This window comes from Lagopus leucura, unplaced genomic scaffold (assembly GCF_019238085.1).
Source record: "Lagopus leucura isolate 7727_CA_CO unplaced genomic scaffold, USGS_WTPT01 Super-Scaffold_100004, whole genome shotgun sequence".
Classification (NCBI taxonomy): domain Eukaryota; kingdom Metazoa; phylum Chordata; class Aves; order Galliformes; family Phasianidae; genus Lagopus; species Lagopus leucura.
The window spans coordinates 48,400,234-48,461,181 of record NW_024962264.1 but is presented as its reverse complement, the minus strand read 5'-3'; the positions used below and the strand labels follow the sequence as shown (position 1 = coordinate 48,461,181).

The following is a 60,948-nucleotide window of genomic DNA, read 5'->3' as shown; positions in this document are numbered from 1 at the left end:
TTCTGCGAGCTGCCTTTACTTGTCTTCATCCCTAGTGATAATTAACTGAATTCGTTTCTTTACACGGGGAAAAGCAACAAACTGATTCCCCAGCCTAACTGTGCAGTACTGCTCTGCAAGCCTTGTATCAGCACTTCTACAGTGTTTCTACATAGGTAATGTTAGTTTAGCAGCTATTTATATTTTTGGCACTGTATGGGAACTGCTGAATCACGGCCTGAACCTCTGATTGATCACCTGAGGTGAGCAATGAGTCAGCCCTGGAAGCACAGGTGAAGGCAATTCACCTGTGCTGCCGGAAGGGTGGAGCCTGGCTGCACCTCTCCTAGAGCCATTTAAGAGCTGACTGCCAGTGGGAAAGGATCTCTTCTGGAGACCTCTCTGGAGTTTTGCAGTGAGCCCAGGATGCAGGTAACCTTTTATCTGTTCTCCTTTTTTGTTATTATAGTCTGCTTTGCCAAACTCTCTTGTTTATTTCATAATTATAGCATCTTTATGTTCACTGATTATACAGGCACAAGCTGTGTTTCATCTGTGCGTAAATGATTTTTTTTTTTCCTTTCTGCTTTATCTCATAGTTTTTTTCCAAGTTTTTATTACTTTTTTAATCATTCTTGGAAGCAGTATAACTTTATGTGGGAATGCGTTATACGAGGATAAAGCTGTTGTGGAGAAATCTGCTGACTCTCTTTATCAGAGCATTCCCATCCTGTAGTGAACATAAAATGCGTGGCTTTAGTCCTGGATCTGGCACTTATTCCTGCAATGTGGCAAGACATGGTCAGGAGTGACTGTTCCTAAAATGGGCCAAGAATATTTTCTGGGATGGTCTCAGGTTCTGTCTCAGAGTCTGGTCTTAAGGTTGCCAGGTGATCTGCTGCTGTGTGTGGCTGAGGAGCAGCTGATCTCCACTCTGGGCAGGGTTAGGGCTCCTCACATTTGGCTCAGGGGCATCCATGTAGTGTCCTGTGCCACCTCTTGCTCGCTGTAGCCAGATGCTGTGTCTGTGGGAAAGACAGCAAGGACAGGGGGATCATTGCACACACGGGTTGAGGCAGGAAAGAGTATGTAGGGAACTTGGGAGTGGGAAATGCTCATGGCTTCTGCACTATGGACTGTGGGCCAGGCACTGGAAATCCTGAAACTCTCCTTGGAGTGCTGTGGCAGGAATGCTAGATGCCATGAGAGCCTGGCCTGCTTGAGCTGCTGCCTGTGCTGGGCAGGTTTCTCGGTGCCTGCAATCCCTCGCTGCTGCTGGTCAGTGCACTTGTTCTGATGTACGATATGGGGCAATCCTCACTGAATTCAGGCAAAGCTCTGAAAGTGCCTGCCCTCAGCTTGCAGAGGGTCAGCTAGATGAACACTGCTTGCTAGGCTGTACTGTGCCTCACCTCGAGCAGCCCTGGGAGCAGCAGCCTGCAAAGAGCAAGTGTGCTGCAGGCCACAGCTGTGCTGCCCCAACCCCCAGCAGCGGGATGCTCACACATCAGCCCGCAACCAAACCCACACAGGCACCGAGGAGCTCACCAGGAAGCTGACGTACCCTCACCCCTGCGCTGCTCCTCGTCACAGCACATCTTGGACCGCTCTCTGCTGGCCCAGCCCTGGCTAATGTGGCCTGTATGTGCAGCGGTCCCTGCTTACCGCTTGCTTTTTTCCCCCTTCTATCTTTGTAATATAGTTTTTTTGAACCTGCTAAGAAAAGAAGTCCATCTGAAAACCGAAGAGCACAGCTCTCCGCTCTTCATTTTCTCTCTGCCCTTGCTCCCAGTAGCTGACTTCCGTAACGTCTATTTTAACAGCCGCACTCTGCTTCCTGCCTCTGGTAAGTTCTTTCTCTTTCTTCTGAATGTCATAACTAGAATTTGGATTCTGGATCAAATTCAATATCTTTGAATGTACTTTATTAATAAACTTGTGATATGGATATATGTGATTGGTTCTACTTTATACCATCTGTTTTGTCTCCAGCACCGTGATACTCTGTTAAGTGCCGGTCTCATCCCACCCCATCTATCATTGGGATTTCTGTTTGTTGCTGAGTTTGTTCCTATTTCAGCACAAAAAGACCCTGTATAAATGAGGAAAACTGGCATGATGGGCCATGCCATACCACTGTTTGAAGTGCTAACTAATGTATGGAAAAACAGAAAATGTGAATTATTTTGGAAATAGTAGGTCTGATCCAGACACCACTGCTGCTGTAAGGAGCATGAAGCCAGGAGCAATGGGCATCTTTATCTCCAGATATGTCTCTCTTCCTTAGTTGTGGAGTATGCTGTGGTGATGAGGAAAACATTCTGCCTTGTCTTAAAAGTTTCAGAGCAAATTTAGATGAAAGTATCATCAGTGAGAACCTGAGAAAGGTGAAATCTAGATTCTTAGGACTGAAGTGAGATTGGAAGTAGATTTAATTTGCTGAGATCTTCATCACTGGCTCTGGCTCCCCAGCAGCTGGCCCACTGGGTGCAGAAATTGAAGAAGGGCTGTGCTGCTGCCTGCATGGCTGCAGGCATAGCTGCCTGTGTTCATCTCCCCCCACAGCTGTTTTTTGGCTGCCTCTGAGCTGGCTGTGCCCTGTGGGATTACTTTTGACAGCAGTGTGTACTTGTGTGCAATCTGTGCACACATTTCTATGTCCTGCTCACAGGTGAATGAAGAGGGACCATACAGAGCCAGCATCAACCCTCTGGCACAGGTCCCTATGTGGATTCTGAACCTGGCCTCAGACTTGGCTGCTTCTTTCAGCTGAGCTTCCACCTGTGAATGGGACAGGAGCTGTGGCATCTGCAGAAGGACGGCTTGAACACAGGATTTACCTTGAAGAAAACAGTTGTGGGGGAAGGTAGGATAAGTGAGTTTAGCTGGTTGTTATCACATCTACCAGCGTTTGTTTGGTGTCAGTGCTTGCCTTTCTGTTCTGCTGTCAGAACATGGTGGGATTTTGCATTGCACCATGCATCTTCTAAAATATGCCATTTTGATCAATGGGTGCATCCAAATATTTGAATAGAGAAAATATGAATATATTCGCTTGACTTTAGATATAAATATCAGTTTTCAAATGCAGGTCTGAAGAGGTATCACACAGGTAAAGGTGGGCACAGACCTGATGAGGATACCATGTCTGGGCCTTTGTCAGCTTCTGCTGGGCAAAAAAACCTCTGCATTTGCTTGCTTGCTGTTGCACTGAGGGACTGGGCCTTGGTGGGGTGTGATGCCCAGGTATATAAGCACTAGATTAGATGTCAGAAACCAAGAAAAGCTGTAGCTTTGTATTTACAGAAAATGTGTTTTTATAATTAAGCTCTGCTTGCTGTCTAAGGTTTGGAGTGAAGAATTAAAACAGAAAAAATGGGCTTGACTCTGAGATACAACAAGACCTAAATTTGTAGTCCATTGACCCTTAATCCCATGTTAAGGAAACATTGCTGTTCCAAAGCAGTGTAAGATGGGCCTGTAGAAAAGGATTGGTCCCCCCACAGCCAGCTGTGTCAGAGAACGGTCCCTATATCGTGCAGCACAATAAAACCATGAATATGGTTTTATACTGGGGCCTCACTTATAGAAAGTTACTGAAGATACTTTTCCCACCTGGTAACCTGCTTTCACAAGCAAACGATTGCATGCAGAGATTTAACAGATTGTGCCTCAGTTTGAGGATGAAACAGAAGCCATTTGCCTGCTGCATGGACCCAATGGCAGCGGTTGGCACTAAAGCTGCATCACCCGAACACAGCTGCCGGTGGTATCAGGAGGCAATCTCTTGCACAGCTAGGAGCAAACCATACAGATCCTCAGCAGTGTAAGTGGGCACTTTGCAGTGTACTCAGAGCTCGCAGGAAATGAGCAGAGTTTGTGGTGACAGACTTGTAGGCTGAGCCACTGGCCCATCCTGTACAGCATCAGCGGAAGTACTTGTGGCCTCTCCTCCATGTTATTTCTCATAACCCATTAGGAGGACATTGAGGCAGAGGGATGAGTGTCTGCTGTTCCTGTTCTTGTTATTTCTGTGCCATTCTGATGCATAGCAGCAGCTGGGTTAAGAGCTGTAAATAAAAAGGATTTTCACTGAAGAACATCCCCCTAAATTGAATGCTTCCATTTTCTTTGTAAAATGTTGGCCCTGTGAGTCTACAGTTTTAATTAAGGAACGGGCAGGTATTATTGACTGCGTTGTTCAAATGATTAATTCAATTTGGCAGTGCTTATACACTGAAAAAAATCACAGTATTTTTTTATAATTCTTTTGAGCTTTGTTTGGGAAGAAATGAAATGAATAACCATGAGACTTGTCTGTTTCACAGTCTTGAGTTTCAGGCATCACTCTGCACAGTGTGGCATCACTTCCAAATTAGGTTCTCACCCTGGCCAGTGGTGTGTGATTTTTAGTAATACAGCTGTTTTTGACTGTTTCCATGACACAAAGTGCTAACAGCTGCACAGTCTTGGGATAACCCGAGTGGTGGTAGTCTAGAATGGAAGTTGGCTGCTGCTGTCTCAAGCCCACTATTAAAGCAATACACAAATCCTGCGCAGGATAACACAAATATAAGAAATACTGCAAAGCAATGTAACAACATAATCTGTGGTCTTCTCTGCAACACTTCTCCACAAAATTAAACATGGTTTCATAATCTGTTTAGCAGAATTATATTGTGCTTCATTTCTGATCTCAGTAGAGAAATGAGGAAAACATTCCTCACCTTCCCAAAGCTTCAAAGCTTCCAAACCTTCCCAAAGGAGAAGCATGGGGAGGCAGAACAACCTCTGCAACGCAGCAGTGGGCATGAGAAGTGGAATTCACTAGTAGGCAGCCTTGATGTATTGGATGTAAGATGAACGGGTGCTAGAAGAGTGTGGAGTAATGGTTGCTGCAGCTCTGGAGGTGGTGCTGGAGGCTGGCTGAAGGACAGCTGGGAGCGTAGCTGTGTGCTGATATTTCTCCCATTGCAGGAAGAACCAACATTTGCGCAAGGAATTGTATTTGGTCCTTTCTCTCGGATGCTACAAAGTGCAAATTTCTTACCGGTGAGTGTGGGGTTGACCGGGCATGCTGGCATCTATTGGATGAAATTATCAGCTCTAGGAATTTGCTGTAAACCACAGGTTCATCTGCTATGGCTCGGGGGTTTCCCCAAAGGGCTGCAGTGACATATCACGTAGGAAAGACCCAACGTGTGCCGGAAAGGGTACGAACACCTTGCCCAGCAGAAGTCAGCATGAAGGGCTGTGGTTGAGCACTGCGTACTGTGCCATTTGTTGCACATGAGCATGGAATAGCAGTCTCAAGAACTGATACAGTCAGCCTGATTGGGGGTGTTTGACCAGCTGGTGATACCTCTTCTCCTCATGAGTACCGAGCACTTGCTTTTGAAGGTTATCCTAGTTTAAGTCAAACTACAGATAATGCTGTTTCTCCTGTGTGAGAACAAGACCGCTGTGTGGTTTAGCTGGTTTGATTCTGTTGTGCAAGCTGTCATTGAAATACAAAATCTTTCCATCCAGCTCTCCTTATTTGCTGAAAGATGTGCCAGGAGAGCCAGGGGACGTACAGTTTATTTGTAACATGCTTTCTTAAACTGAGTAACTGTGCTTAAAAACTGGCGAATTCTCTAGAATTCATTTACTGAATTAGCGATACGCTTGATCATCCATTAGGCTCCTTGGTGTGCTTACATATTTTTGTGAGAAAATTATTATAAAACATATGTCTTAAAAATCCCTTATGTAATTTCTTTCATCCTCATTAGTCGAAGTGCTAGTTTTAAATTTCATGTCTATTTCAAGTAGAATTTTAATTCTGGAGGAATTGATGTGTAAAATGTCTGAGTTTAAATCAAGTCTCCCACGATTCAAAAATAAAGCACAGAAAATGTTTGCATAACGTTCAAATGTAGCTCTCCTAAAATCTCTCTTTTTTTGTGTGATCATTCTTACGCAAAGTATGCAAAAATCAAGGAAAAATGTAGCGTGTCATTTTCTATGCTTCCCACTGAAAAAGAGAAACTCTTCAGTAAGGTTTACCATAGCATGGGGATTTGCATGATCTTTAAACCAAACAAATGTCAGCTTTCACTATCTGAAGCGGCTTCTCAACGTACTGAACTGAAGAATAAGCAAGAAGGATTTAAATATTATTTCTGGTGGTAGAGCAGAGCCTTTTCTCCTCTTAACCTATTCCATGTGACTCGCTGCTGTCTGCAATGTTACATTTTATTATCTTATATAAAAGTGACATGAGATTTAAGTATTGGATTTGTGGAAAAGTGAAGGGAGCTTACTCATTTATTGAGTTTAATTCAGTTACTGCAATTAAGGAATTTTGGGGAGGCTATGTAGCAAAACAAAACCCCACTAAAACAACAATTTCTACCTGTAACATATAATCTGATTTTACTATTGTGCATGGTGCAGGGCAGGAATACTGAGCTGTGGGCTAGACTATGGATGCCAAGGCCTTTTTTTAATTATAAAACAAGATCTTAAATCAACAGAAGTGGAAAAGGTTGTGATAACTGTATGTTTTGTACTGCACTTTCTACTTGCACAGTGACTGACATTGCTTCTGAGTCAGCCCTTTTTACATCTGTGCATACATTTTAATCGGCGTACACATCATTTCAAAATGAATTTTGATGTTTGGCTGATTCCCTCTGGGTGAAATCTAGGTAAAGACTTTAAATAGTTGAATAAATGCCGAGGCAAGAAAATCCTTATTCCTTACTGGCCATTCTAAGGAGAAAACCTAAAATTGTCAGCCAGTTTCTCAGTGTTATAAAATTAATAACCAATCAAATTGTTGTTGCTTACTTACTCTGGCTTTGCTCTGGCTTTTACTCATGGTTTACATTCATCAGACAGAGTAGACAGAGTAAACAGAGCAAACAGAACCGTGAGATGCAGTGAGTGATCTGGGACATTCTTCCTGAAGCAAAAAATAAAGCCAACCGCTACGCATCTTAGCAAGAAGTCATTATTCTGCATTGTTACATCAAATGACAAGTTATAATTTGCTGCTCAAAACTTGTATAGATTCAACATCTTTTTTATTCTTATCACAAAATATGCAAAAATAATCTTCTGTCAAATGTGATAATCCTGTTCTAATGTTTTTCTTCTTCACCTTTAACTCTCACTGAAATCAAACTTTGGTAAATGCTTAATTTAATGAACATGGAGAACCACCCAGGTTTAGAGGAGAAGATGCAGGATGAGAGCCTGTTTATTGTGATAGAGATTTCATAAACACAGAGCAAAGTTACACCCATATAGACATCTAACAGTAACCTTGGTGATCTTATGAGGGATCCATGGAGGTTAGAAGCAGTAGAATGAGTATTTCTCAATTTTTTTCAATGCTGAGAAGGGCATTACGTCAGCTGTATTGTTCTGTATTAGCTGCTAGCTATGTTGTTAATGTTGATCACTTGGTAGTGTTTTTAAGGGATGTGGTCAAGAAGGTTGGGTGCTGTGCAAGCACAGGGCAGGAGTGTGATGCTGCCCAGGTCAGAGCCAAACCACACTGCAGGCAGCCCTCTGCAGCTGTGGGCTTGGCACAGGCCCGAGAGAGAGCCCTCTTCTCTGGGAACACAGGTGTGTTTGTGGGGTGCATGGTCATTAGTTCTAGCATTTCGCCATGCTGCACATCTGGGGGATTTAATGTAAATTCACGTATCTGCTTAATAACAACTTACTGTCATGTGTTATAACGATGTAACTAAAACTGCAATGGCTGTGTGTATGGTAGAGAAGTAATTGTTTAACATGTGTGAATGTGTGTTTATTTCCTTATATAATCAATCATATGCCTATGCTATTGCAATTGCAGATCTAGCTGAGTGCTCATTGCTGCTTGTGTGTATACAAACACATGTGCACACCTATACATAGAAATAATGTAAATACCGTGACCATTCCATTTAAATAAAAAAAAGTCATTTCAGTAACGTATCCATTGTTTGATGCAAAAGCTGCATGTAGATTTTAAAATGAGGATGAAATATCTTAATATGTTTCATAAAGCAGTCAATAGCAATCATCTGCAAATGAATGAGTTTCAGTGAATGTCTACATACATATCTATATATACATATATTTGTGGATGTCAAATTTTTGTATGTATATGCATAGATTAATTACTGCAGTATTTATGCTTTTCAAAATATACTGACTTATTTTGATTTATTTTCCATATATGTGCACATATATTCCATGCATTCGGGTAGCAGATAGTGCTTTATTCTACAAGAAATTACTCTTATATGAAAAGTAAAGGATATTAATTGTGTATGAGTGAGAGAAAAATGGATTCTTTAACCATTCTAACGATGGTGAACGTTATGCATGTGCCTACAGGGGGTCAAATGATGCAGGCAGAAACAGGGAGAGGGGTAGGCTTGCTGGAAAGAGAGCACGTCTTTGTTGGAGATTGGCAATAAAAGAGTGTTTCTCATTTAAACTAAAAAAAAAAATCTTTTTTTAATTTAAGAATTAAACCTGTAAAAATGTCTACAAAAATATGTTGTGAGCATTCTTTTGATTTGCCTCAAACTTCAAGAGAGGTGAACTGTGTTAAAAAGAGGATGTGACATGAAAAATTTGAAGTGGTTTGGGGCCCAAAGCTGCAAACCTTTCCACCTGTGAATAACTCTCCACACGGAGTATTCTCATTGAAGTCAAATATCAAATACTGCACCACCTGTAGCGCCAGACCTTTGGTTTGGCTGCGATGCAGCTAGTTAGGGCTGTGTGGAGCTTTGCCTTAAGGCTGGAGCCATTCAGATATTGGGCCATTTGGGATGTCTGGTAATGCAGTAGTCAGTGCATAGCGCTTCGTCCGTGCTCATCTGCAAGCGTGTCTGTATCCCCATCTGGACACAAAAGTAGTTCTGCGGTGTAGTCAGTGGTGAAGGTACATACAGCTATATGTGTGTATGTGTACAGAGGCAGAGCCTGTGAGGGGATGTAGGCAGGCAGATGGTTGGAGCATGTCAGTGCTTGAGCATGTACGTGTGTGACATTTGCACAGTAGTGTGATTTAGTTCTATTTAAGGCTGTGTTTATGCTGACACTCAAGGTTTTCTTCAGTGTTTAAGAGCGGGAAAGAAATGTTGTTGCAGAGAAGAGTGGAGAAAAGAAAGTGACATACCCTGTATCTTGAAATGGGAAATGCTTGGTAAGTACAGGGGCACATGCAATACTTTGGGCACAATGTGCTCCTGGCTTTGGAGGCTGTTAGACCAGGCTGAGAGCAGAAAATGGGCCAGTCCTTTGTGAAGGGCCTTACCCCCTGCATCAGGCTTACCCGTGTTGTATTTGGAGAGGATGCAAAATTTATCCTGAAAATGTGTCCATTTTTAAAATGTCCTCCAGGGATTCGAATACCGTAAGTCTGTAGTTTACTCTGCCATAAACATGGACAAAGAATGGCTTTAGACTCATGGCTTGAATTTTGAAGCAGGTACTTACTGCTGCAGAATTGACTTCTATTGAATTTAAGTTCTCGAATCAATACACAAATCTTTTTGCTAATTTTTAGAGTGGTTCTAATTATTTGTGTTCATGCTTAATTTATAAGTAGCAGAATCAAAGTGTGATTAATTGCATATGAAGTGTTCTTGAAGATAAATATTTCTGTTATTTAATTGGTTAACTAAAAGAATTTCTTAGTGTCTATAAAAAATTGAATAGATCTTCAGGTTTGTCATTATCCAGTACTTAGATATGTAAATAATGGTACTATCAGACACCTGTGTAAGCATGTGTGTAAACATATATGAGGGCTGCTCTGAAGGCAGTGCCTCCTATTTTATTATTTTGGCCCACGATGACAGAGGTGGATGTTGGTGGTACGGCAGTAGAGGTTGGATCTTCCCACCAATGTTCTGCTACAGATGGCAGCAGAGGGGCACTCTGACAAAATGGTGTCCGACGTGGAATTGCATATGAAGCAAAGGTGTGTCACTGAATTCCCTTCGTGCGGAAAAAATGGTACCCACTGACATTCACTGATGCATGCTGAACACTTGTGGGGACCAAACAGTGGACGTGACACAGTGCGGCAGTGGCTGGTGTGTTTCAGCATTAGCAGCAGTAGGTCACCTACGCTGTTACCAATTTTTATAGCATGGAATATCGGTTCCTGTTCATCACTGGTGAAAATGCATGACTAATGGTGGTGACTGTGTTAAGAAATAGTGTCTTGTAGCCGAGAATTTGCTCAGTCTAATAGTATTATTGTACTCTTTGTATCTGTTGCATTTTCCATGGTTCCATGGAAAGAAGAAGGAGGCAATGATTTCAGAGTGAGTGACCTATGTACATTCTCTTATGAGGAAAGCTTTCATCCCTTTATTGGGACTCTTGTCTCATTCCAAATAACACTGAACTGTATTTGTAACTGTTTTATAGCAAGACTTCCCAGTCTCAAAATGAGGAGGTTTTTATTTTAAATCTGACTACTTGTGCTCACTTACTAATAATAAAGTTAGCAAGATGACTGAATATCTGATCATAAATTATTTCCTTCAATTGTTAAAACTGCCGAATAAAGCAACTGAGGTTTAAATTTTCAGGCATTGTATTCATCCAACAGTAATTTTCTTAAAAGTTCCTAGAGAAGACTCCATCAGTTTTCTACAAATTTAATAAACTGCTGGTTTTTTTTTTTTTAATTTCAGTTTTGCATTTTTTTTCAAAATGAAGTGCTCAAATTGTAAAACAGGAACAGATTTTCAGTTTTGTGAATAAGGTAACGATTGAAAAATTTCTAAGTTGTTATGACTGCAATTTTATTTAATGCTGGAAATTTTTTTTTTTTTTGAGAATGCAAGACATCTTGACTTTAAAAATGTGGGTTTATTGGTGTTGCTTGCACTTCCAACTTTAGGAAGCCATTGCAGGTATCATTGTATTTAGGGCTAAAATATCTATATAAAAGCTCTCCTCCAGGCATCCTCACAATTCTTTAAAGTAGCAAAAGACATTGAGAGATTGTCATAAATGCACCAGAGGGCTGAAGCACCAGCTGGCCAGTAATCTGCCATCTTGCTCTTGGGCTGGGAAATAACGATGGAGCGTGTGATAGCTTGCTGGAAAGTGAATTCAGATTTTTTTTGGTGGAGTATTTTGGGGAAAAGATGCAGCACCTTGCAAAGGTGTAGCCTGTTTGCCCATTCCCATTAGTGGCAGCAGTACCACCACCGAATAGCAGGACGGTCTGCAATGGTGACACTGTCTGAAAAGAAAGGGAGGCAGTTTCCTAGACCAGCAAGACCAGGGCTACTTGGTGTGATAGATCAAAATAATCTTAAAATAGGATTAAAAAGCAGGAGGCAGCTAATGCAAATGTTAGAGCAGCAGGTTAAGGATTATGAGATAGAAGACTTGGCGGCAAGGGGCCATTTGCTTGCAGACCAGAGGCAATCTCCAGATAGACTGCAGTCAATGCACAGGTTTTCAGGAGCCCCATGCTGTGGCAGCAGTGTTTGAACAGAGCAGGTATGATTTGCTCATGGAGCTGGAAACAGGGTGGCATGACATTGGTGACCTGGTGATCTAGTGGGTCATGCAGACTGGATCCACAGTGTCAGGGAGGCATCAATCTTCCTGCTGCACCTTCTGGGCGTTGCCCCTAACCAGGCAGTAGCTTCTCTACCCTGTCTTGATTTTCTGCCAGTCCTCCTCCTTCACTTTCTTCTTCCTCCTCTTTCTCCTTCTGCTCACAGGAGGTGCTCTTAGACCCCAGTCAGTGTACTTATAGAGGTGGAGGCACAAAGCTCTGTGCTGTCTGGTCAGTGACAGTAGTCTCCGCATCTCCTTTCTGTCCTTGAGGTTCTCTAAATAAGAGACATGATGACAGTTTTTATGCATCTGCAGCACAGCTGGAATGAGCTGTGATTATAACCAACTGGTGGAGATATGCTGTAGACACTGCTTTGCAGACCTCATCTCTGCTGGAGGTGAGACTTAAGGAGAAATGCATGCAGGCAAAGACAATGTGCAACCAAGCATTGCATAGAAACTGGAAGTCTCTCCAGGGGTTTTCAACTTTTTTTTTTTTATTAGTACAAATATTTTTGCTTCCTCTCAGCATCACTTCTCTTCAGGAGCTACTGTACACACTGCTCAAGCTGAAAAATTAGCCTGCTCTTATCCTGATATCAACAGGAACTGCAGTAAGGTATAATTGTGGTAGGAACCGGATAAGGACAATAATAGCATGTTAATTGCCTTAGATCTCTGAAGCATTTTGTGACTGCCAGATCAGGGTAATGTCTAAAAAGCCTGTTGTCTTGCCTACATGGTTTTGTTTACATATGAACTAATCTCTTCTGAATCCATATCTACGTGAAGCTGCACAATCAATATACAAAGTAGGGTTTAAAATCAGGACTTCCCAACCCTTTCCTCCCATCACAAGATACTGTCCATCCCCTACAGATGTTTCACCACACTGAGCCACACTCACAGTGAGCTTACAGAAGACTCCAGAAACTGTCCTGGCATAAATGAAAATCCCGTTTGATTGAGCTGATAAACTTTGATTCAGTCCCTTTTTGTAATGACTGCATCAGAATGAGATACATATTCTTATGCTTAATAATATTATAAAAACCTTCACCATGTTATGTAAATGCATTTTGTTGTTTTTACAAGTGGGGGAAAATACAGCCAAAATAGTGTTTAAAAAAAAAAAAGTTTATATCTGGAATTCCAGATACAAAATGGATTTGATAGAATTGGTAAAATTAGGAAAACAAATTGTTGGGAAGAAATCCTTCAGCAACTGAAACTCAGCCACGTGTGATTCCAAGCTTTTGTGCAGGCAAGGCAAGATTTTAAATGGTGTAGTCTCAGACCAAGACTGTAACATAGTATTAGAGAAGAGAACCAAATCTTCTGCAAATATTTACACAACCGTCTGCATATTGATGGGTAGAGGTGCCCTGTACTGGCCTGTCCTTTAAAGGACATTGTTTTCTATTGATATTTCATCTAAAGGTTTTTCCATTAATTGAGATGAGCTTATGTAACCATTTTAATACATTATTACTTCTCTCCTAAGGCCAGGTCAATAACAGGCTGCACGAGAGCTTTAACACACCTCTCCAATATGCACTTACATGGTCCCTGCTATACACGATAGCATGTGAACTCAGCTGGCTGCAAAGAAATGCAAGATCAGGACTGACTCCAGTTTGCCCTTGGGACCAGAACATGGGCCTGGTTGTGTACAATTTATCAGTGAATTATATCCTTACTGATCCCTTCCATCTTGGGATATTCTATGGTTCTCTTTGCTTTAAATTCTCTGCACTGTCACAGTGGACTACTTCGTCTTTTATTACTGTGTGTTGACTAGCCTTTTCTGGGCTTTGACCATTTGTATATTTCCTTTGTAAAGCTGCCAGAAAATTAGACCTGGTTATCACTAATCTATATACCTCAACAGTCCTTTTCTCCGTCTTTCTCTGCTTTGGTGTTTGTGGAATAGCAGAAGTTGTGCTTAGGCATTCTAACTTTTCCCCACATTCAAATATACACAAAGTAGTGAAGCTAAAGGTGTTTAAGAGTTCTTACATCAGGGAAATGTTTGTTCTGAGGAAAAGACCTGGTACGTGCTGTATTTCTCCTGGGAGCACTTTTGTCTGAATCATGATCTACTGGCTTGTGATGAACAGTGGTGTTTTAAAACTGTACTGCTGACACAATGTTGAAGTAGAATACCCTGAAGGAAAGACAGTGATGCACTTAAGTAATTATACCATGTATCCTGGGCCGGCTTTTTGAATGTTCATAGTTACCTTTTGCAAATATCTTGTTTCATTCCCTTGTGTGCTTGTTTGAGGAACAAAGGAGTAACAGTAAAGTTATCCCTGTCGAAGCCTTAAAGCTGAGCATCCAGCTGCTGCCACCAGCGCTCGGTCTGGCAGAGCAGCCCATTCAGTTCCCAGCAGACAGCAGTGCCGGTGTCTCGGCCTCCATCTCACTTCCTAGAAGTGGCCGTGATGGTGAGCACACCGACCAGGAAGTGACGTCTGTCGCAGTGGCTCCTGCAGACACCCGTCACTCGGGGAAGCACAAACCTGCCCCATAGCCACCGTTATAAAGCAACGCACCCCATCTGAGCTCTGGCACATCTTCCTCCAGCTGATGTGTTGGGTGGGAGAAATGCAGGCATGCTGGCAGCATGAGAGAAGGTAGGTGAGGAGGTAGGAGCATGCCTTGTTGCAAAATGGAAGGAGGGGAGTTGCCAGCAGCAGTTGGCAATGCTTGTACAAATGTTCCCTCTAGGCTCACCTACTGCTTTTCTTTTCCTTTGTTTTTTTTTTCCTCTGTGAGATAAGCCAAAGCTTTAAGTGTGCTAGAAATGTGGGGTGGTGGTGGAGTTAGTGTAGTGAAAGTGTTACTGTAATATCCAGTATGTATTTTTTTGTGGCTATCGTTCATTTCTGAGCAAGAGTAACCTCATGGTGAGGCTTCTCTTTTCATATGTGAAGGAGTCAGAAATGCATTATATTTGTAACGTATGCAGGAAATTAGCCAGTGATATTTTTAACCAGTTTCTAACTAGTTTGTAGAGCTAATTTTCTTTTGGTTTTGCAGTTGGTGACTTTTGTAGCATTTTTATGCAGCCATACGTGAGTGATGAATCTTGCACGTAGCCAGTGGGAAAGAGACGAATACTTTCAAAATAAGAAAATTTGACCGAATGCTGGCAGGAGCTCAAAAGCAATTCCATTTGTACCAATTGCATGAGTACTCTCAGTTCAGTTTTACAACAAACTAAATAAATGTTAGGGCAGCCGCATCCCCTTCTGATAAAATTGCCTGACTAGGCCAGCATTACTGGTGTGATTTTCTTTGGCTTGTGCTTCTTGCTTGTTGGAATTGATTTGTAAGAAACATTTGGAACTCTTTTTGTATTTTTGCTGCGAATCCTACATTGCTTTTGAAAACTGTTCAGGTTCGTGCCAGTCAAGATTCACATCTGAAGTCTTTACTTCCTTGTTGTCACAAGCAGTTTGGCATTGCTGCTCATTACAGAATAGCTTAAACTGTCTAATCAGTTCATGAAGTGATTTTTTTTTTTCTTGTGACTACTTCTAGAGAACAAGAGCATGTTTTCAAAGGAATCTATACTGACTAAGAAGGATTCAGGATTTTGGCAGCCTTTGTTAAAGTCAGAGGCAGGAAATGTCTCACTGAAAGCAGGTCAGGAACAGCTACGCCAAAGCGAACATTATTTCATCAGTTCTTTAGACAATTAGGGAAAAAAAAAAGCTGGTCTGTGTGCAGAATGGCAGAGGTGATAAGATTGCTAGTTCCTGTGGAGCAGCAAGAAAGTTATTTATGTGAATGGCTGTTGCACACACCGCCAGCTGGGAGGGAATGGCAAGGTTCAGCATCATCCGTGAGGGGCACTCCCTGTGGCTGTCCAAAAATTTGACCAGAAAAGTTTGTCTTGATGAAGAACAAACTGTTCTCTGTAGGCTATAAATGTGACATTTTATTTTTCTTCTTTCAGAAACATCATTTGACTCACTGAAGAATTAAATCCAACAGCACTGCAGAGCTGCGTGGGAGAGAAGGGGATTTTAGACTCAAGTGGTAGAATCAAGACTTCAGAAGTAAAGACATTTGGAACAGCTTCTCCCCAAATGGAAGTTATCTAGACAGCCCCTGAGACCTCTCTGCATCCTGCTTCTGCTGCACCGGGACGGTGTTCTTGGCCCTGGTCTTAAACAAAATGTTGGATTCTATCAAGTGTGTGCTGGTGGGAGACTCTGCAGTGGGAAAAACATCTCTCTTGGTACGTTTCATCTCTGACACTTTTCCAGACAACTACAGACCCACTGTGTATGAGAACACTGGAGTGGATGTGTTCATGGATGGCGTACAGATTAGCCTAGGCCTTTGGGACACATCTGGAAGCGATGCCTTCAAAGGCATTCGCCCCCTGTCCTACCAGCAGGCAGATGTGGTGTTAATGTGCTACTCTGTGGCAAACCACAACTCCTTCCTGAACCTGAGGAGCAAATGGATTGGCGAGATCCGCAACCATCTGCCCCGCGTCCCTGTGTTGGTAGTGGCCACGCAGACCGACCAGCGTGAATCGGGGCCCTACCGCTCCTCCTGCATCAGCTCGATGGACGGCAAGCGGCTCGCCCAGGATGTGCGAGCCAAAGGCTACTTGGAGTGCTCAGCCCTCAGCAACCGCGGTGTGCAGCAGGTGTTTGAGTATGCTGTGCGGACAGCAGTCAATCAAGCCAAGAGGCAGAACAGGCGGAAACTCTTCTCCATTAACGAGTGCAAGATCTTCTGAGGACTGCCAGCAGTGGTTTTGCCTACGTTCGTTGTTTCTGCCTTTGCACAAAGATGCTGCGGCAGAGATAATGGGAGCGAATCAAAGACAGGAGAACTCCTGCCAGGGCCATGGTACAGGTGGCCCCAGTAAAACAGATGTGCACTCTGTCAGTTCTGTTCCCCTACCCAACACACATGGGCGCTATCTTTAAAAATGACAGATGCAGGCAGGGGCCTTTGTTCACAACCCTGTGTTTGTAATTTGCCGTCCTGGACTGAAGCAGACCCAGCCTGGAGATTTACAGTTCATAGTTGTGCAGATTTTGTTATCGGTGTTCCTCAGCTGTTGGTTTGTCTGCATTTATTTCATGACAAACTTCACCTGGATCAACCTCCCCTCTTGACATATCTGTGTGTGGTGTGTGGTTTTTTTTTTTTAAGAATCTAATGCGTAAAATCTGACCACTGTGTATCTATTTAAAAGATTCTTGTATATGTTGTTGTAAAATCCTGGCAATTTGTTCTTAAATTTCTATCTAACCACTGATGCAGATAATTCTATCCATGTAGTAAATGGCCTGCAGGCAAGCCTAGCATGTCTTGCACATGCCCAACAGTGATCAAATATACTGTGTCCAGCATAGGAGTGATCAAAACGTAGTGACATTTGATAGTTGGCTCTCTGAGATTTATTTTCTCACCTTAGTCCTGTTCCTGGGAAAATAGAGACTGCTGCAACAATATGGTCAGAGATGTGCTGAAAAAGGAGGAACTTAACCTGACTCTTCCTAGACTTGACCTAGTTACAACCCCAGAAAGGCTAGCTTGTAGTCAAGGCTAACCATGTGGGTAGGGTGGTAGAGACAAATCTGAGCTATCATTAATTCTCATGTCCCTGCTGTAATTCTGGAGGCAAAAGACTTCATTCTCTAGGGATGAAAGGTATTTTTTTTCTGTGAGCACTAAAATTCTCACATATTTTTTAGCATATTTTGATTATAAACTACTTTTCATGAAACAAGTATCCTACTTGCTGGAGTGCAAGAAATGTCTGGACAATGCTTTCAGACAGTCTAATTTTTGAGTGGTCCTGTGTAGGGTCAGGAGTTGGACTTCATGATCCTTATGGGTCTATTCCAACTTGAGGCATTCTGTGAATCTATGATTCTACTACAGTAAAAAAAAATGAAGTACATGGCAGAGTTTACAATGGTTAAATAACACATTTTTTTGAGTTCGCGTGCTAGCATAGCAGCCTGGATTCTATAAAACAAAGACTGTAGCAGGCATCGTGCGCTGGGGAGCTTGGCAAGTCTGAGCACTAAGTTCTGATATACCTGCTTGGGCCAAGTTACCCTTCTGCACAGAGAATGAGCTAAGGAAGTGGCACCTCTAGATGTGTAAGTGCATACTGCTGGAAGACAGAGTGGGGTCAACACACACCACTGTGCATTCCCTGTGAGCTGTAGTGGCCCCACTCCTGAGGTTATCTGTGCCAAACCCTCTGCCCCATACCACCCCTCAGATCTTGCAGACCGGTCTCATCCCAAGGTTTCTGCTGCCCTCCCCACCCTTCAGTGAGCTCAGAACTCAGGCTTACAACATGCTGCCATGGAAGGTGTTGCACAAAACAGTAGGATGATTCTCTCTCCATGAGGATCTCAAGAGAATTATTTGTGTCTGTTGTGACTAAGCCTGACTTATGCATGCCGACAGGAATTGATGCAAAAGCTTGTCTGATTCAAATCCAAGGTGGGACTTCGGGAGTTACCCTACTAAGCATATAATTTATAGCTCAGATCTCACCTACTGATAGTTTATACCAGAAATATCAGTCAGGTGCCCTTCTCCATGCTCTGTTCTGCATCTGAGCTTCTTCATGAGGAGAAATTCCAAATGGAACAATTCTCCTCCTATGAATCCTAGGGATGGTCTCACTTGTGATGTAGGTGAACAAATAACAGCATTACGGGCTCCTTGAGCAGCAGTAGTGCGTGGGACTATTGCTGTTGCAGCAATCCCCAAAACTCCCAGGCTGGTGAATATTTACCACTCATCAGGCTTATTCCAAGTGAGATCATAAAAACATGCCGATCTCATGTGTAAGGTTTTATTATCAGCTTCAAATCCTCACAAGCTTCTGCACCTGAGCATACATTTTTCCTGCGCTCTTCTCTTTACGTTCTCTCTTTCTCTTTGTAAAACTTCTGGTATACATTGGAAATCCCTAGCCCCTTTGAACACTAAGACATATTTGTAAAAGAACCTGAACTGCCTGATACTTACATGGAGTTACACAGATATTAGGTATTTTCATTCCTCAGTTAAAAATCTTTTGGCTTTTGGAAGAAGTTCGTTCCAATATCCCAACTCTTGTAATGTGCTGTCAATGAAAGCGTTGTTTCTTGCAACCCCTAATTTAAAAGTAGCTGTTGTTCCTGTTTGAACATTAAAGATCACATGCAAAATTTTGCATTGGCAGTCTTAAAGTCTGTTACATTTGTAGGCATTTTTATTATAGTCTCCACCCCACTGGTTTAATATCTGGTTTCATTAAAGTGAAACGTTTTTTGCCAGCAAGTTCTATTGCTTTTTTTTTTCGTTTTTTTTTTTTTTTTTTTTTTCTCTTTGTGGGATAAGCTTTGTTTATGACAGTTAATGTTGCTGTTTTTATGTGTTAAAGAACAGTGACTGCTAGGCTGGGATGCCCTGCTGTGGTATCTGCTGTGAGATGCTGGGATTTAGGGACCAGAAAACTCTGGAGAGTAGCTGCTTCAGAAGAAGCCAGATGAAAATATTCACACTGTAACTGAGAACTTCATTTTGTCTGTATTTGCTTCACAAGACTTGTGATGATATATTACAAAATGATGAACTGAAGGTTTGCTTGCAATCTGCTGAAGCAAAATGGCTTCCTTGAGATGCACGAGCTGACAGTATGGGCCGTGCAGGTTTGCTGTACTTGTCCTGGAGCCCATCAGGGCTGAGCGCACTGAGCGTTGGCTGCTTGGTGAAATCAGATCAGGGAGAAGATAAAGCAAGGGGTGGGGGGCTGGTGCTATGTGAGAAAAAAACGCTTCCAGTTTTCACAGCCTGCTTATTTTCAGGCTCTGAAAGCTAAAAGGCACTTTTCATCAGGAACAGTTACACACACTATTTTCAAGTCTGTAATTATGTGGTTTTCTCTGTGCTGTGTAACTGACATGCTCAAAATGTGTTGCAAGGGTGAAGTCTGAACATCGTGGACACTGATAGAAAACTCCTCTCCTCTCCTCTCCTCTCCTCTCCTCTCCTCTCCTCTCCTCCAGCTCCCTGAGGTGAGCACACAGCATGGATGGCAAGTGGAGGCAGTGACAGACAGCTTATGCCGCCGCAGAACCATATTAATGTTGTTTAGCTGGTGTCATTTGGGGAACGAGGTCACTGGGTTCAGCTCTGTGGTAAAAATCCAACTCCACTATTCAAAACATTCAGATGACAGCTGGGCAAAAATGTTGAGCTTCCGAAAAGAGGCACCACCTGGTGTCGTTTGGGCTGAACAGTTTCAGCTATCAGGAGGAACCTTGCCCACATGTTCCCCTTCTGTTTTTACAAACCTTTCACTTTATTACTTTGTCACTAAAAACATTTTGGTTTAACTCTTAAATGAGTTTGAAAGGAGCAAAAAAAGAGAGAAATATTTGAAACAACACAGTGATTTTTGTCATTATTTGAATTGTCATTTTGATAGAAAAAATTTATTTCAGTCACTAATTTTTTTGATGAATTCTGCAAGCTGGATAAAATGTTGAATAGATGCGCAGCTGCGATTAAAACTGGAAACTACTGTCTTGCAAAATGTGGTGAGCACACCTTACGTTATCTTAAATCAGATTTCACAGCCTTTTTGGACTTACTTGATATACAGCATGTAGTGTTTTCTAAGATTAAGTCATAGAAATGTTTCAGATTTCCCCTCACCCCTTGTATGGGACATTATTCAAGTTTGGCAGACATAATTGCTGTTGTTTGGCAGACCAATACGTGCAGTTAATAGTTTTCAAGTAGTTGTGTAACTCTTGTGCGTTCTCTGCAGTTGCTCAGGTGTCTGACCACACACCGGTCAATGCTCGTATTCCTAAGGAAAATGCATTTAATGCAGTCTTCTTATACCTGGTACCATGATGAAATCAATCACCACGGGGTTCAGCCATGAAGAAAAAAGAAATGTCAGCACTCTGACATCTCAGCCTTTCCTATATTACCACTGCATTCAAGTGAATACAGCCATTACAATAATTTCAAATAAATGGGGGCAATTCATGTCTCCTAGCACTTTCTCCTAATGCCTCTCTGACACAGGGCTCAGTTAATAGACAAAGGATAAAAAGCTCCATTTCACAAGATCACAATGGCCCGTCCATTCCTGCCTCTGTGAGCAAGTTAACTACTTTGACTTAATTAAGTCAGTTCAGCCTGTGAAAAAATAGCAGCTATAGACACAACTGGGTCAGATGAACACCCTTGATAGAAGGTGCTCTGAAGCAGCTGCCGTGAACTTTTGCCTCTGGGTGTGAGGAAACATGTGTTACCTCTCAGAGCTCTCCTTCACAGCTGGAAGTGCAAAAAGTCCCGATGAGCTATCACCATGTGCCTGCTCCAGGTGAACTCCTGCACATCCCTCCTGCTGTGCTCTGAGCATGCAGGAGAAGATGACCCTGGAGGCCTTCAAAGCCAGGTTGGATGGGGCCCATCCAGTAAGTGGCAACCCTGTCCATGGCCATGGAGATGGGTGAGCTGTGAGATCCCTTCCAAACCAAACAGTTCTATGATTCTGTGAACAACCTTTCTGCACATTCGGGTGCTGATGTTGCTGTAAGCACTTACTGCAGCTGTGGCAGCCAGCGTGGTCATGCTGCCTGGGGCCCAAGGATTGTGGATGAGCAGCATCACCATGGGGCAGCCCTAGGAGGGAGGTGGCCCTGACCCAAATCCCCTCTTTTCCATGGCACATCCCTTTCTGGCAGAGCCCTGAGTTAGTAATTAGTAAAAAATTGGAGTTGTTGCTGCCTTTGTAGTCACGAAAAAGCAAGTGAGCTATGCCTTACACCTCCCACAAAGCCTCTGTGAGTCTCAGCGGGGTTCTGGCTGATGTTTCTCTCACCCTAGGCAGAAGTCAGTGTGATTCATGTTGGGGTGGAGCAGGAGGGCACAGGCACATGCATGTCAGTGGTTGTTTCTGTCTCTGGGAAGGGGGAAAGAAACAACGGCTGATGCCTCTATGCAGCACAAGCTGCTCACTTGCCTTTAGAAGAAGCCTGCAGCCTGCTGCCCTTGCTCCACAGAGCAGGGCAGCTGCTCCTGGGCACCAGCTTACAGGGGGGCTCTCACCAGGCCCAGGCGTTCCCCCCCCCATGACTGAGGCCGTGTCCCCAAAATTCCACTGCCATTTCTGTAACAATGCAGGCAACGCTGCTCTGAGTTCCTCGCCAACTTTGCCTTCTCTCAGCTGTGTTCCAGTCAGGGGAGGATGCTTGTCAGCTTCTCAGGTGCATTCACTATGTAGAAGCAACTGGAGAGAGGCCGTGTCTCTTACACTGCAATACTTTGGTAACAAACAAGCAACTGCTGAATTTTCTTTTTTTTTTTTTTTCTGAAAACTGTTCTTTTTATCTATTTTTATCTTGGCTTTCATTTAGCTGTCACCGTGGCACTACTTCTGCAGTTTACAAGCCAGTGTCAACACAGCATCTCAGCAAGGGCTGGAGGTCACAAGATTTCATAAGTGACAGGCTTAGAATTTCAACTGGATCTTAAAATATATACACATATTTAGTTATAATATGGTAGGTGGAATTTGTACTGGTATCTGATCTATCATGGAGATGCTGACCAACTAAACCAGAGCTGCAGCTTTGGCTCATGGTTAGGGCACTAGATTAGGCAATTGCTATGAAACCCGTCTGCCATTAAGCCAGGCCAAATCCAGTTCAGTCACTGGAAAGTTTTTAATCTAACCCAGCTTTCAACTGAACCCATGCAAGCTTGAACAAGTAACTTGAAATGCAAATCTGAACTGACTGCTGGTGCAGCTGTCCTAAACTGGGGGTTAGTTCAGGATCAGCTTGACCAAGTCCTTGTTCACCTTCTCAGAAATGGTTCTGATGATTGCTTTGACCTGCAGGTTTTGCTCTGAACAGATCAGTGACACAGCCGTACAGGATTGGGGCTCTATAGTGCCTCAGTTAACTGCAGGGGTTGGGAGGAGGTAAGCACAAAGGACCAAAAGAGAAAGGAGAATATTTACAGTGCACTGATCCCTTTACTATTTATTCTTCCAGATTGTAGTCACGTCTGTTAACATAATGCTCTTCTTAATTGTGTAAAGCACAGGCAATGGGCTGTGCTATCATCTCATTCATCACTGTTGTCTTAAAAAATCAGACTGTACCGGAGGGAGCAATGCTGAGCACTGGGAGCATAAAACAGAGGCAAGGTCACTGATACTTACCCCTACTTTCCAATCCTATAGTGGCTGCTGCTGAAGGCTGGGCTCTGGGCTAGGTTGATCTTCGTAGACTTACAGGGACAGTCTTACAGAAAGGAGTTAGTGGCTAACTGATAAGTTCTTACCAGAGTCTCATCACCTTGAAAATGCTTTGGTTCCCTTTATGGATGAACAGGAGTGATCAAACGCAACCTGAACAGAGATGTAAGTTTAGCAAGACTGGGGAAAGCAGTCAGGAGATGAGCAACTGTGACCTTCGCACCATTAAAATGTAGCACTTCCATGTGTTCTGTGATATGTGATAGAAGAAAAAATGTAGAGAAAACCTGGGAGTATCTACCTTCGTGAAAACATCTACCTCTAATTCCACTGAATCAGTTTGCAGATCTGTGTATGCTATGACTAATGAGAGAAGCAAATGTCAGACTTGAGGCATGAGCTGCAGGAGGAGCAGTGGGCCCTATAATTTCACAGGAGCCTGCAAACACCAGGAGAACACACTGGGGCAGGAAGAAAAGACAGAAACTGTGGAGCTCAGAGGTGCTTTTCATGAGAGCAGTGGACAAAGCAGCTGCAGGAGATGAACAGAGAAGGCAGCATGAACGTGAATGGAAACTGCACTCATTTCTGTACAGGGCAGAGGCTTGCAGGCAGCTGCACTGCTCAAGATAATGAAGTAATGCTTAAAAACAACTCCAGGCTGTGGAAAAAAAGATGTGCAAGGGTCTCTAAGGGCTTGCAGGTGTACTAAAAGAGAGGAAAGGGAGGCGATGCTGTACTTTTCTGATGGAAAACAGTGCTCATGGTCACTAGTGTAGTGCAGTCTCCTGCAGGTTCACGTTGGAGAGAATCAAGCATCCCTTTCCCTGAAGCCCAAAGGGATGCAGATGATGAGTCAATCATATTGATGAAAAGGTCTCAGAGAGACGCAGGATGTCTGGGCTGGGAGATGCAGGAGATGGGATGTCTGATGTAAACTAATACAGAAAGTGGCTTAAAAAAATTAGGGGATTGTCTTTGTTCTGACAGATTTCCAGACAGCAACTTCAGTTCTCCTCCCTATGTGGTAGTTTAATTACATTTCCCTGTGCTTGTCCACAGACCTTCCCATGCACAATCCCTTCTTGGCCATAACAAGGTCATTTATGGCACCACCTGCCATGGGTTGCAGGCCAGTCCTGGTGCCATGCTGAATAAATGCATGCTCTGGGGCTGCAGACCAGCTCCCACTTTGACCTGAGTTTAGTGGGGTGCAATGGGCTTCAGGACTGGGCTGCGAGACACTGAGTAGTTGGAAAGTCAGAATTTAAAAGAGAAACGTGCCACGTTAATAGCAGCTCGAAGGAGGAGATTAAAAAAAAGAAAAAGAAAAAAAAAGAAAAGCGTGTGCACAACTTCACATGACAGCAGGCGGCTGTGAGGGACTTTGCTTCCCAGCAAGCATCTCATGATTTGGTGATCCCAGTGGGGTGCGAGTAAATGAGTCACAGCTGGAGCAGGCAGTGACCGTGATGCTCCTTGATCTCATGGTTATCACATGGGACATGCTGGGCAAACAGGAGAGTCAAGCAGAGTCAGACTCAAGACTGAACAAACAAGTTTTCTTATGAACATTCACTGGCCATACACAAGTTATTGAAAAGATCTAGTAATGGATTCAGGACATCAGCTAGGGAGGCAGGAAGCCATGTAGGGAGAACATTGCAGGAGTGCATTTTTCTCCATGGGCTGAGGATCAGAGGCCAAACCCAGACCTGCTGGGAGTCATCAGAGTGGAAGGAGATGTGAAAAGTACAGCTGTCTCCTGCCAAAGAACATTTGGTCACGTGTCACATCTGACCAAATGGAGGTGTAAAGCATTGATGGTATTTGACAATAGTCCTATTTCTGCTTCCCCATTAGGAACTGAGCTTGGGCAAGGGAGTCAGCCTGCAGGAGAATGCATTTCACTGACCATGCCAGATGCCTTGGGAGCAAAAATCCCTTGTAAATCTTCCTTAGTCCATGTTTTGGATAACCTAATTGCTATCACAGAAACATGGTAGGATTAATCGCACAAATGGAGTCATACACTTCAGTCAAGGGCTAGAAGATTTTCAGAAGACATAGGCAAGGAAGGAGGGTGGGAGTGTAGCCCTTTATGTTAACAAAAGAGAAGGCTTGTGGAGACCTCACTGCAGGCTTTTAGTATTTAAAGGGAAATTTAGATGAGATGTAAAGAAGAAATTCCCAGGTGGTGAGGCACTGGAACAAGTTGCCCAGAGATGGATACCCCACACCTTCAAGGCCAGGTTGGATGGGTCCCTGGGCAACCAAATTTCCTGGTGGCAGCCCTGCACATGGAAAGGGGTTGGAACTGAGTGGGCTTTAGGTCCCTTTCAACCCAAGCCCTTCTGTGATTCTGTATGATTTTTACGATTTTTTGGAACAAGACCTGAAGGAATGGCAAGCGTCACCTCCTGATGTGACACCTCAGGTACCTCAGCTGAAGTCTGAGTCAATTGAGTGACTGAGCAACGTGCACATTTAGCATTAATGGTCACATTAAGCCCACAGTAAATGTCACAAATATGAATTGCCTTATTTCTTTCTCTGAAGTGTCCGGAGTCCATTTGTTCAGCAAAATATTTTCAAGGGATCACAAATCTGCCGTAAGTTTCCAGTTCACAGCAAGCTCCTACTTACTGCAAGGACTAATTTAGGTTTTTGAGGTGTATATGGTGTACTGAAGGGTATCTTAGTTCAAACGTGTAAGATGTAGCTTGCTGGGGTAGTCTGAACACCTGCAGAGAGGAACATCTAAAGAGCTGTTGAGGTTCGGAGACCACTTGATCTAAAAGCAGTGAGGAGCTGTGAGAACAGCACCAATGGCGGTGCTAACAATGAGGGGAATGTAAGGATGTGGTTTGCTCTCGAGAAGGTTAGAAAGAAGGTAGGAGGGGGAAGGAGGAGAGGTGGGCTGCTGGTACGCAAAACAGTAGGAGCTAAAGCGTAGTGAAAGGAAATAGCTGAGGCTGTAAAAAGTGAAAAAGGTTACTGAGAACTGAAGAAATCAGAGATGAGATAATGTGGCTGAATGGAGCACTGCCCAAGCTTCTTGCTTCTTGTTTCTGCGGTTGTTCACCCTGCGTGAACATCTAGCAGCACTAGAGGTTATTTGGACAATTCGTACTGATTCTTTTGCCTGCAAACATAACTTCCCAGACCAGAAATTAACTGATCAACAGAAAATGTGAGGAATGCCCTGCATTTGGTACTTAGAGCAAAGGGTTCTTGTGTGAGGTCAGCCTGTGCTATGCAGTAAATTGTGGAAGGTGGCTGAGGCCATTTGCCATCACACACTCTTAAAAGCAAAGCATAATATGTTCCCCAAAGAAAGCAGATTTGCTTTGTTTCTGTGCTGCAGCAGGCTGTGACCTGTGCCTGTTCACCTCCCAGCCAACCCTAGGCCTCATGTGGCTGGAGCACATGTCCTTGACTTGGGGGAAAGCTGAGCTAAGGATGGCTGTCCCTCAGAGTTTGAGGAGAGGCTGTGCCTCGGCCAGGAAAAGAAGCCTGAGCTCAGATGTATGCAGCACCCATTTCAGAGGCACTGCTGCACAGGGCATGGGAGAGGACAGCACATCAAGTGAATGCCTTGGGTGCAGTGTGGCAGATCTGTGACAACCAGGAACACCAAGTGGCTGCAGCCAAGGGTGCAGCAGTATTTGTGTCAATGAAACCTTGGTCCGGTGCTTTCCTTGATGCTCTTCAGCCTGCATGTTTATTACAGACTTCACAACACTGGTAAGGAAACTCAAGGCTGTGTGAACTGTGTGTGGAGGTTCTATAGAAATGGTTTCCAAGAGACAGGCTCACCCTAAACAAACTTTGCATGAGACTTAGGAACTTGTCACTGCTAGGCCTTGAGCTGTGGCCCTGATCCAGCCCAGCTTCAGACTGCTGGGGAGGAGCTGCTGAGTATGCAGCACTTTGCACAAACGAACTCACTTGCTGCTTGAGTAACTGTGGTAAAAATCACCTCGTGTGTGAGCTTGTTTGCTCTGAAGCAGATAAATGACATCCTGCATGCAGGTGGACAGATGCTAAAGAGACAGGCTGGCTTGTGGTGACATGTAGCTCCCTTGGGATACCAGCAATACATACTGATGTTTTGGTAGGGTTTGCTTTTAGAACAACACAACTACTCTGAGCATAGCTTAAAGCATAACTCCTGGCCCAGTAGCTGATGTTTCAAAGTGTTTCATCTCTGCATACCTATTTGCACAGCACTTCAGAAGAGCTGGCCTGAGGACAGAATTCACAGAACTGAATGAAGGCAAAGGATCAGTAATCAGCAGCCCCCGTGCTGCGTTTGAGGGCCATGCTCTTCTCTCCTCACCTTGTGAGAGTGTGCTTGCAGACTCCATCAGCACCAGCCATTTGCAGATGTGCAGTGGCTTGGGCAGGAGCCAGCTTCTCCACCTCTGAACTGCAAACAGGCAGTATAGCACAGATAAATAGTTACATCTGACATAGTTGTTTGAGAGAAACAAGCAATCCTTGTTTTCTTAAGAATTCAGGTTACTAGAGTGATCACCTTATGTCTCTGGACTGTCTAATCCTCAGGGAAAACATATTTTTCAAACAGCGTGTTCAGCTACATCGTGCACATGGTTTAGGTGCTGCTGTTGAAATGGTGGGTGCAGATGCAACAAAACAGATTTCAGCCATTTACGTTACCACTCCTTGGAGAGGGATGGATGCACTTGTCACAGCTATTGTTTTTCTGAAGTTAATTGCCCTTTAAAGGTGTTTTCCCTCCACCCGTCACACTAGAAACAGAACTAGAAATTGCCATGATCAACTTTGCAACAGAGTGACACAAATGCACAATCACTGATATCAAGATCAAATTAAGCTCAGAGGAAACAGAGACAAGAATAAGCTTACAGCTGAAATGTCTGAAGCTAAGCTTTTTCATTAAGACCAAGATGGATGTACTTCACCCTGCAGATTTGCAGTGTTGAATCCAACTCTGGCCACTTCAGAGGCTTCCCAATGGATAGGGTACAAGATCAGCTGTAACTAGTTGATGTCAGACATAGGATTCTTTGAGATGGAGGTGGACACCGATGTGGTGTGAGAGCCATGCAATGTGAATGCCATGTGAGGGGCTGAACCCTCTTTCTTTGACCATTATCACTCATAAAACAGTCCCCACCAACTGGAATTAAATCCAGAGGGAATCCAGAAATGGAAATGGCCATAGAAATAATAGTGAAACGCATTAATTCTTGGATTTTCCTGGGTTAAATATAACAATTTAGATAAATGATCATTCATCAATTCTACAGTAAGCTTGAGACCTTAAAATCTCTCATTACCTGGTGGAGAGTATTCACGTGACCACACAGCATGAACACAGCCCTCTCTCCTGAAGAGAATGGAAATTGTGAAAGCAAGCACAGGTTTAGTGAGCTGCTGCATGGGAAGAGAGAGGGCTCTGAGTCATCGACTCTGCAAACAACCGCATGAGACTGCAGTTTCACTTTTTGATGTGGTCTCCTTACAGAGGCATATGCCAGCTGAATTATTACGATGAAATTCTATTCATTCCTCCTCCTGGTCATTTGAGTTCTTTGTTCTGGGGTAAGAGAGATGAAGCTGCTACAGTGGGCATTGTACTCACTGTCCAAGTGATAATTCTGTCGTTAGTGCCTTCAGGGAGGAGCTGGGGCCTCCTACCCACCTTCTTTATCATTTTCATGGAGGAGAAAAGGGAGACGCACGCAGGAAGGACTGGGTCTCTCCTCTCAGGTCTGCACATGTGAGAAACGTGTCAAGGAGACTGTAGTAAAGTAAAAGAGGCCTGCATTGTCTGCATGTCAGGCAATGCTGTATAAAATATGTGGTGAGATGAGGGAGTGCTCCCATTCTTTATTGCCATGACATAATGAAATGGAGAAGCTTTCAGATGCACAGTCCTTCATTCAGCATTGGAGAACTCTCCCGAACTGTGTGCAACTGAAAATCACTGCACTGTGCTACTGTCGTCATTTAGACATGCTTTTAATCACAAAGAGCATCAGTGCCTTTCCAGTATAACAGTGCAAATGACATTAATGATAAGAATCACTGAGTTTTGCCTACAGGACATCTCCTCTATTTTGTGGTCTCCAGCCCTGTCTCCAGGTGAGGTTGCCACACAGCCTTGTGTTGGTAACAGAAAATACTGTTTTCTTCCTTTGGCCTTCATTAGTCTTTAGGTAAAATTTCACCTGGAGTATTCCTTAGGCAAGGAAGTTGGAAGTTGATCATCTAAATTCACAACATCAAATTCCACTTCAGCATCCACAAAAAAAAAAAAAAAAAAAAAGAAAAAAAGAAAAAAAAAGAAATGGCAGTGGGAAACTGGTGAGATGTCATTGAGCTCAAAGTGACATGAATTGGCTGTTTTCCATAAGTTAAATTGATGGGAATGTTCTCAATTGAGCCTGAACAACTGCAAGTGTAGAACCCTATATCTGAAGATGTGCTGAGAGCTCTTGGTCTAACTCTCTAACTCTTCTGAGTTTTAAATGCTGAGTCCCACCTATGATGAAAAGAAACACCATCATATAAATAAAATCACTATATAGTTCTGCGAAAGTGTGAGTCCTGAAGTAACAAGGATTTGGCTACTATGTCAGTGGGAGATAACAGATCCCACTGAGTGGGAGCCTGACCGAGTTTCCATTTTAAAAGCACTTGAAATCCTACATCTTGGGATATGTGTGATACCCTGAAATAAGAATGGATTATTTGACTACAGCTTTATCTTTGCCAGCAAGATGATTTGCTGAAACTGAGAGATACACCCATGGATTTTAACAGTGTCTGGATTAAGCCACAAAGAAATCAAAGCTTGCTTTGGAGTAAGCTGCTTGGTTAAAATATTTCTGCCTGGATGAATGCTCTTGCTTGTTAATGAAGTGTGAAGTCATTTACACCTTTTTACCTTTCATTTTGCTGAGTAGGAGTGTGTAGGCACGGGCAGTTAGCACGGAATAAACACACTGTAAACTCACACCATCAATTAATTTCTTCTTGTGTCCATGCTCTGAGACAGAGGAACACCCTGTTTTGGGATGGTGGGTGGGTGAGGAGAGCTGTGAGGAGGATATTTTGTCAAAACAAAGCTGCTTCTGCACATATGTTGTATAAAAAGCAAGTGGTTGAGAAGCCTTACGGCCACAGACTTTGTGTGTGTAGACTTCCCTCCGTCCTGGCTGTCTCAGGCTGACTCAAGGCATCACCATCATGCCAGCTCTGCCCTGGAGAACAGCATGGTTTGGGGTCACCTACAGAAGCAGGAGCCAAAGTGGGCAAGGTAGCATCTTCAACACAGGTGCCAAAACTTCCACTGAAATTGGTAGACACCCAAACCCTTTTCTGAGTGTTCCTGTACCCACAAAGGCACAAAATAAAATAGTTTTGCTTGATTCTGCAGGATAAGATGGGAAGATTTTGTGGAGACGATCAATAAATAAATAAATTCTGAGCTTACTTAAGTATTTATTGTGTTGTTGGAGGTGTTGGAGGAATAGACATGCCCCCAAGTAGTCTTGTGTCCCACATCTACCACAAGCTTGGATGTGTCCTGTGTCCTTGGAGTATTATCATGCAACCCATCTCTGGATTTTTCAGCTTAATTATGCTGTTTAGTTTTCCTTTAAGAGTCTCTGAGGACTGCACAGGCCCTTTCTGTGGTGCCTGTGGGTGCTCTTTCACAGCCCTAACATCTCAAGGCTTAGATGAGACCCAGAGTGACCTGGACCTCCTGTGTGCTGTTTTTCCAGAAATTTCCCATGTTTGCAGTGCTCTTTAGATTCCTTTGCTGGAAGGACAAGGGCAGCATCCCCTCCAGTCTGGTGAGGATGAATAAATATAGCAATTACAGTGCACAGAAAGGGTCAGCCCAGGAGCTGCTGGAAGCAACCCCAGCAGCATTGCCTTAGCACAGCTCTTGCAGCTAAACAAACAAACAAAAAAACATTATTATTGTTATTAATACTACTACTATTACTATTATTTTAAAGTCACTTTTTCTGGGTAACATTATGTTGTGAAATTAGGTCTGGGTGTTAAAATACTCTCCTGACTCTGGAGTTTTCCACAGGGGTTAAGATAATGTGGCAGAGCCGCTGATGTACAGTGCTGGTTGGTGAGCGAGCCGAGATAAACCAACCAGCCTAACCACAGGGACCTGTTTTCTTTCTGCACCGGAAACACCTGCCAAAAGGCTTCAACAGGGTTGTATGAAGAAAAGCCCCAAATCAAACTCCATCCATACAGTAGAAGGCTGTGAGATGATATTTGGCCTCTCAGCAAATGGCTTGAATCTGGTACATTTTCTGTGTGTACTGCTTTGCCCATTAGGCAGATCTAACTCAGTGCTGGAGACTCTGATGGTGACAATCCCCGTAGCCCATGAAAGCCTTCCCTCGAGTCTTTCAAGCCCAGCTAGGTCTGACTGCTCCTAACCCTTCAAACATCACCTCCTACCCACTCCTCTGGCCATGGGAGCACCTCCCAATGGGCTGTGGGAGCTGTAACAGTCACTGCACATGCCTTGTCAGATGTCAGCTAGGAAGGCAGCTAATTTCCTATGTAGGTGGTTCCCAGGGATAATACAAACATGGCAACAACATGAAAGATGTGTTCTTTGGGAGCACCGGGTATTTTAACTCATTCCCTTGCAGTTCAACAGGGAGATCTGGAGAAGTCTGACACCACTTACTATTCATAAATACAGGCAAGATGACTGGAATACGGGGTCAGCACCACACCATGCTCATTCGGCAACAGGTGGCAGTAAAGCTGTAGCAGGGGATCTACCAGATGCACAACAGGGAATTATTAAATTATGGCTTTCTATTGTGATGTGCTCTGTATGTAGAGCAGAGTAACAGTTTGCTGTACCTGAAATTCCTCTTGGAATACTGAAAAATGCAATACTAAGTAGGTACACAGAGAAGCCAACCTGGGTAGGTCCTGAAAGCACTGATATGAAATACTGCAAGGGATGCCATTATTTCAAATGCCTTTGGTATAATAGAAGGTGACACTCAACATTACGAAGGTGCTTCTCAGATATGTGATTTAATCACTGACAAATCTAAGAAGTACCCCAATTAGCAGAGGTGGGTTATTTATGTTAGCCATCTCTTAACAAATGTTCTCTGCTACAAGGGATCCTTTGAACTCAGCAAGGTCACCTTTGATAGGTTAGCTTCTTCTCAATTAAAGGCTTCTTTTACTCAGTATCTCAGTCTGATACAGTTGAGAAGGGCTCAGGGAAGGATCTAATTGTCAGGGGGCAGGCCCACATACATAGAAACTGAGACAACACCAGCAGCTGCTTAAGTTGGACGCAGCTGCTATGCAACTGCAGCCTGGACAACATCAGTTTCTCTGTTAAGTTAGCAGCTGAACTCTCTTCATATCCACAGCTTAGCTTCAAATTCAGCCAGCTTTATTTCTCATTCCATCAGGCTGTAAATGGGATGCATGCCTGTACCAAGTTAACATGTCACTGTTGTGCAGAATTGCAGTCTTTGACCAGCACACAGCAAAAAGACCAGAAGAGTTTATGAAAAGAAAAGGCAGTTTAATAAAAAATTACATAAGGTTAACATACAGCCAGCACAAATATGCTGTATGGATACATACCAATGGACCCACAAGTCACAATAGTTTTAAAACCAAGACAGTCTCAAAGCCATCTTGGGTGAGAAAAGTAGTAGTTACGCCTTTTCTACAACTTAGCAGGATACTGAAACTATATTCAGTAGGAAACATCTCTGCATTGCAGAAAATATCCATTACCACGGATGTCTAACGGAAAGCTGTAATTATGTCCTCTTCCAACTAATTCATCTCCACCTTGCGATTCTGCCAATGGCTTCATCAGAATACCCATGAAGACCACGCTGTTACAAGAGCCCCCAGCCAGAAGGAATGCACACCATAATGAGTTGGAGGACGTCCAGCAAGTCCAAGAGCACGTCGGAAGACTGTTAGGAACTCCCTCTTTGTGACAGGTCTACTATCCAAATGCACAAAGAGAGGACCCTCTCCCCGTGGCCGTGCTGCCACATAGACACGGAGAGCTTTAATAGGACATACCCACATCTCACTAGAAAGTGCCAGTTGGACTAAAGACCTTTCTTGACCTATTTGAGATGCATGCAAGCAAAGGTTTGCACTCCAGCCAGTCAGCCGGAGATCACTCAAGTACAAGAGCTTTGGCTGCACTACATTTTTGTGATTTGCCACTATTTCTTCTGTGCGTAGTGCCCCCCAGAAAGCCACAGTAAATAAGGCACGGAACAATATACACTCATAAGGAGAGCTACACACAGACTCCAGAGTTCCCAGGAGAGATCTTAACACTTCAATTGTTACAGGAGAGTATTTATCTTTTGAAAGAGCAGTCTTACATTTCAATCTTGATATCATGTGACAGACAGCAGGGTCTTGAAGAGGATCAGGATGATCTACCATTTTGGAGATGAAAGATAGTCCTTCCATGTACATTATTATTTTTGTGGGAGGCAGATCCTGGCACTCCATGATGGCCAAGAACCCTTTCATTTGACTCACTGGAACTGGCCAAACTGCACACAGTGCCATGTATTCTCTAAAGGCAAGAAAATTCTTCAGGCCCTCACAGTAAAGCTGCCATTGCTGGTTACTTCTTGAGCCCTCCAGTAACATAAGAGTCTTCAGGGGCCAAGGACCTAAGGGATGCTTCTCAGAAACATGGCTGAGCTCATCTGCAGAAAGAAACCAAGATTAGCAATGGTAAGCAAGGCAGTCTCACTGACAAGCAGACAAAAGCTTCTTTCCTTACAACACCCTGCAACTATTGTTTGAGCTTCTCTGAAGAAAACAAAACAAACAAACAAACAAAGAAAAACAAGACAAAAACTTTACAAGAATGTCCCTTGCATTTTTAGGACTCTCCTGTAGAGTGACAAGGATGAAGGGTTAAGTTAAGTGTAAGAACACCCCATGACTTTTCTTAGAGCAATGCGCCAAGCCTAGCTAGGGACTCAGAACAACACCTCAACGTTCTGCAACCCCAGGTCAAGATGAACACGCACAAGAGTCTGGAAGTGACAAAAACACATATTATAAATAAATTCTTAGTGCATGCAGCTCCCAGCAGGCTTCCTACACAGGGGTCAGAGCCCAAAGAAAGAGCATGCCAACCTCCCACTTCACTCGGCCACACCATGCAGCCCCCCCAAGCACAACCCCCTCAGCACTACACCTACCCACTCCGTCCCTGCCACCAGGCTCCTGTCCGCTTGAACCCAGCCACCCAGTGCAGCCATTTGGACTACGCAGCAGCCACTCCATGCCGGGTTCTCGCCCCAGCAAGGCGAGGATCTCCCAGAACGGCGAAGGGCTGGTAGCAGCCGGCTCGACCGCACTCTCAGAGCGCCACATCGCCAACAAAGCGACGTCCCGAACGCAGCACAACGACGCGCCCGTTGCACCATTTTGTACCCTGGCCCAAACTCCCGGCCAATGACAAGGACTGTCTCTCAGCCAATCGCGGAATCCGTGCCGGGGGAGAACGCTGGGGCGGTCTCGGCGCGGAGGGCAGTTCGCACCTCGGGCCGCTTCCTGCCGCCGGGCGGGCCTCATCTCGTAGGAAGCGCCAAGGAAGTGTCATGTGCTACTTATCGCCTCATTAGACCGCAATTAAGGGCTAACAAAGAGCGCCCTTTTGAGTACAGGAATCGGCTCACGGCCCCTTCGCACCTTCCGCCCCGCCCACTCCGGCCGGACAGTCAATGGCAGCACTGTGCGCTCCCCGCTTTGCTGCGAGTGCCCAATCGGCGGGCGCCGCGGGCTGCAGCGTGGCTATTAAACAGCCCGCGCTGATGAGCGAACTGACTTCGCGCTGCTGTGGCTGAAGTACAGCGCTCGTCATGTCGCGCAGTGGCCGCGCTGCGAGTGGGGCTGCGGCCTCTTCACCTTTCTGGGAGATGCTGACCCTGTTGGCCCAGGAGCCGGGCGTGGAGTGGCTGAAGCTGGGCCTCTCCGGACAGGCGGCTGTTGCATCGCCGTGCAGAACGGGGCAGAGGACCGCGTGCAGGACCCAGGCGGCGGGGCGGTGCGGGGAGCTCGGCGCGGCAGCGGGTAGGTGAGCACATGTGTCGGCGGCAAAGCACCTGCTGTGCTCTGCCTGCGGCGGCTCTCGCCTTTGTTTTTCTCGAACTCTTGTGTGAGGCAAGAGTTCTGGGAGACCTCGAGCCTTATTTCTAAGATGGGAAGCACTCTGCCTTCTGGCAGGAAGGTACTGCGTGCCCTTCTTGGTTAGACGGTCTGCAGACCATGCTCGCGAGGCTTGGTTTTAGCTGAGCTTTTGTTTACTTTCTCTGGTACTGCTCTGAATTACTGGAGCACTGCCAGATGTTGTGCCTGAGAATGCGTCAGGTGTTCCTTATAATCCTTCTCACCTGAAGAATGTCTCGTTAACAGCTCAGGGTTTAGCGATGTGTGAGCTCGGTGTCTATAGCCAGATAAACTGCTGGGGCATCACTCAAGTGATGTGCCTTGCACAGTGGGATGCTGTCTTTATTGCAGTTTGGGTGGTGTGCTTGTTCTGGTTGTGCTAATGTGAATCCTGTCTTGTAGGACGGGAGGCTGATTCTTCTTGGAAACACTCACTGGGACCTCAGCCTCTGAAGACATTGTTGTTATTGGAGTGCTCGGGGGATGTTAGGCTTTGGCAAGCCTACCTTGAGGGGCTGAAGAAATTTCTCGCCTTTAGGAAGGTCATGGAAATGCCTGCAGCCTGGCCCATTCCAGAGGATCAAGTTAGGGGATTTTTAGCTGTGGAGTCTCTTTACTCCTCCTCAAAAACATTGGTGTATGTGGCAGCCTTGTCTTACTTATCAAGACTGTCTGGTAATTCTGACCCTCTGGAAGATGCTATAACCCGTTGGATGGTAATGGGGTTGAGATGTCAAGTGGGCATCCTGAGGGAAAAATATGCTCCTATAACAATTGAGGTGTTACGATCTCTTTTAGGAGCTCTGGAATCTGTTTGTGTATCCCGTTATGAATGCTTACTGTTCCGTGCATTGTTCACAGTGGCTTTTTTTGGTGCACTTCGAATAAGAGAGGTGGTGGCAAAGCACCGTAATGTACTGCAGCCTGAACTGCTCTACCTGAGGGACATGCAGGTGACAGAAGGCAGAGTGGTGTTTCGCCTGCGTAACTCTCCTGTCGACCGGGAGAGACCCATCATCAGCCTTGCTCTGTCAGGAGAACCGTGGGTGTGCCCTGTCCTGGCCCTCCGGAGCTTTGTGGCTGTGCGTTCAAGGCTGGAAGGGCCGCTCTTTGTGCACAGGGACAACGTGCCTGTAACGAAGAGGGATTTCCTGACTGTTCTCAGGTGGACCCTTAGGCTGCTGGGGCTGCCCCTGGAGCAGTACGGTGTGCACTCCTTCTGGCTGGGGACTATCATCACTGCTGCACGTTGCGGTTATCCCAGGGAGGATGTCACTCGCCTGGCAAGGTGGCCGTGTGTGTTCCCAGACAAGTCATAGCCATGGAGACAAAAGAAGCTAGTGGTTTCTTTCTGTAGGAGTTTTAACAACATAAATTACTGCCAAGGACTATAAACTAACATTACCATCTGTAATGAATGTTCTACCTCACTGTGGATATGGTCTGTGAAGTTCTCTTGTACTTGTTTTCACTGTATACTGTTGAGGGTGGGGGGACTGTCAAACTTGCTATTCCTGCAGATGCTTTTATATTGTATAACTTAAGTTAATAAATGCTTCCTTTTTAAAAGTGCAGTCTATGCTTACTGGTAATATTATTCTTTATCTGGAGAAGTTGTAGACTTTGGCTTTTTTTTTTCTTTGAGCAGTATGTTTCTAAAGTTTTGAAAAACAATCACCTCAGCACTGTATAGTAGGCATTGTAAAATATTGTAGTTAACTATAACGTATGTTGGTGTTAGACGTCAAGCTATGGTAAAAGATGTTGCTGAGGTCAAAAGGGAAACAAGCATGTTACTAGCCTAAGAACAGGCACCAAAGGCTGAGTTCTTTTTTTTTTTTTTTAAAAACAAACAAACACACACCCATGTTGGTACTCATCTGTTCAAAACCGGTATCTTTATTCAGGAAATATTGTCTCCAAAAGTATTTCTTTGTCTGTTAACCCCAATTTCCTCTGAGCATAATTAGTCTGATTAGAGTTTTAAACAACTAAACCAGTACAGAGTTCACTTAATGGGTAATGATATCCTTAGGTTATATTACTTGTTCATTATTCAGTCTGCTCTTTCATTTTTGTGAATTTGAAGATACTTACTTACACTGAGGAGTCTTCAACTGTAATCATGAAATATAATGGCTTGAGTGCTTCCAATTTTGTGGTTGCAGCACTTGGGGACATGTGATGGAATATATTTTTCACCATGTGGCAGGACAAGAAAGGGGCATGGTGGGTCTGATGGTGCCCTGCCTGAGCACTACAGTAAGCAAGCCTACTGATGGTCCTTCCTGCTATCACTGCTCCAAACCTTGAACAAAGGTGTTGACCAATAGAGAGTTCTGAAATTTTCTCTATGCTGTGTCCTTTTTCTAGCAACAGTGTGGGTTATAGAAGTAAAGGAGCTGTCTGAAACTTAATGCTGGTGTGATTTCCATAGAAATAATTAGGCAGGGTTTCCCAGGTCTTCTAATCGCTCTACAGGATACCACCACTCTGCTACTCTTTACCCTGAGTAGCATTGTGTTCAGTGTGGGATTTAATGCAGTGAAGCATCTTTAGTGGTTGCTATCATGTCTGAGATCTTTGTTTTAACTGCATTTCAGTTGAAAGCTATTTGTGTTTCACTGCCTGGCTTTGTTCACTGAAGTGCTTGTTTGTGTAGTAATTTCTGCATAGAATCTAAGTAAAGCTGAGGTGATGCGAGTGTGGCATTTGGCAGGACTTGTCTAGAGGTACCCACTGAGCAGAGACTCAAAGCAGAACTCTGCTCTGGGCAGGCTTTAATATGGTTTTGCTGCCTTTGGTGTATGTGATGTCTGCTCCTTGGCTTTACCCAGGTTTTCCCCAGCTCCTTATGCTGTACCCAAATGTGCTAGCTCCATAGTGCTGTGTTGTCATGCTGTGGAGGGTGTGTGTTGGGCAATGGGAGTCTGGTTATGTCAATGCTTTTCCTGTAAGAGTTGACAAGAGTGTTTAGTATGAATGGTAGCCCTCATGGTTGATGCATTTGCTGAAATTGTGTGCTAGATGATGACACAGAAGGATGCAAATCATAGAATCATAGAATCACTGAGGTTGGAAAAGACATCCAAGATCATCTTTCTAACAAAACAAAAATCCCAGAACCAAAACCTTGATAAATATGTAGCTGAGTAATCAAGCTCCAGAATACAAAGGCTGCTTGTGAGCTGTCAGTAACTGTTACTGAAAATGATGATTAGGAAGCCATCTCCTTTTCCCCCTGGAAGAAGGGCAGACTTGCCAAAGAATTGTCTTCAGCCAAACTGACATTGGCAATAGAAAAGCTAGTTTGATATTCACCTTCATGTTGATGAGGCTTCAATAGGGAGCAAAACTGGTATTTTAGGTTTACTGGTATCTCCTTCAAGGTAGCAGTAGAGACTGGCTGAGGATGTGTTGGTAATACTGCCTCAATGATTTCAGCAGTAAGTTGCCCTTGTCAAAAAGGGAGACCAGGTAGCCTTGCAAATAGTTCAGTTTTATATATAGTATCTGTCTTTGGTGTGATATACAAGGCAGAAGAGGAAGAATTACCTTTGTTCTGATTTTTGTCTACGTTCTGTAGTTGTCACCACAGATTTTTTTTTTTGTTTAGTACCCCTATAATGGAAGTGAAATCTAGGACATAGCTGGAGAGGTGATGGCGGCTCAACTTCACTCAGTTGTATGATCTTAGCACTGAAATGAGTAGAAATCTGTCTAAGGAACAGTTCTTGTAGAGGTAATTACCTATTCTTAGTTATTTAAAAAGCTCCTTTTTTGATAGGCTGGCATATTTTTTGAGAGAGCAGAGTTATAAATGTAGTGCTCGATCTGTATTTGCTGGAGCTGTAGGACTGCTTTTATGACAAAATATGTTTTCTTCTGAATATTTTAGGAGTTTGACAACTCATCAGCTTAGAATCCTAAAATGTTTTTTTTTTTTTTTTCCAGTTAACATTAATATTTGAAAGTGTTGTGGCTTTTTGGTTGTTTTTGTTTTTTACTGTTCTAAATAATCCTGAATAGAAGCTGAGGAGGGATACAAGATACTTTATTTAAGAAGCAAAATGGAGAATGACTTCAAGTCAGTATTCTTTCTTATGCTAGTTAATGATTTCATTCTTTTTCTCAAAGTAAGGCTAGAAGACTAAGCATACAGGCTCCAGAGCGCTGTATTACTCTTGTACTGCTGATCACTGTCTGCTGGGGGAATTTACTGTGTTCCACTGTGAGTTACTGTTCAGAGACTGATGAGTCAGTACTCATGTAGAAACCTGAACTCTTACAGTTTCTACAATTTTTTGATTGCCGTGTTTAGACTCTATTTAAGGAAAAAAAGTAGTGATAGATTTTTGGGTTTTAGAAGTCTTTCTTTGTATGTCTGGTTGGTAAGCCTTTGATTTGATTCTGGTTTTGATCCTTATATAAAATGTATCTTCCTTAGAGAATGACTAAAGAAGTAAAGTTACCCTTTAATTACTACAGCACTAGTTAATCGAGTATCAAGCTTATGTCACTGGTTACATTTTGTGCTGTTGAATTATACTTCATAGATCATTTTTGTTCCTTGAGTAGATGCAATTCGTTAGAAACAGCGCCTTTGCATATCTACCGAAAGAAAACTAGGCAATTAAGTTAGTATTTGCTGGTTTCACACCAGGATCCACAGTACATCTTGTTCTTGCTTGTAGAATGAAAATATCCCCTGCTAGTCTGACTGCAGCATTCAGTATCATCTGATTCCAAAAACCCAAGTCCAGAAAGCTAAAGACAGCAAATGCCTTTCAACTTAGGGTTTTCTTTTTAGGCTTTGTATGATGGCTTTATATAGAGAATTATTCCTGCTATAGAAACTGCTGAAGAGAGTTTTGAGGTGCAATCAATTGCATCTCCAGACCCATATAGTTATTGTCTGCAATCAGCACCTGAATGGTAAGTGACTGACAAAAGAAGACCTTGAGAATAATGTAGAAGGAAAAAAAAATTCCATTATGTTATTGTCTGAAATAGCCTAAAAGTGCCTTTGCCATACCGAGAAATCTTTTCTGTCACCGTGACTTCCTTCTGTAATTTAGAAGGAAGATATATTTATGACCATAACATATGTATATCCAGTAGTTGAAATGTTTACTTCTTCCCTGTAAAGACTTGATTATTTTTCTGCATAGCAAAAAAGACACCAGACATTGTGCGGTAGCTCTAGTGCCAGCATGTAGGGCATGTCATGCCAGCACTCTGCTTTGTTTTCCCTGCTCTGGCTTTCTGTAGAAGATATTTCATTTCATATTCTCACATATTACCTCCTCAGAGGTTTGTAATTGCATAGGCTGCGACCTTGGAAGCAGTAAGTGGTACTAAAGGAAGAGCAGTGGGTTTTTGATCAAGATGGATAAAGAGGGCTCTGGTGGGTGTTGTAATACTGTGACATAAATCTGGCAGAGGAGAAAGAATTAGAGAACTTGTACCACAAAACCCATGCTTTCTTCCCTATGTGTAGCTTCCCATCAGGAGCAAATGAGCTTTTGGAGTACAGACCTGCACATGTCTTTATTAGTAATACACTTGGATGAGAGCAGCTCTCTGAAGTAGCACTATTAATATGCTGCTTTTGCTAGTGTCCAGGAGTACAGCCAGTAACACTTCTGTTGCTAGGACTGTTCCTACTTATAACTGTTTGTATGCTGTTTTTTTAATTCACATTTGAGGAACTGGCTTTTGCGGTTTCACATAGATTTTCCAAAAGCTGTAGCTGTAGGGTCTCTGTAGGTTTGTCTGTCCACTGCAGCTCAACTAGCTGCCTGTATTAATCCCTCATGCTTTTTCTATAACGTATCGATTCTGTTTTAGATTCTGTCTCAGAGTAGAACACCCCTTCATCAAGCTGCAAGGCAGCTGAGCACTTGGCAACAATACCTCTGGCAAAGTCCCCTGCCAGTTGTTGGCAGGCAAGCAACAAAAGTTTTCCAAAGCATGCAAACCAACCAGGTATAATGCATGGTTATAACTTTTGATGTTAGACCACACATTTGTTTTATCTGAACTGTTTTTATAACCTCATATCTCCTTTTGCAGAGCTACAGAATAGGCTGTTAAGCCTCTAAGACTCAGATTAGTGTTGTTGGTTAGCATTTCTAGATAGCAGATTCTTTGATTTATGGGCAAGATAATGTTTTTCAGCACAGTCAACTAAAGAAGTAGTGAGCATTCATTTCAGTGCATCTAGTGTTGGGTGAAACACCACCTTGGCTTTAGACTATCACTTAGAACTTTGTAGATGAAAGCCAAAGGTATGAATACAGCCTCTCAAATTTGTCCTGGAGCCACCGTGTTCATCAGATCTTAAGACAAGAGATACTATCTTCAGCTCCTTGTGATGCTTTGTCCCCAAGGTATAAATGACTGTTGTGCCAGAATGAACACAGTTACAGGCTTTGAGTAAAACTGTGTGTTTACTACAGTTCTCTCAAAGGGAAATTTTTTAGCTGCGTTGGGTAAAGTAGCTGTGTTCATACTAGAAAGTGCTTTGCTGGGATTGCATACAGTTATTCTTAAACCAGTAAAAAGCTGAGAAAATAAGTGAAGCCTAAAACTGGTTTGCCTGGGAATCTGCTGCCTGTACCACCTCTCTGACTAGTACACCACTAGCTGGGACTAGGGAGTGAGAGGTGCAAGAAATGTCTGATGATCCTCTGCTCTAATTGCTGCCTTGTCTGTTGTTTCATTCACAGGCTGTGGTGTCTAGGCCTGGTGTGCTTGATGGAGTGCTGTCATGGGCATCTGGTTTTGAGCCAGCATTCTGGGCAACCTGAGCCAAGCATGACCAAGCAACACCACATATGGCGATGTATTCTTGTTGATGCAGCTTGGTCAGATTCTATTATGTGAGAACTGCAAGAATCCTCAAGGAAAAGGAGTGCCTCCAGTTACCATCATTCTGTTATGAGAAGCTGCAGGTGCCTTGCTGTTGGGTGAAGCCAGAACTTTTTTGAGATCAACCTGATTTGTAATACCAATGGCTTAGTAATACAGAATCCCCAGCTATATAAGTGTGGCTGGGAGATCTGTGTCTCTGTTCTCTGGGTACTTCTATTTTTTTAACCTTTTCTGTCCTGTCATGGTGCTTTCAGGAGAAATCTTGAAGAGATCTTTCATGATCACATTATGAGTGTAAATTCAGAATAATTTGAAGGCAGAGTTGCGCTGGATTTCTGCCAGCATTCTTACTGTCAGGACTTAATTTTCAGAGTAGTCATCAAGAGGGAAAGAGCCAACAGATTTTTTTTTCCTACCCTCAGATGCAGCCTGGGGACAGGAAGTCTAAAGAATGCAAGTACCCATGTACCACGTAAGATGCTTTAACAGCTAAAACTTACAAAAAGTTATTTTCCCTCAGAGATGAGTAGTTAGCTGGCTTATGCTATGATGAGGTTTGTCAGGCATACATAATGTTTTTATTTTGGGGTGGTTAAGAAGTTGCTATGATATATGTATATGTATATTTTAAAACAGGCAGCTTTGCAGCAAGTGTGGGCTTGGAAATTAGTTTTATGGGTTTAGAAAACCACTCTTGGAGTGGGTTTATCAAGGGGAATATTTTATACTTTGAGTGAAGCACTTTTGTTGCTCTAAATTCTGAGAATGTGGAGAAATTCCCTGGGTGGGCTGTTTTGTATGATTTGATGGAGCAGAAACAATAAGGTAATGACAGTTTGTCACGTAAATGTCTACTTAGTGTCTCTCTTTAGGAGATATGTATTATAATGAAAGCAAAATTGTATATGACACTAGCTAAGTAGCAGTATGAATATTGCTGTGGCAGGCATCTTGCAATTAGAGTTCTGTGAGTCCTTTGAAAGCAGTTACTTTAGATTGATACATTATGGTCTGGAATTGTTCCTTGTCTTTATCTTTTGGCATGCTGCCTTTACAGCCGGCTGCTCTGTATTAGTACACAATATTAGTCTTTGTGGGGAACTCAGATAAGGACACAAATGTTTGGATGTAACTGATTTTGTGAAGCAAGTCAGATGTGAACTTATGAGGAAAGCAGGCGTTTTCAGAGGATGCTAGATTCTCTGTGCACATTGCCTTGTGTATGTGATGAGATCTGATATCCCTTTAAAGATGTTATGTCTGGTCCCTCTGCACCCTCTGAATTGTAGAAATGAAACTTCAGATACTATCTCAGAACTAATATTACTCACCCTTTAGTCCTGTTTCTTCAGATAGCAGTTTGCTGTTTTTATGCTGTCCACCTCAATCTGAAGGAATCTCCTTCTGGGGAACCTAGATTTGTCTTCAGCCTGTACCAGTTGCTGGGAACTCCCTGCTGCTTTGGAAAGCTGAGGTAGTGTGTCTTCCATGGCTCGAGAGTGTTCAGGCAGGAAAATATTGAGTCTTTCTGTATAGATCCTTGTATCAGCGTAAAAATTTCTGTAGTAATCCAGTTTGGTTTAGAGCATGAGGCTGCTTGTCAGAGCAAATCTGTGATTTGGAACAGTGTTTAGGCCCAGAGGTTGTCTTTCTGCAAAGTGTAGATCCTGTGATCAGTCACTCAAAGGCATGATGCAAAGCTGGAAATGATCCCAGTGATAAAGAGCTGTATATAAAATAGCTTTTTGACAGCTCAAGCTATAAAATAGCTTTGTTCTTAACCCTGCCAGATACTTGTTTCTCAAGGATGGATAAAGTCCTAGGCAGCATGTCCTAGTGGAAAAGGATGAATGTGCTGCATCTTAGATCATATTAAACAATACAAGGCTTTTTAGGACAAAAGGTTCCTCTTCAAATGCTGCAAGATGATCAGTAGAACTGTATATGTAAGTGGGCCAAAATAAAATTTATTTTCAGAGCTCATGACTAACATTTAACAGGATTTACTGTTTCTGGAAAATATAGCTAATATTCCACATTATCTCATGACCTAACATGCTGAACACTTCTATGTATTTCCTGTCTTTTGCACGTACTACAGAAGAAGAAAATATGAATGAGTGTGCTGGTTTCAGGTGGTAGGGGATTTTTAGAGAGAAGGAAGGAGGAGGCAGTAGGTGGGTGAGAAAATGGGGCGGAGAGAAACATGCTGCATTTAAGTGAAGTGCTGTACTCTGCTTCTCTGGGGCAGGCAGAGCTAGGCTGTTCTGCTGGCAGGAATAGCTGTTGTCATTCCTCCTTAGAATAACCGGTCTTAGTAGAAGAGAAGCTTGACTCTGAAGATAGCGTGCTGTTTGACCCTATCACAAGATAATATTCTGTAGCAAATGCTGAGGAGAATGTGAGCACAACAGCTTCTGGGAAGAAAAATTGGCAGGAAGGCAAGTAGAAGCAGACTGTGAGACGCTTCTTACAAACTGTGCTTAGAAACCAATCTGTTCTTCTTTATTGTTCTCTGATGAAGGAGTGGATTATAAATGGTACAGACGGCCTTGAGGTCTGTGATAATACAGTATCTGTTGCTTTTTCAGTTGGAGGTCTAAAAACTCTTCTTGTGTATCATGCAAGAAAGGATGAGAATGTTTAAGAAAAAAAAAGTCAAGATCTTAGCCTGAGGGGTAAAGGATTATTTGAGGCAGGAATGATTTTACAATTTGTTTTGGTTAAAAAAAAAAAGTTTTAAACTTTCCTTCTTTGTAATTTGTCCAAGATAAAAACTTCCAGATTCTAGATACTTAATATGCAAAGAGATCCTCCTCACCTTCAGTCTCTCCATAAAATGTATGCAAAGTTAACCTTACCTTGCATGGTGTTATGCTGCATTTGTATTTTGCAGGTTTCTGCACTGCAACTTATGTGTTTGCCTAGAACAGTGAAGTTACTTGTCATGAGAGTATCATTCAGGCTCAGTGCACTGTGGAATGAATGGTACAATGTTGTCCCATTGAATGTGAACACAAACACAGTGTCAAAGTGTGTACTGGCTATGAAAAGAACAGAGCAAAGTCAAATGTTTGAATGAAATCATAAGGAAATGGGGCTGGATATTGTGCCTTAATTTTTCTCTGCATCACCAGAAGCAGTCAGTGCTCTAAGCATGGTTTCATATTGTAACAGTTTTTGACAGTGATTTATATTTGCTTCCCTGAGACCTTCCTGTGAATTAACCTCATGTATGTAATTTAGGCAGACCCAGAGCCACAGTTGGCCACTAAATAGTTCTGTTCTTTCTGCTTACCTTCTTTGAAAGAAAGTCTTGTCTTTGTTCATCTTGTATTAAACAAAAGGTAAATAATCAGCAAAATTAATCCAAGTATATCAAAAAGTGAAGGTACTTAAAAACAAGATAAACAAAAATCATCTTGAATGTCTGGGTAAACTGGTGGGCTGGCTAACAGGGCCATCTGCTGGTTGATACACTCTTGCAGGATGGCTTGTTTCCACCGGGTGGTGAAGTTCAGTTTTAGGAGAAGTTAATGACTGGAATCTAACTTGGCAAACACCTGTGACTCTGAAATTCTCTGTGTAATCTGCTTTGTACTTATATTCCTGACTTCATAGAAGAACATGTTGCTGGAAAAACAGAACTGTTTGACAAATTTATACTCTGTTCAACTGTTAAATGGAATATTTCATCTGGGAGTAGTAGTGCTATAGATTAAGCCACAATTTTAAACTATATTCCAAGGAAGTGTGGGTGTCTAGATGAATCTCTCAGATCATTAAATAACAAATCTTTATACTCAGCCTTCACGCTAATGTCTACTTCAGGGATGTTTGGTTTAGAATCACAAATCAGATTTATTGGGGAAAAAAATCTAGAGGAGACCAATGGTCTGACATACTAAGACTGTTAAAGTTCTTAAGTCTTTAATATTGAAAAGGCTTTTGGATGTATTCTATATTTTTTTTGTTAGTACTGTGTAGTCAATGTAGCATCTCAAGCATCACAAGTATTTCGTGTTTTACTAGTGTGGACTTGCAGCCTGGAAGGCTGACTGGATCCTGGGTTGCATCAAAAGAGGAGGGGGCCAGAGGAAGTGACTGTCCCATTCTGCTGCCCTCATGAAGCCCCAGCTGGAGTACTGCACCCAGGTCTAGGGAACTCCACAAGAAAGACATGGAGCTGTTGGAGTGGGCTCAGAGGAGGGGCCATGAAGATGATCAAAGGGCTAGAGAACCTCTCCTATTATGAGAGGCTGAGGGACTTGGGCTTGTTGAATCTGGAGAAGAGAGGGCTCTGGGGAGACATCATTGTGGCCTTCCAGTACTTACAGGGAGCTTATAAATAGGAGAGAGACCAACAATTTATGGGGCCTGATAGTGATAGGAGAAAGGGGAAATGGTTTTAAATGGGAAGAGATGTATGTTCAGCCTTAAAGGGAATCCTTTTTATTCAGAGACTGGTGAGGCACTGGCAGAGGTTGCCCAGAGAAGCTGTAGATGCTCCATCCCTGGAGGTGCTCAAGCCAGGCTGGATGGGGCCCTAGGCAGACTGCTCTGATGAGTGGCAGTCCTGCCCATTGTCTGGGGGGTGGAAGATGATCTTGAAGGTCTCCTGTGACTCAGTGCATTCTATGATATGCGTGCTCACTGTCTGTATATAATGTATGCAACAGCTCCTATCTATTTGACAGGAATATACTTGTTACACATTTATAGTGAGTAATATGAAGTTTATACACATGTAGAAGTAAACTGAATAATCAACATATACAGGCATGCTTCTTGTGTACTTATTTTGAGAACCTAGTTTCCTTTGGAAATATCATATTGGTTATTCTGAAAGAAATGCCTCCTTTTTATTTCCATGGAAAATACAGTAGATACAAAGAGTGCAATAACACCATTTGATGGAGCAAATTCTGAACTATAAAACACCCTTTTAAAAGCCAGTCACCACCAGTGCCCGTATGCTTTTACCCAGTGATGAACAAGAGTCTGTGTGCAATGCTCATAAAAAAACCTGCATGGCTGTCTAGAACGTGCCTTGCCCTTCACATTGTTATTGTCACTGCTGAAATGCACCACACTCTCTGTGCTCACAACCATTGTCTGCTCTTCGTAAATGTTCAGCAAGCATGGAAGAATGTCAAGGGGTGCTATTTTTCTTGCGTGGAGAAATTCAGAGACACCCTTTGCTTCGTATTCACTTCTGTGTCAGTTGCCATTTTGTCAGAGTGCCCTCTGCTGCCATCAGCAATTAAAAGTAACAGAGTATTGGTGGGAAGGTTCAACCTCTGCTGCCATACCACCACCATCCACCTCAGGCAGCATTGCTTTTGAAGCAGCCCTTCTAGTGTTCTAAAGTAGCCTGGTTCTTTAATGTATGGGGTTATATACTAACTACAGCATCAGTCTGCACATCTCAGCAGGTCTGTATTTCTAGTGCAGCAGTTCACAAGATTGTCTTCAGCCTGTGGTGAAGAAATATGACTCTTGGTTCTAGAAGTGCTCAATGTCCCCTGGCAATTGTTGCCTCTGTTATCAGTAGTTCTTGGTGTAGCTACATCTCTTCCCCATGGCATCACTTTGATAGGTCAAAACTTTGTTTTGTTAGTATACAAGTAGGTAGGTTGTAGTTTTTGCTGTGTGACATATTGGATGTGGAATGTTCAGGTGTAACCACACCAACTAAATATCGAGGAGGATATTATTATCCCTGTGCAATACTACAGGCTTGTGGCAGAGTGGCTGGAAAGCTGTGTGGGAAAAAAAGGGTCTGGGGGCTTTGGTTGATGCTCAGATGAACATGGTCCTGCAGTGTACCCAGGTGGCCAGCAGCATCCTGGCTTGTATCAGAAATAGGGTAGCCAAGAGGAACAGAGAGGTGATCGTCCCCCTCTACTCAGCTGTGATGAGCCTGCAACTTGAGTAGTGTGTGCAGTTTTGGGCCCCTCACTATGAGAAAGACATTGAGACCCTGGAGCATGTTCAGAGTAGAGCAATGAAGCTGGTGAGGGGTCTGGAGCACAGGCCCTTATGGGGAGCAGCTGAGGAAATGGGATTGTTCAGTCTGGAGAAGAGAAGGTTCGGGGCAGATCCTACTGCTCTACAGCTGCCTGAAAGGAGACTCTGGCAAGGTGGGCAACAGCCTCTTCTCCTGTATAACTAGGCATAGGACTAAAGGGAATGGCCTCAAGTTGCAGCAGGGGGGTGTTCAGGTTGGACATTATGAAAAATTTATTCTTAGAAGGACTGGCCAGGTGCTGGAAAAGTTGCTTGGAGTGGTGAAGTCACTGTCCCTAGAGGTTTTCAAGGAAAGGGTAGATGTATTACTTAATGGACATGGTTTAGAGGGCAATATTAGTAGCAGGTGGATGGTTGGACTAGATGATCTTAGTGAATCTGTGGTTATTGAATTTATCTATTTATTTTGATGAGGGTTTCACAGGCTTCACTGGACTGGTTTTGAGCAAGATATTCCTGAATGTAAGGTCACTAAGTCTTGACCTGCTGGAGAAATGAAAAATGTCTGATCTATGAAGAAACATAATTGTATGTTTGTAGGGAGTAAAGCAATGGAAAACAGTTTTCCTACTGATATCCCATCCGTTTGTTGTCTTGCACAGCATTAGCTTCAAGGAGGCAGCTCTCAGGTTACGGAGAGAGAGGGAGGGTTCAGCAGAGCCTCAGGCATTGCAGGAACAGAGGCCATCTCTCCAGGACGACTGACAGCTGCAGGAGGACTGAGTTGCTTGTAGCTGTACTTCAGTACCATAGTAACTCATCTTTTGTTACAGTTTTGGAGAGTGATAAAAATTGTCATGCTTCTGGGTGAACAGTTTTATTTAAGGTCCAGAAATGAAGAGAAATAACCTGTCATCCTTTTATGTCTCTCTCTGGTTGCTGTTCACAGCCACGATGCTTCAAGGTGAGAAAACACTTCTTGGTAGCTAAATACTGCATTGAACTTTATTCTACTCAATAGAAGTTGGTGTCCTGATGTGTCGTACTTGGCTGAGCTCCAGAAGTCCCCTTCATGTGTGTGTTTTTCTTTGGCTTTTATTCTTCACCTTTCAGATGTATCGAGAAAATGAAGGATTCTGTATAACCAGATAGATCTAAATGCTCCTTATGAAACTTTTGTTAAGATTTCTTTTTAATCAAGAGGTTTTTCTTTGAACTCTGGTTAGCCCAGGAAGTAACTGTGAGTCACCAAAGAGCGATGCGTTCCAGAACGCTTGCTTCCTACCTTATGCCAGCTGGCATTTGTACAAGCCTTGTGAATGTCCCTATCCTGGTCCTTTGCTTGCAAAAATGCATGAATCTAAAGATAATAGAGACTCTGTCTTGAAAAACTATAATGCATAAAGTCGTACGGAACAGCAAAAGTGTTTAAAGTTTTGGTGTATTATCCATGGCATGTGGATAGCAATAAATGCCTCCAAATATATGCTGTGGGAAATGTGTTGGTCCAGGGATGTGTTCATGTTTCATGTAATTGTTAAATTGTGAAGAAAAGCAGCTCGGAATATTTCCAAGTTCTGCTTAAAAAGAAAAAGGGTGCAGGGGGGATGAGGTGAATTCTGAAAGTATCATGAATCTATCAGTGCTGTGTTTAGGGAGATGTCACAAGTTATTAGCTTGGGAGCAGATGTGGCTTCAGGCTTTGCTTGTAATTTTAGTTTGGCAGATGTGTCTAAGTCAGTAATCTCCATGCCTATGAAAGAGATGAGTAAAATAAATGTAATGATATTTACTTTCAAAAATGGCAAGAATCTCTGGATATAGAGATTTTTTTTTTTTTTTTTCATGTAGGTGTGAAAAGCTAGAGCTAGCTATTCATTTACTACAGGTGAATGTTGTCTTTATCTGAACAACTTTATCAGGTTTGCTCTGTTTCTGCACTAAATTATATTCTACAGTATTTGAATGATAAATATAGCAAATGCTGTATTTAGCATTTGGAAGCTATTGGAAGGGGATGGCTGCTGATATTGCTCAGTGCTTAATCTGATATACTGAAAAAATCTATTATCTAGCTGTAGAATCAGCCAAAGGGAAATATGCTCAGATGCTGTTCACTGAACTGTTTGAAGACTATTCAAATGCTCTAAGACCAGTGGAAGACACAGATAAAGTGCTGAATGTTACCCTTCAGATAACATTGTCTCAAATTAAAGACATGGTGAGTAAAAATACAGTTCTATTTTTCTGAAAATGTGCAGAAGTGTACCAACTGCTAACTTGTTTGAAGTAGGAAAGCAGCTTGCATACTGCTGTGACAACTTCAGTAACGATTCCTCACAAGGGTCATGTTCTGCAGTTCTTAATAGTCTTATCTGTTTGCAGTTGTACAACTTCCATTACGTGTCTACAAACTTACAGCTGCTGAATTGTTAAGACTTTTTTTTTGTAGTATCAGTTAAGTGTTTGTATTCCAGCTTTCAGGCAACTTTTGCTACTAAATAGAAAGAGGGAGTGTTTTTTCTAAGGAGCAATTAATTTCTCCTTAAACCTCCTATTGTAGCTTCCAGTAACTTTTTATAAACTTAGTTTAACAGATACACTTCTAAGGCAAAAGAAAATTTGTCTGGAAGGGAAAAGGAAAATCACTTCTGACTTGTGAATTACAACTTCAAGCTTTCAGAGAGTTTTAAGCTAAATCTGCTGTTATTCTGACCCTGGAAAAAGGAACTTTTTAGAGATACAAGAACATTAGGTAACTGTATTTAAAGCTAGGAGGGTGCAGGGAAAATAACTCCTTTTGAGAGGAAGGTTTGAACAAGAGAGTCGAAGAGGATCGACTAGAGAAGCTCCCCATACGTACACTATATGTACGTATGTATCTGTCAGTATTGAGGCCTGCTTTGGACACTGCTTTAAAGCTGTACAACAAATGCTGTCAGTATCTAGAATGTACTTTTTTCACCTTGAACAAGAAATATTTTTGTATTTTTTATGCAGGATGAAAGGAACCAAATTTTAACAGCTTACTTATGGATTCGACAAAGCTGGTATGATGCATACCTCAAATGGGATAAGGATAAATATGATGGATTGGATTCTATCAGAATTCCAAGCAATTTGGTCTGGAGGCCAGATATTGTCCTCTATAACAAGTGAGTGAGGCCAGGGAGAATCATCTTGAATGGGTGTAAGGGAGAGGGTAGAAGAAGAAATGACTCATGGAACCTGAACTTCATTTTACCTTAGAGGGGAATATATTTGTTGTCTTAATGTTTATTATTAATCATCCCAAGAGCCACAGATAAAATAGTTTGGCAATTGATCCAGCTACATAGCAGAGCTGTGGTGAATTTCTTGTTTGCACTGAGTTTTGAACATTGTCAATCTTAAATGCTTTCTGCAGAGGCTGCTGAAGAGCTCTGGAAGATGGTGCCTACAGAAGGGCAAAGGCTCCATATCTTGTCTGCTCTCCCTGGCCAGTAATGAGCAGCAGATTTTTTAATGAATTTGGTATTTCACTGTGCCCTGTTTGAGGTCAAGTTTGAAGAAGCAATAGCCAAGAAATACAGTATAATTTAGTTTCACTGATGTTTGGCACTAATGGGAACTGGTACTTGTAAATAATGTAGTAAGTAATACAGCAAGTTTCTAGTAAAAATCAATATGAATAAATGACACATTTTCAGAAGCATGCTTTTAATGCTGTGAAGCCAGGATCTCCCCCTGGCTTTCCCCAACCCATGCACTGAATTGCTGCATGTCAATCTTGACTGTTGCTTTTCTGTCTTTTAGGGCTGATGATGACTTTTCAGAACCTGTGAATACTAATGTTGTGTTGAGATATGATGGAAAAATCACTTGGGATGCTCCTGCTATCACAAAAAGCTCATGTGTAGTGGATGTATCTTATTTTCCTTTTGACAGCCAGCAGTGCAACCTTACGTTTGGTTCCTGGACCTATAATGGTAATCAGGTAGACATCATCAATTCTCTTGATAGTGGTGACCTTTCTGACTTTGTAGAAGACGTGGAATGGGAGATTCATGGTATGCCAGCGGTTAAGAATGTAATCACTTACGGCTGCTGCTCTGAGCCTTATCCAGACGTAACGTTTACGCTGATTTTGAAAAGGAAATCATCTTTCTACATATTTAATCTTCTTCTTCCTTGCATTTTGATCTCTTTCCTCGCTCCACTGGGATTCTATCTCCCCGCAGACTCTGGAGAAAAAGTGTCTCTAGGTGTTACAGTTCTTCTTGCTCTGACTGTGTTCCAGCTGATGGTTGCAGAGATTATGCCTCCCTCTGAAAACGTACCTCTGATAGGTGAGCTTTACATGCTTTGTCCTTAAGCATGGCTTATTGAAATCAGGGCTGTAATGTAGGATTGACTGTGTCATGTATGGCTTTTGGGAAGATAAATGTTGGCTGCATTTGTTAAGAAAAAAATAATAATCTAGTGAAATACTTGAAGTATGCATGGTATTTGAAGCTCTTTACATTTACTTGATGTTTATTTTTAGTTATGCTAACTTTCTCACCAGAATTAATTCCCACTTACATTATGACTTGCTGTATTTGAGTACCTTCCTTACCCATCTATCTAAGCAGACAGGACCTAGCCTTGATCTGCTTTCTCTCAGTGTCACCCCCCGTCCTTTCCAACCCCTTTGTCACTCTGCTATTTCTGCAATGATTTTTTTTTTTAATGTGGATAGCATCTTTAATATAATTTTATTTTGTGTTCCAGGCAAGTATTACATAGCAACTATGACCATGATCACAGCCTCCACTGCACTGACAATCATTATAATGAATGTACATCACTGTGGCTCAGAAGCAAAGCCTGTTCCACAGTGGGCCAGAGTGGTAATCTTGGACTATATGTCAAAAATTTTTTTTGTTTATGATGTGGGTGAAAATTGTACAAGTCCACGAAGAGAGAAAGAACAACAACACAGGTTAGAGGGCGGTGACATGTGTCGGGGGGCAGATGGAAAGAGTCACCTTTCCAATGGAAATGATGATAGTGATCTCAAAGAAAATCTGAATGGAAATTTGAATAAAAGCTTTGGAGTTCATGGTGAAAATGATAGGGAGAATGTTAATTGCTGTTCCTGTTACAAAATGCTGATTAAGAATATTGAGTATATTGCTAATTGTGTTCGAGACCATAAAGCAAACCGGGCCAAAGGAATTGAGTGGAAGAAAGTGGCAAAGGTGATGGACAGGTTTTTCATGTGGATTTTTTTTATCATGGTGTTTTTTATGAGTGTGCTTATCATTGGGAAAGCAGCTTAGCTGCAGATGAACGTGTTGTGTAGGTATGAATGTACTGAGTCAGCTCCTTTCAGTGGAGCTGTGGGATAGGTGTGCTTCTGAAGTCTTTGTGTCTTCCGTTCTGTAACAATAAACTATTTCAGTAGGCTGCAATGCATGTTGAGACATTGCTCAACTGAGGGCTTTACTAGTGACTTCATTGCTATTAATAAAGGAGTGCAGCCCAGATGAGGCTGTTGGATAAGCAGTCTTTGCTCTGTCTTGATGAATGGTGGCCATGACTGCAGATTGACCAGGTGGAGCATTGCAGTGAAGGAGCAGACAGCCTATCAGGGTACTCTGTATTCAGAGAGCTGCATCTCTGCTCCTTGAAACTTAGCTGACCTTTTCTCTCTGCCAGAACAAAGTTGGGGTATTTGCAAGATCATGGCAATTCCTGGAATTTATCTCTATGTGGCATTGCTTTATTATTATTATTATTATTTTTTGCCCTTATTTAGCTTATTTTCCTAGCTTAGCTTTTTTGCTCTCTTTTTTTTTTTAAATTTAATGGCTTTTTTTTCTGGTCACTGCTCATATCTGCTCATAGCCCAACTTGTCTCTCTGCTCTTTGGTGTGCCTTTCGCTTCTGATGCCATTTGGTTTACCTTGATCTTCCTTTTAATCATTTTCTGCTGCTAAATATTTGTCCTGACAGGTCCAGTAAGCCAGATTGCCGGGACTGCTTCCACAGCAGGTCACGGGGCCTCTCTTCTATTCCCTTCTTCCTGAGTCTAATAGTAAGAAGGGCTTCTTCTCTCCTCCCTGGATATTTCATGCCCTGGACATTTGTGCAAGATGGGCTTTTAAATGTTAGTTATGAGGCTGCTAAAACAGGCTGTGAGTCTGTTTTGTCTCCGATCATTTTACTGACCTTCACCAATGCTCATTCCATCCCCTTATCCAATTTTACATCCTCTTTAATACTTAAATTATAAGCTTGTAGAGGAATGGCAGAGTTGATTTGTGCATTACTTAGCACAAAAGCACGATCTTACAGCACAATCATTAATGCAGTGCCATAATCAACTCCTTGTTCAACACCTTAGTACTTAGGTGTACATGAATGTGTTTGTTGCTGACGACACCAAAAGCCCTCTGTGTTAATTTCTGTTAACCCTCTCAGACTAACGGAGTTCTGGAAGATGTCTCCTGGTAAATTGAGAAGCTTAATACCCTAGGCTTGCCCTCAGCAAATAAATTGCTTTTACAAAGCACCCTGAACTTTGAAACCATGATATTCTAGATGCGGTGGGAGAGGCAGAAGGACTCTGTAATGGATCCCAGTCAAAAGTTCATGTGATAAAATGAGTTTTCGTAATTGTTGCAATTAATAGGAGCATACTTGTGAAGCTGTACCTTAAGAGTGAGGAGTCAAAGTGGCAAAGTGATGCAGTTGTCATGCCCAAACTTACTGGAAGAAAGGGATTTGTAATTATTATTATTATGATGTAAACAATGCATTGAATTCTTAATGCTGGGTTTTCTTTTCTGTGGAATAATTAATGCTGTAAGTTTATCTGGAATCTCATACATAATGCAAACTTTAAAGTCCAGGTTCTAATGTAAAGATAAACTGGGTGGGTAGCTAAGAATAAACTCAGTATGTGGAAAAAAGTCTCAAGTGTGTTCCTTATCTATTATCAGCTCCCAGTCAACTGGGGTAACTTTGAATATCTCTTTTAGAAACCAGGCTGTTTATTTTCACTACACAGAAGAACGGTCACAGCCATTTGCCACGGAGTTCAAGGTTTGACATTTATACTGCCTCTTCAAGGAAACTGATTTCTTCTTTGTTGTGGAAAAAAGATATTGCCCCAAAAGCCTGGAGAGTAAAGTATTTAAAGATAAAGGAAGTATATTCAGAACGTGAATCTTCAGCATGGAAAACAAATGGCTGAGGGAGTGTTTGTCCAAGACTTATGGGTGGCATAAAGAAAGCAAGGAGTTATTGTTCACTGTCTCTTCCAATTTTGGAACCAGGCGCATCAAATATACAGTGTATGACAGTGGAAGAGAATGACCATAAAATGTGTGAGAAGGCTGAGAAAATCCTTGCAGTAGAATTTGTGAATGCTAAAAGATCATATGGATGTAAAGAGATGGGAGGGAAAAATGGAATTCAAGTGTGTCAGGGTAAAACTAAATACAGTTGTGAGGTGCTGGAAGCTAAATCAATGTTTTTAGGGATTCTTTACTGCATGTTATTTTGTGCTCTTCATCCTGTTTATGGCATCCGTTGGAGGCAGCTTCTAGGTTTAGACAAACCTTTATTCTGACCAGGAATATTTTGGAAATTCAGATCATGCGCAAGCCATTCTGTTCAAATAAACTGCAGCTTGTGTGCATACAGTTATGGATTTCACAAGGGAAAATTAGCAGTCACGGTGGGTTCTGGACCTTCTTTTGCTTATGCTCTTCACAGTACTCATGCTTGGATGCTGACATCATACTTTGCACTTCTCTCCAGTATGTTTTCTATGAAGAACTGATGCTGCTAAATGATTTTATTCCTTACAAGAATATAATGAATATCTATTTTTTTTTATTCTAAAAACTATTATATTTGCTTTTAAAAATTATTTTTCTTTGGATCTCTGTGCATTCTCAAGTGTTTCTGTTCCTTTACTTACAACTGGTTAATCTTCATCTTCTTTTGTAGCATCATCTTTTTTGTTCTTAGACCATAAAAGCTAAACAAAGAAATTCAAATGAAGAATATGAGCAGCATTGATGCATGTAGGTAGATGTTTGTACCTGTATTGTTTTTGTGAAGCTCCATCCAGAGTCCCTCAGACTCACCTATTTGGACTTAATCATTTTCCAGAGTAAAATCATCATGTGCTACGGCATGGCCATGCTTCTGATGACAAGGCTGAGCCAAGGGCCGTGCTGCAGCAGCTGTTTTGCCAGCTTTACAAGGGCTATCTTGTTTAAAGCTGCCTTGGGAGTTTCTAGTTAAACCAGAGAGAATGCAGTTTGTCTCTCTGTGTTCTTGTATTTATTTTATATATTGTATAACTGTAGCTAGTGATAGTGTTAGAGCAATTTTTTTCTTTGATGCCAAATGTGTTAGCATTCAGAACTTCATTTGACACCTGTAATGCTGAGTGGAGGCTGGAGAATTTAATTCTGCTTGTCTTGGTCTGTTCCTCTTTCCTTTTTGTGTCTCATGCTTAGATTCAGTAATCTTGGAGGAAGATTAAACTAGAGATGATGAATGACTAGGATTATAGTAACAGAAAAGCAATGCTTTATACACTTGTCTGAGTAACTGTGAGACTTAACATGAAGGCATCGAGTGACTTTATATTTACTGAAGAAGGCAATGATGCTGTAAATACTGTTCACGTCTGTGAGGTCTGTGCGCTACAGAGGCTTTGGAGGAATGGAACTAGCTCACTTTTTTTTTTTCATCCAATCTCTTGGCAGAGGTCACCTGTCCCCTCTTGTACTGAGTCACCACAGTGTTAAAATGAGGAGAAATACAATCTCCTGTGCTGCCTTCATTGTACTCTCTTCCATGTTCAGGACTGCAGAACTGAAGTGTGGTGGGATGTTGGGTTGCAGTGCAGAAAAGTAGGAGATGCTCTTAGCAGTGCCAAGAAATCTGTTTATGGAAACTGCATCTTGAGGATTCAGGCTAAAACTCAAAAGTGTTACCCTGTGGCATTATAAGCTGTCTGAAGGTTTCACCCTCTGGTTAACAAAGCTTTTTTTAACCATGCCAGAAGTATAGGAAATGTCTGAGAGTTGTTTCTCTAGAAATGAAAGAGTGTGGCAAGAAGAGAGGGAGCAGCTCTGTGCCGGTTTGAGAAATAGAAGACCTGTAATGTCTGTACAGGTTTAGGAGACGGGAAGAAAAGAGCGTGGGGTGAGAGAGAATTCCTTCTGTACTGCTGAAAGCCAGGAAGAATCCATCTGTTCTCTCATTTAAAAGCTGTTGTATAGAGGAATATGTAGACTCTTGTTTTCACTCATAAAATCTTTTCATCATCAACAGGATATAAACTCAAAGACGGCCTCTGTGGTTTCTGTGCAACCATCTCTTTTGTACTTGTAAGCTTGGAGATCAGTTAGAGGAGCAGAACAAATATCTCTTTTCTAACTAACTCTGGAGTCCACTATGAAGGAGGAATATTTATTTTTTTGCTAGAGATAAATCCAGCTGTGGATAGAGATAGCAGAAGGGGTTTATTTCCTTTGTACTGTGCAAACTGAAACTTCATTTTGTCCAGAGTCTGTGGCCCTCAGTGTATGAGAGGCGCATGGACGGTGCCCTCCTGAGTGTGCTGTAACTTTTGGCTAGCCCTGAAGTGGTCAGACAGCTGGGCTGAATGATCCTTGAAAATCCCTTCCAAGGGAACGATCGTATCCCTTTTAAGAACTCCTTTCTACAAAGTGACGGTGAACAGTACTGTTTATACATTGCTTGCAGTGAGCAAGTTGCAAGTTGCAGGTACCCCAGCTTGGGCTTCTTTCTAAATGCTTTTGGGCATTTGATTCTTATCTCTTGTTCATGGGCCACTGAAGGTTTGCAGGGCTGATGGGAGCATATTCTAACTGCTCTGTTAAGCTGTGCTGTTTTAACCCCTTTGGCTGCACTTAGGGATTTGTGAGCCTGAGCTCCAGAAGCTGTTCAGCCACTTGAGAACCACTCAATGGCAATGGGCAGTGCACTTGTCAAACCATTTACTGTAGTAGTACTCCTTTGGATCTTACAAGCCATTTTAAGTTCCATATCAGCTTTTGGGGTCCGTCAGGATATGTGTTTTCAGGTTCATCTTCCACAAAGGTAAGTCTCAGACCACGCAGTGCGTCTTCTGGTTATCAAGGTGCAGGGACTGACCTTGCAGCAGGCTAGTGGTGCAGTAAATCATGTGTTTTCTTGGCCATGTGGTGTTCCTTTGGCTGCCCATGGCTGTGCATCTCTGGGTGTGGTTCTAGCCATTGAGACAGAGAAGATAATACAGGGTACCCTTGCAACAGGACAAAATTTGCTTACAGCTGTGGAGGGACAGATGTCAGTTGATGGGGAGCATAGCAGGGTGGAAAACATGGCATATGTTTAATTCCAGATGTATGGAACTGTTATGTCTTGGTTTGTTCTTGGACACTTCTTCAGAGGAGAAACCTAGTCTAGTGAGCATATGGAAAGCACAAATCAAAATTAAAAAAAAAAAAAAAAAAAAGGTAGCTACAGTATGAAGAGCAGAGAGTTTTCCACTACGGTTCCTGAAAACATTTATTTTAATTGTGACTCAGTACTACTACCTTCTAAGTAAACCACCTAGTATTATGGTTGTTGTTTTTCTGGTGTTCTGTTTTGTTTTTCTTTGGAGAATAAATATTGTTGTTTGCTTCTTCTGCCTTTCTGAGCATTAATTCTTTACCAGGTTCAGTGCTTTATGGTGTTCAGTGAACAGGATTTTATCTGTTGTGATGGGAATTGCATGAGGATTTTATGCCAAAGATTTGACTCTGTTCTCTTTGGATTTAATGAATGCAGTGGTTTCAGTTACTCTGAACTCTATGACAGAGCTGGCAAAGGAAGGAAGAGCACTGGAGCAAAAAATAACATAGTTTTTAAAATTGCTCAGATTTAACCTGGGTAATTGTAGGCAGAGCTTCAGTGAATAAAATGAGCAAATTAGAATCCATTGTGTATTTGCTTGCAATGTGTCACTGCTAATAAATTTGATTGATAGTGGTCTTAAATACTGTATAACAACATTGTATTCTGTTTTGTTTGCTTGCACATTCTCCTTTAATATGCTTAAGAGCATGCTAGCAGGAAATTATTGAGCCAGTGTAATACGAGCAAATAAAGAATGATATTGTGATTATGCACACATCTGTATGGTTCTGTCGTTAGCGTACCATAGGTAAACAGTAGATCTGACTCTTTTATTCATTCTGTATTCAGTTCTGGCCAAATGGTACCAAGTTGCTCACTTCATTTCTGTGACAGAGGATATGCTTTTGTTAGTGTTTCACTGCAACAAAAATGAACAATTGTGATAAAGTTAAATAGATGTTAATGTCCTCTGGTGTAGCCTTCATAGGCTGGAAAGGGCCCCCATGGATGAAATGTTGGAGTCCGTTTGGAGTTCATGTTCAGTGTTGATGCTATGGCCTCTGTAGGACTTAAATTGGTTAGAGGAAGGCAGCAGGCAGATCTGTGTTGCAAAACAGAATTTGGGGTTTGCAAAATCAGAGTAAGGGAAGGGGGGGGGGGAAGGTATATAAAGATGAAGCGAAAGATGTAAAATTACCACAACCCTTGTTCAGCTTCTTGCTGTGGTGCTCCTTTTTTCATTTTAGACCACCCATTTAGTGGCCAGCCTGCATCTAGGCCTGGGCTGACAGCAGGCCAGATGTGCTCCCACCTGGAGCTGTGCTGCAGCAGTGGGTCTGCTCAGGTTAGGGGGTTACTCTCTCAGCCAGTGGTAAGGTTTTCAGTGTACTTCAAGTCATGCCTGTGTGTCCAGGCTTGTACCACCTAGTGATAGAAAGGTGGAACTCTGAGGAGTTACTGTCACTGCCTGCTGGTAAACAAGTCCCACCTTGCTCCTCTACTCTGTGCCTGAAAAGATGTGTCCAGGGGCCCTGGACTGTCATTTGTATGACCAGGAAGGTTGTTTTCCTCTGGGAATATATGGTAAGTTTCCTCTAGCACCTGTGGGTGTACAAATCCAGCTCACTGATCTCTCCGCAGACTTTTGATAGAAATGTTTGCTCTGCAGGATGCCTGACATGGCTCAGAGCTGTTCAAATGTATTGTCATGTCCTGTGGATTGTGCCTGTTTTTATTCAGCATGTTAATTCTTTAGGTAACTGCCAGTGAGAGAGCTGAGATGAGTGAAACTTGTGCTGCTTTTATCTACTGTACTTGCTGTAACTGGAAGCAGAATAATGATCACAAAACAAATAATCCTTTATGTTTCCTCTTAACTTAAAGGACAGGAATTCTCAGAAAGACTTAAAATTAGCATTGAAAACCAGAAGTAAACTGGTCCCTCATCCCCTTCCAGTCTTAACCGGTAACATAGTGTGAGTGAGCTCGGGGTATGGTGAGGCACTGTCTTTGTTTTCTGGTGATGTTGCTTGTGCTATTGTGTTAGTTGGTTGAGTTTCCAAATCTGACATTCTGCGCATTTCTTCCAGAAGTGCCGAGTGTATGATTCTAGCTTTCTCCTCTTTCTGTGCCTGCTTTGCTGTGTGCTTGAATGGAGAAGCCATTGGGTATGGACAGTTTTTCCACTTCATGCTGTTTGGCACAGAGAGCTGGAGTTAATCTGGGGAGTGTTACTTATTTGAAAAGCTAGGAAGATTAAGTCTTCCTGGAAATGAAAATTTTCTTGTTTCTAGTTTGGTAAAACTAATGATAACTGTTATGTTTTTGTCCTTCTAGAGAGACAAGAGAAGAAAGTGAAGAACAAAAAACAGAGTGAGAAAACTAAAACCAGTTCCTAACTGCTGAAGATTTCACTTATTTTGGCAGATTTGGGCAAAACTTCATGTATTCACCCACTCTCAGGTGCACTGCCTTAGTTCTGTATTTGAATGCCATGCTCAGTACTCTGCAGAAGCTCTTTGACGCATAACAACACTTCTAAACACCATAGTTCAAAGTGGAATGTGTTGGACATGCATTTATTGAGCATGGCACTGTTTAATCCACATATAACGCTCAGTAGCTTTGTCACA

General features: G+C 42.6%; 4 protein-coding genes across 10 annotated transcripts; 3 read left to right on the top strand and 1 right to left on the bottom strand.

Moving 5' to 3' along the window:
- The first annotated feature begins 375 nt into the window (after nucleotides 1–375).
- RHOH (ras homolog family member H) lies at nucleotides 376–16,743 on the top strand. Of its 7 annotated transcripts, none has more exons than XR_006179130.1 (5): nucleotides 377–411; nucleotides 1,682–1,825; nucleotides 2,651–2,845; nucleotides 4,957–5,031; nucleotides 5,144–5,802. XR_006179130.1 is itself a non-coding variant. In XM_042872229.1 (3 exons), the coding sequence occupies exon 3, from the start codon at nucleotides 15,755–15,757 to the stop codon at nucleotides 16,328–16,330; it is 576 nt and encodes a 191-aa protein (XP_042728163.1). In that variant the 5' UTR covers nucleotides 377–411; nucleotides 1,682–1,825; nucleotides 15,533–15,754; the 3' UTR covers nucleotides 16,331–16,743. The 7 variants fall into 7 exon arrangements, 2 of the variants coding, with proteins under 2 accessions (XP_042728163.1, XP_042728162.1); XR_006179127.1 differs by having other exon boundaries at nucleotides 5,110–5,802; XR_006179129.1 differs by lacking the exon at nucleotides 1,682–1,825 and having other exon boundaries at nucleotides 2,749–2,845; nucleotides 5,110–5,802.
- Nucleotides 16,744–32,427: 15,684 nt separating this feature from the next.
- On the bottom strand, nucleotides 32,428–34,303 carry LOC122180380. The gene is made up of 2 exons (XM_042871992.1): nucleotides 34,102–34,303; nucleotides 32,428–33,597 (listed from the first exon to the last, which is right to left on the bottom strand). The coding sequence occupies exons 1-2, from the start codon at nucleotides 34,274–34,276 to the stop codon at nucleotides 32,729–32,731; spliced, it is 1,044 nt and encodes a 347-aa protein (XP_042727926.1). The 5' UTR covers nucleotides 34,277–34,303; the 3' UTR covers nucleotides 32,428–32,728.
- Nucleotides 34,304–34,744: 441 nt separating this feature from the next.
- LOC122180264 lies at nucleotides 34,745–36,653 on the top strand. Its single transcript, XM_042871804.1, has 2 exons — nucleotides 34,745–34,975; nucleotides 35,474–36,653. The coding sequence occupies exons 1-2, from the start codon at nucleotides 34,765–34,767 to the stop codon at nucleotides 36,388–36,390; spliced, it is 1,128 nt and encodes a 375-aa protein (XP_042727738.1). The 5' UTR covers nucleotides 34,745–34,764; the 3' UTR covers nucleotides 36,391–36,653.
- Nucleotides 36,654–48,811: 12,158 nt separating this feature from the next.
- Nucleotides 48,812–53,283, top strand: CHRNA9 (cholinergic receptor nicotinic alpha 9 subunit). The gene is made up of 5 exons (XM_042871959.1): nucleotides 48,812–48,881; nucleotides 49,993–50,138; nucleotides 50,918–51,072; nucleotides 51,713–52,245; nucleotides 52,670–53,283. The coding sequence occupies exons 1-5, from the start codon at nucleotides 48,812–48,814 to the stop codon at nucleotides 53,218–53,220; spliced, it is 1,455 nt and encodes a 484-aa protein (XP_042727893.1). The 3' UTR covers nucleotides 53,221–53,283.
- The last annotated feature ends 7,665 nt before the right edge of the window (nucleotides 53,284–60,948 follow it).

Coding starts and splice junctions, on each gene's coding strand:
- RHOH (XM_042872229.1), top strand. CDS start 15,755: ATGTTGGATTCTATCAAGTGTGTGCTGGTGGGAGACTCTGCAGTGGGA.
- LOC122180380 (XM_042871992.1), bottom strand. CDS start 34,276: ATGTGGCGCTCTGAGAGTGCGGTCGAGCCGGCTGCTACCAGCCCTTCG. Junction 33,598..34,101: donor TGGTGGCAGGGACGGAGTGG/GTAGGTGTAGTG, acceptor TTCTTTCTGCAG/ATGAGCTCAGCCATGTTTCT.
- LOC122180264 (XM_042871804.1), top strand. CDS start 34,765: ATGTCGCGCAGTGGCCGCGCTGCGAGTGGGGCTGCGGCCTCTTCACCT. Junction 34,976..35,473: donor GGAGCTCGGCGCGGCAGCGG/GTAGGTGAGCAC, acceptor CCTGTCTTGTAG/GACGGGAGGCTGATTCTTCT.
- CHRNA9 (XM_042871959.1), top strand. CDS start 48,812: ATGAAGAGAAATAACCTGTCATCCTTTTATGTCTCTCTCTGGTTGCTG. Junction 48,882..49,992: donor CACAGCCACGATGCTTCAAG/GTGAGAAAACAC, acceptor TCTATTATCTAG/CTGTAGAATCAGCCAAAGGG. Junction 51,073..51,712: donor GATATTGTCCTCTATAACAA/GTGAGTGAGGCC, acceptor TCTGTCTTTTAG/GGCTGATGATGACTTTTCAG.